Consider the following 72,089-nt stretch of genomic DNA (forward strand, 5'->3'; position numbering starts at 1 on the left):
AACAAGACTCCCACCCTTGGTTTCCTTGATAACCCAAGCTTGTTTGTCATTGCCTTATCTTTTGGTTCCTGCAGCTTCACATTCTGTTTCTTGCCTTCACCTTTACAAGTCTTGGAGTTATGGCCTTGAACATAACACCTTTGACAATATGCCGGCAATGTCTCAAACTCAATAATTTGATAAAGACTTTGAGGATTTCGGGGGGTACCAATCCACAAAGCCTGAATAGGCTCTTTAGAAATATCCATCTCTAAACAGAGTCTTGCGCCGTCTGTACGAGTAGCACATCGAGTGGGATTGTCTCACTTTAGAAATCTTCCAATTGGAGCCATAATGCTGCGAAGGAAAGACTCATGATAATAGTTTGGTGGAAGACCCGGCATCGTGATCCACACTGGCACACAGACAGGTTCTTGGTCTTCTTGGAATTCAGTAGTCCAATGAAATACTCTATATGGTACTCCATTGATTTCACAATTCTCACGAGCGAATGCCTTAACAAAATCTTCCTCCAAAGCCAGTCACACGAATACGTTCTGCGGCCTACTCATGGATGAAACAATCGGTTGGTTCGACAGACCCCATCTTGCTCTGATGAATGCTCTTATGAAATCAAGATAGGGTCTTTGTCGAAGGAATTTCAATACTAGGGAGTATTGAAAAGGTATAGCCGAGCTGTCCACTTCATCTTTAGATAAGACAATACATACCTTTCCATCAACAATTTTGTGAGAGCGGAAGGGTACCACGACTTCAGGGATGGGCTGAGGGGTCTCTAGGACCATGTCTGCAAAGGATATGAGGAGAGGAGCAGCCACCGAAATGGCCTAATGGCCTTCGGCGGTAGCCATGCAAAGCCCCAATCGCTCACGTAGATTGGAGCGTTTCTTGGAGTGAAGAAAGCAAGGAAGGCAAAGAAGCCAAGGAAATGTGAGGTAAGAGAAAAGTTTTTGGATTTGTTTTCCACTACTCTTCACGTCTTAAATCTGGAATTGGGGATGATGCCATTGGATAGTCAGGAATATGGAAGCAGTGAAAATGGAGCCACAAGCAAATATGGGCTCAACCCATCCTCCACAAGCAGTAGCGATGATAACTCTCAAGAGTTGGGTAGGAAAGCCAGCCGGAAGTAAGGTCCTTGAGCAAATTAACTCAATACTTCCTTTCCAAAATATGACTCAATTGGGTAAGAAAAACAAAACGACGAAATCGAATGGATAAGAGAAGTTGAGAGGATTCGCCAATTTTGGACTCGAGAGACTTGAAAGAGAAGTGAGAGGATTCGAGAGAGTAGAGGCCAAAAGAGACGAAATAGAATGAGTCAGGATTTTTAAAAAAAAAAAGGATTACGGATAACCGGATTACAAATAGGTATCTTACATTTGGGCTGATAATCGGCCGGATGCATTCGATTATGAGTTTTGGACCGGAAAAAAGGGGCCATAACTGCTTGGATGCATCCGAATTCCAAGTTTCGGATCGGACCGAAAAAAAAAAAAAAAGGGGCGGTTCAACATCCCTACTCTAGAGATGGCAATAAGCACGGACTTTAAAACCAAAAATTTTCTCATTGAAAGCTTTTAAGAATCCCGATCAAAAGATTTATGTCTTGGGCTTAAAGCAAAGATCTAAAACAGAAAAGCATATATATATATATATATATATATATAATCGTGATCTTCGGGAAATTATGAAGCTTTTAATTCATGCAATATTATGCAAACAAGGAATTTTCGGGCTTTCCTTCCGCACGCAGATCGAGCTCCAGAGAGAGAAGAGAAGAAAAACAAAATGCTCTACCTTTTTTTTTTTTTTTTTTGAAGCAACAAAATGCTCTACTTGGTAACGCCTACCAGTAAGAGCGACGGTTTATATGCATTGATACTGCTTTATTTATGGTAGATTCTGAAAGAGCGGAATAAGATGTAAAGGGACAACCAACTTGACAGTCTCGCTCATCTTTCCATACAAAGCCAGAGACGCTTCCCTTCCTTGAGCCTTTATGCTCTCTCCTCCTTTTCTCCCTTTTCTTCCAGTTTTTTCCTTTTTTCTTGTTTTATGGGTTTTGTATACCCAGCTAGCTAGCTGGCTGGGTCTGGATCGATCAGAATCTTCGAGGAAACACAACCCCCCCCCCCCCCCCCCCCCCCCCCCCCCCCCCCCCCCCCCCCCCCCCCCCCCCCCCCTCTAAAAAAAAAAAAAAAAATCGGTTTTCTTGTTAGCTAGCTACCAATATTTATCTGAATATTCTAGTCATTGTTTCATAACTTGTTCGTCGTCTCGTGCTCTGTCGTACCCTCTAATTAAGAGATAACTCATGATCAGTTACTGGAGAGGGACACAGAAGTCTGCTGTCCAGTCTTCTTCGACACATGATTATGTTAAGCTAATGGACGAATTAAATCAAGGGAGTCAGATTCTTGGTGATGATCATCATAAAATGCCTTCCGCGGCTGAGAACGCAGACTACTCAAGGTCAAGAATTTTGGGCGATAATATATATACCAACGGGAATGGGAGGCTTTGCATCGAGCTGAAGGTTACCAAGGCCAAGTTGGTTGATCAACAACAGAAACAAGAACACCCTCTTCCTGTTGTTGCAAAAGAGTTCCCTCGCATCTGCAACATTTGCGATAAAGGCTTTGGCTCTGGCAAAGCCCTTGGCGGTCACATGAGAATGCATGTTCAAGCCAGAAACAAGGAGCTCCTCGAAAATATTCAGAACCCAAAGTTCAAGAAGCACCCCACTGCCGCTGATGATCTTTCCACTGCTCGTCGAGCCAAAACCCATGCAAGCGTTTCATTCATCGGCGAACCCACTTGTTACGTTTGCGGTAAGAAATTCCCGACCACAAAAGCATTGTTTGGCCACATGAGGTCTCATCCTGGAAGGCCCTGGCGAGGAGTTGTACCACCTCCACCAGAGAAAACCAACGCAAGCTCTTCGTCATCGACCCTATCGGATGATAAGATTGGTTCTGCTAGTGCAAGTATTACCTCTTCAGAGGCTATCGTGGTTAATTTGTCAGGTTCTCTATCGGCCTGGAAGGTCACTGGTAAGAGAGGCCGGAAAAGCATCGCCGCCTCCACCCGCTGTTACGGAACTTCTGGTCTTTCCCAGGGTCTAGAGGAGGGGATGCAAGAAGCTGTCTACGATCTCATGATGCTGGCTAATTCCAATCCAAAGAAAAGATAAATTGACGACTCAGATCCCCAGGTGGCCATTGACAATATGGATTCCCCAACAAACGCAAGGAATTTAACATCGAGGAACGAGAAGCTAAGCAGCCATGATGAACATGTACCCAAAAAGATCAATGAGGACAAGGGGAACGAAAAGACTACTCTAGAAACTGCTCCATCAAATGCGAATTGGAAATTATCGCGGGAGGATGGAGACTGGCGACCCAGAGACTACTTTTACAGGAACGGCGCTGCTCATGAGCGTGAAGATCTGTTGCATCTAAACTATTCTGATAACAGTGAGCTCGTTTCTGATCACGATGAGATCTCGGGGAAAATGATGATAAGGAAGGTCAGGAAGAAAAGCAGAAAGACTATGGATCATAGTCACATTAATAAGGTTCCAGTAACATCCAATATTAGATCATACATATGCAGTATTTGCAATAAATCATTCCCAACTCACCAAGCTTTGGGGGGTCATAAGTCCATCCATAACAAATTAATGAAGTACAGGCAGACTATGGATGAATCTCATTTAGCAGCAAATGACTCAGCTACTGACGATATTTATGGACACCAAGTGGATGATCAAACTCATGTACTTGCAGCAGGCACGTACCGATGCAAGATTTGCAACAAGACATTCCCAACAGGTCAGGCATTTGGGGGTCACAAAAGATGTCATGTGGAATTGCAATCGAGTCAATTACCTGAAGAAGCTAAAGCTCAATCTAGTCAAGTAACATCAGCCGGAGAAGCCAGTCAGATCACAGGTCGAAGAATTTTTGATTTTGATCTCAATGACCTTCCAGCTATGGAGGTACTTGAAGAAGGTATCGACGTTGAGTCTGTCTTGTATGTACGGATTTAATTCATGACTGAACACGCAGCAGCTAGTTAAATAATTTTTATGGTTCATCCTCGAACAATTCAGTTGGTCGGTTCAAGTTCAATCTTAATTGGATTTTTTTTTTTTTTTGCCTCTGTCATGATATATAGTTCATTAATTTATTATAATTATTAAATCCTTTTTTCTTTTTAGACTGGTCTTGGTTGCATGCAGTAGTGAGATTAACGGTTACGTAAAGAGGAACCCTCTTGGTTCTTTCATGTATTAATTAATGTCCAGCAGGCTAGCTGGCTCGCTTTTTAGAAAAGATCTGAAATAGCTTATAAATTTGCAGTACGCGTCTAATTTGACGATGATCTCTATCTAATTTATAGCTATGATGAGAGGGAAGTAATAAATAATTAGTCAAGCATAACATTAATAATTCGGCCTAATTTCTGGTTATTATTTGAATTTGCAGTACTACTCCATTTTAATTCAATATATATATATATATATATGTTATAAGCTGGTTATACGCATGCATGCCAATTTACGTGATGACTACATTAAAAGGTTTGTTAATTTGAGAGGAGCCTATAATATAATATAAGAAAATATAATATGCACGAGAATCCCTCGCAAGCTAGCTAGATGATCAAGAAGCAACTAATTGTTAGCTATGAGCTAGCTGCAATGGCATGGCCTGGCCTGGCCAGGGTACGTTTGGGCAGTGAAAAGTGTTGAGAAAGAGTTGTGAATAGTAGTAAAAAAATAATAATAAAATAATAATAAAATATTGAATAGTACTAGTAAAACGTAATGAATAGTAGTAAAAAATAAATAAAAAATAATAATAAAATAATAAATAGTAGTGGAGTATTCTGAAAATACTTAAAGTATTATTGATATGAAAATCAAAGTTAATTTTGTATCTTCCACGAAGACCCGCCTAGCTAACAATAGGCAGGCACCGGAAAAAATAGTGTAAAGAATAAAGAAAGAGAGTGATATGGAAATGGTACGCTACTGCTCCCCGTCACCATGATCCACTTTTCTACACAATGCCACAAGGTAAACGTGATAGTAATGCAAACAGTACATATTTAGGAATGAAGGTGAAGAGGTTGCCACCAGATATTCCAATAGTTTTTTGCTTTATTGTTGTGTAAAATATGTATCTTACTCTTCTCTTCCGGTCGAATTTGATGTAAAAGAATTAACATTGTCGTTCGCAAATTTCTAGTACGAAAAATATTGCACGATTGGACATAAAAAACCGATTATTAATACTGCACCGACACCTAATTAACAAGGAAGACGAAAAAACACGTTCCACATAATAACAATGAAACTTAACATTCAAATATTTCATGCACCAAAAAAAAAAAAAAAACAAATCCGCTGCTCTCATGCTTAGGTCGGCACCACCACCACCAACCCCCCAGGTGGAGGCGATGACTGCAAGACAACATACCAAAACACCGTAACAAAAAATATCAACTGTATTAAAAAACACGATGTCAGTTTACACGCCCTCTGCAACTTCAAAACCTCTTTAGCCCCTACTCTATCTTCACTGTACGTCTCCAACTCTGGTCGTTTCTCAACCATCATGGCCTTGCTTTGTGCCTCTCCAAGTTTGTTCTGAACCTGCGATTGCTTCCCAGCCAGAAAATCTTGTTCCTCTGAGAATTGTTCACCTGCAGCCTCCTTCATTTTCTGTACTGTCCTTGTTATTGCCAGGTGCTCAACCTCAGCTTCAATCTTTTGCTTGAAGAGACTCTCAAGCTCTGTCTCTCTACATTTTTCATCCTCTATCCCTATGGAGGTGCTTGATTCTTCCTTTGGTGACTTGCTCCTGCTTATTGTGGCCTCAAGTTCAACAATCCTCGAGTCCTTTGCCTCAAGCATGGCCCCCATCTCCTCCAATTTGCTCTCTAAAAATCTCAAATCCTTCATCAAGCTTAATGCTTGGGATTCCAAGGAAGTCAAAGCAGTTTGTCTAATCTTTACAGATCCCAGCTGGTCAGATGAGCTTGGCCTGTAGGTCTCTGAATCAGTAGTAGTGAAATCTGCTGGCATACATCGACCAGTAGTTGAACTGTCATGCGATGATGTGGGTTCCTTTCCAATATCCTTTAGCTTATTAACTTCTGCAACAGCACCACAGAAAGTTTATTAGCTTAAAATGTTAATAAAAACCCGTCATAGCCTAAATTTTCATTAAGAACCATTCCACAGATAAAAGTCCAAAAGAACTTCAGCATAAAGCATGTTGTTGTTTCAAGCCGATAATGGGAAATGTTAGTTTTTGAATGCTTATTCCCAGGTCATGGCCTCAATATACTTAAATAACTATGACTACAATTCGACGAATATCATAGAGAATGAGGGGCAAAATATTTAGGCTTAACTGAAAAGAGAAAATGTTGAACCCTAAGAGAAAATGAACAGAGTAAGAGACCCAGGATCTTCCTCTCCGTAGTGCTTCTTGAGGCTCCACTCCCCTTCCCAAAATTCCCTGGGGGATAAGCAACACCCCAATGGCCTGGACTCCACCTCAAAACTTATTTAATAAATCAGCAAGATGGATTAGAACACAAACTGTCTTTCTCCAGAAAGAAAAATCCATGATAACTATTCTTAAGATGGCATCACGCCTTCAGTGAAAGCTAATTCACCAAACTTATGACAAGACAATCTGACCATTCCTTATTACGCATTGTTAATACGAGCATAACTTCCATCAGGTCTTGGTGTAAATCAATACACCCCCAAATTGAAATTACACCCTAACTTGCAAATCAACACTCCCATTTTCATTTTCTCCCGTGGCTCTATCTCACCAAGCGCAACACTCCGCCCTGCTGTGTCATGTCATCCACAAGATGGCATCAGGCCTTCAGTGAAAGCTAATTCACTCAACTTATGACGAGGGTATCGGAAACTCACATCCCTTTTCCATTTCACCAATGAACAAATTGGAGAATAGCAGCATTACATTGTGAAAGAAGTTGTACAAGGTGGTGAGCCTGACAATGATGCCAAGGACTGTCCTCTCACCCCTCCACCACCATGATGACCCCCAACAAGATGTCACCAAGCTCCCCATCTGATCCTTGTGTATTTGACAGTCCTCGAATTAATCAAACTCGGGTATTTATGATTTTCAGCTTACAGTGCAGATCACCAAAGGACAGAATCAGAGTGTATGCAGCAAGCTTGACCTCCTAGATTTTCTCCAAGGTAGAATTGCTTCAGAGCATTTGATAGAAAATTATGCAGAAAATTGAACTAAAATATTTTAACAACTTCGGTTAAATTCCTTTTACTTCAAATTGTTTGAATGTTTAGAAAACAAGCTTGGAGCTTTTTTTAGCAATGAAGAAACTGAAAACACAGATGGAATGGTTACAGAAAATACAGATGGCGTGGTTAGAAGGTAGAGAATTATGCAGCAAATTGCTCAAAATGAGGTGAATATGACGCACGGTTTAAGATTCCTCATTTTCCTATTTTTAACTACATTTTTTCTTCACAATAGAATGGATTAATGAGCGAGGAAACTCACTGGAGAATGATACGAAAATTGGCGTCAAATCGGGTCAGCTTTGAATTCAGTTGGAGTTAATATTCAACAAAGAAACAGAAGAAACTGACTTGAGTGATGCCATAAAAAGTGAGAGAGCTTCTGAATGGCTAACACAGATAAGAAGGTTGGGCACAGAGAGAAACAGAGAGAGGGAGTTGAGCTTTTGGGTTTAGTTTACTTCTGCAAAATGTTGGAAAACTAACAATAGGATGACATTGGGAATTATTGGGTGCTGCCAGTCTTTTTCAGAGATCTGTGGCAACTTTCCATTGAAGGGTGTAAAGATCTTCTTTACACCAGACTGGAATGAAGTCAAGAGTTTATTAACATATCTATCCTTTAAATAATTTCATTTGCTTCTTTTTAACCCTACCCTTCCTCTTTTCTTCCTTACCTAGATTTCTAGAAGAACAATTACCCTCCAACCCTCTTCCTCTTCATGTATCTATCTCCCTGTTTATTAAGCACAAAACTTCCATGCAATCATGATCTATTATTGGAGAACTACAGTGCAGTAATTTTGGAACCAGAGCCAGAATTAAGAAACCTATAATAGAATGCTCTAAATACAATATTGATACAACAATCTATAACTTTTCACAAACCAGAGAAAAAGTCATGCTCAAGGACAGTCTTTCCTGCCTTCTTACTCAGTTTCTCCCCACATAAAAAGGCGTCAACCCAAATCTGACAATCCACTTAGTTACCACCGTTGATGTCTAATTATCATTTGGCCAAAATACACCAAATAACATCCAGAGTTCCAGAAATTAAAAAAAAAAAAAAAAAACCAAACCACCTGAATTTCACACTTACTATAAATCTTTTACGGATCATTCCCACCATTGCAATAAAACTCCAATCCCTCACCAAAGGCATATCTTGAGAAGCCCTTATAACAAATGCTATATACCTAGTTCCATCAACCATCTTCTCGCCCCAACTACTACAACAAACACTCATGTCGTTCAGAAATCAAAACAGTTTCCAGGAGGGACTAAATAAAATTATATAATGGAAGTCAAATAGAAACTTGTAGTCGCATGACAATATTTTACTCGTCATTGTTTAGCCATAGTGTCTACCCCCCCTCCAAATTAACTTTCAACGCCAAACGCCTTAATGTGATCTGCCTAGTATATATGGGGTCCACAGAAACTTTAGCCTCCCGCCCAACTGATCGCTACTGTTCATCTACTCTGATCCTCTCTCAGATTTAAGCCACAAACAACTAAATTCCTTGTCTCATGCCACACAAAGATTTTGGGCATATGTTGAATTAAAAATTCCCAAACCTATGAGCTTTACCATGAATTTATCCCCCCCACCCGGACTTTGTTATTCTGACAGATTAGGCTAGCTAGTAGCTAGACAGGATAAATCCTTCGCAGATCCAATAAGAGGTGCAAGCATGATCCCGTATAGTAAATACATTGGCATTTTTTGTTATGAGATGATAAAAGTGACTTGTACTGAATCATCCTCAATTCCTCATAATTCCTTCTATTGATAACCACCGGAGATGAGTAGAAAAGAAACTTCTGATACAACTAATGCTACACTATTTCAGCTGGGATCATCAAATTAGGATAAACCCAACAGTAACTCATGGGACACAGCATTAGCAAGGAATATAAAACATCATAACACTGGGTATCAGAGTTGTCCTGATAGGGGTAAACCAAACCTTTTTCCAGTGCTTCTTGCACAGACTGGAGGCTAAAGAGAGAATCAACCAAAGGATCCCGATCTGTTGAGGGTTGATGGTTCTCACTTTTTTCTTCCTTAACTTCCCAAGACAAGTTTTCAGCTAAATCATCTAGTGAAAGATCTTTGACTTCTCCCACATTCTCTTTGTTGTAATCAGTATGAACGTCCTCGCTGAACTGCTCCTCACTTGTGTGAGCCTCATCACTATTCTCACCGTCATGATCCACTGACCTTCCAATTTGCTTTCCATTACTAGTTGCATTAAAAGCACCCTGCATGAAGACAAAATTGGAGCTTCTTGAGTCAGATTCCATGCTGGAAAGAGAGTCTTCCTTCTCGAGTTTGACCCTTTCTCCTCTAGGCTTCTTACTGCCTTCAGTCCATCCCTTTCCCTGATGAACCTTTTGAGCTGAATTACCCAAAATCTTCCCACCAACATTCTTTGTCCTGTTCTTCTCGTGCACACAACCCAGATCATACCTTCCCTTTGGAGCACTGATTGCTGTTAAAGACTTGCTAGTCCGATCTTCACTGTTCTCAGAATCTGTACCCACGGCAAAAGCAGACACTGCAAGCCTAGAATCCAAACTAGACTGCTTTACAAAACCATCAACAAATCCTATAGTTGTCAATAAATTTGCAGATCGTACCGAACCCTCACTATTTTGCTTGATCTCAAGGGGCAAATGCTGAGCTTTAGTTGGATTCCCAGAACCAGATAAACCCCGCTTCAAAATTTTACCAGTATGTAGACGTGCACTTGCGTAGCTAACAGATTCTCTCTTAATTCTCCTCCATTTCTTCAAGCCATATCCCCTTCTACCCCCAGGTGAATTCCCACCAGGAGATGTGGCATTCGGCGGAGGTGAAGTTCCCCCTTCTGCACTTTCAACATCCTCTTCTTTTGCATCCTCCCCCATCGATGTATTGGCACTAGAGTTTTCAGTGGAAACCAACTTACCAATATCATTAGGATACGATCCATTATTCTTTATCTCGCGGCCATCATCATGTGGAATTCTATGTTGGGCTACTTCATTGTCTTCCACCGATTCAAGAACCGAACATTCCCTCGTCAAATGACTCAAATCCATATACAAAATCCTGGTTCTCTCACAGTCATCACCCCCACCAAAAAACAGCCATATCAAGATCAAGAACAAGAACTATCATGCCAGCTCATAGTCAAGGAACAGCAAAATCCCAGAAAGATCAACCTCGGTTTGGGCAAATTTAAGGAGAAAAATGATCAAATTCCAAGCCGATATCCAGTGGATAAATGCGAATGTATTAATTTAAGCACAATTAAAAGTGGGAAAAGACAGAGATTCAAAGAGCGAAAAAGCAGAGGAAATGATGCTCTCGAACTGGAAGTGTAAATTACAATCCAGGAAGTTGATAATTGAATTAAAAAGAGTGAGATTAGAGAAAATGAGAGAGAGAGAGGGAGAGAGTGACGCGCACGTATCGTTAATATCATGACTCCTCGGGAAAAACTTCAAACCGGTCGGGTGTCGATTTCACTTTTACATATATTAGTAAAGTTGTAACATGTAGTAGACTTACTAAAGTTACGGTAGAATCACATCTATTCTACCTTCTCTCTTCTCTCCAAAGCTCTTCCTCGAGCCCATCTTCGTCTCCTTCAACAAAGGCCATCTTCATTCGACTCCTTCAATGTTTACCCCCTTTAACCAGAAAAAGACATCTCAATGATTTCATAAAACTTACAGTAGAATCAATACTAATTTCTGTCGCTCTATTTCTCCTCACTGCAAACTCTCTCTCTTAGCAAGCGCTCTCTCTCCCTCTCTCTCCAAGCTCTCTCTCCTCACTGTTGAGGAAATTTAATAATTTGCACATGGGTTGTCCTAGTCCTAGTCTTTAGTGAGTTTGTTTACCTAGTTATAGGAGTTTGTTTTTAACATGGAATAGTACCTATTTTCATGTTGCTTTCAGTTATGCATTAGCCTATTTATAGGCTGTTTGTTTATCAATGAAATGTAGAAAAGTTTATCCTCTGCCTTCTCTATAGCCTTTGCTTCCTAGTCTTATTGTGCAAAACATTTTCTTAGCTTTTTGTTTATATCAGTGGTACTAGAGCAGGTTTCGAGGAGAGTAAAAAGTGAAATTGATGGCTTCCGAAAGTTTTGTACAGCCGGCCATTCCACACTTTGATGGTCACTATGACCATTGGAGCATACTCATGGATAACTTCTTGAGGTCCAAAGAATATTGGACGGTTGTTGTTTCTAGAGTAGCAGAACTAGCAGAAGGTGTTGTGCTGACAGATGTGCAAAAGTCAGAGCTTGAAGGGCTGAAGTTAAAGGATCTTAAAGCAAAGAATGATCTCTTCCAAGCTATTGATCGCTCAATCTTGGAAACCATTCTTTGCAAGGACACCGCCAAGCATATTTGGGATTCCATGAAGAAGAAGTATCAAGATACAACAAGGGCTAAGAGGCAATAGCTTCAAGCACTTCGTTCGGAGTTCGAAATGCTTCGAATGAAGTCAGGAGAATCAGTTACAGACTATTTTTCAAGAACGATGGCAATCGTTAACAAGGTGTGGATCCATGGCAACAAGACAGATGATGTTCTCATTGTTGAGAAGATTCTTCGATCCTTGACATCAAAATTTAATTTTGTTGTCTGTTCTATAGAAGAAGCTAATGATGTTGGTTTATTGTCAATTGATGAATTACAAAGTTCTTTGTTGGTTCATGAGCAAAAAATTAAACAACAGGAAAAAGAAGAACAAGCATTGAAGGCCTTATTAGAAAATCACTCTACATCCAGTAGAGCTGATAGAGGATGAGGAAAAGGAAAAGGTCGAGGTAGAGGAGGCAGAAACAACAATGATCGTGGGAACCAATAACAAAATCATCATCATCAAGAGAGTCAATTTCAAGGAAGAGGCAGAGGACGTAGAGGCCACCACTCAACAACTTATAGATCAAAGTTAGCAGACAAGTCCAATGCTAAATGTTATAGATTTCATAGGTATGACCATTATAAATTAGAATGTCAAACTGATTTGAATAAGCAAAGTGGAGATCAAACTAACTTTGCAGAAAAGGAAGAAGAGGTGTATCTTTTGATGGTGTGTCACGTGAAGGAAGAAACTCAACAAAGCATGTGGTATTTGGACACTGGCTACAACAACCACAGGTGTGGAGAGAATGAGGCATTCTCTGACTTGGAGGAATCCTTTCGTAGCTCTGTTAAGTTTGGTGGCAACTCTAAAATTTCTGTTATGGGAAAAGGAAAGGTAACAATCCAAACCAAAGGAAATTCCATCCACATTATCGCTAATGTTCTTTTTGTGCCAAATTTAAAGACCAACTTGCTTAGTGTGGGTCAGTTACAAGAAAAAGGAAACGAGATTTTTATCAAAGATGGAGTATGTCAGATTTATGACGCAAAGTTGGGCTTAATTGCTCAAGTTAACATGACGTCAAATCGTATATTCCCACTTTATCTCCACAACACTGCTCATTCGTGCTTATCAGCAAAATTAAAAGATGAGGCTTTCTCTATGGGCATCTAAATTTTGGCGGAAAACACTATAACAGAATAACATGGTGACGGGGCTTTCTCAAATTACAGCTTCTTCTCAAGTTTGTGAAGAATGTGTTGTTAGCAAACAACACCGTAATCAATTCCCACAAGGAAAATCTTGGAAAGCGAAGAAGGCATTGGAGCTTGTTCATTTCGACATTTGTGGGCCAATAACACCACATTCTAATGGAGGTAAAAGATATATAATTACCTTCATTGATGATTATAGTCGTAAGATATAGGCTTATTTTTTGCAAGAAAAACCTGAAGCCTTTGTAGCTTTTAAAAGCTATAAAGTGCTTGTTGAGAAAGAAGTTGGCAACCCAATAAAAGTTCTTCGTACGGATCACGGTGGAGAATATAACTCACATGAATTTACAATTTTTTGTGAGAACTATGGAATCAAGAGACAACTTATAGCAGCTTATACACCCCAACAGAATGGTGTATGCGAGAGGAAGAACCGTACTATTATGAATATGGTGAGAAGTCTTTTGACAACAAGTGGCATTCCAAAATATTTTTGGCCTGAAGCAGTTAATTGGAGCATTCATATATTGAATAGAAGTCCCACACTTTCTGTTCAAAATAAGACGCCGGAAGAAGCATGGAGCAGAAGGAAATCTGTTGTAGTTCATTTCTAGAGTTTTGGGTGTATTGCCTATGCCCATATTCCAGATGAGAAGAGGAGGAACCTAAATAATAGAGGAGAAAAATGAGCAAATTATCATCAACCGTGATGTGGTATTTGATGAAAAAGGCACCTGGTCATGGAATCAAAATGGTGTTAAGGAAAATATTTCAGTAGATTTTGATGATGATGAGAAAGGGCAGTAGTCTATGGAGAATGAGCAAGAAGAGGAAGTCACTCAAAATGTTCCAATAGCTGATCAAATCCACTTGCAGCTGAATCACAAAGGCCTCAACATGTTCAAAGAAGACCAACATGGATGACTAATTATGAGGTAACTAGAGTTGACCAAGGTGATGACCCACTTACACATTTTGCTCTGTTTTCAGATTGTGATCCTACCATTTTGGAAGTAGCTGTCAAAGATCCAAAATGGAGAAAGGCTATGGATGCTGAAATTACAGCCATCGAAAGAAATGATACATGAGAGCTATGTGATCTTTCAAAAGGGTAGAAGACAATTGGTGTAAAGTGGGTTTACAAGAGAAAGCTGAAGGAGAATGATAAGGTTGACAAGCACAAGGCACGCTTCATAGCTAAGGCCGGCTACAGGCAGGAGTTTGGTGTTGATTATAAATAAGTCTTTGCTCCGGTTGCAAGGCATGATACAATCAGATTGGTGATTGCGATGGCAGCTCAAAACTCATAACCTATCTTCTAGTTGGATGTGAAATCAGCATTCCTCCATGGAAATTTGAAAGAAGAGGTATTTATTGATCAACCTCCTGGTTATGTAAAAGTTAGCAATGAGCATAAAGTGCATAAGTTAAAGAAAGCTCTATATGGATAAAAACAAGCTCCACGGGCTTAGTATAATCATATAGAAACTTATTTTTTGAAGGAAGGATTTCAAAAATGTCCTTATGAACATACACTTTTTATAAAGATTGAAGATGGAGGAAAAATGCTCATTGTTTGCTTATATGTAGATGATTTAATCTACACTAGAAATAATACAACCATGTTTGGAAGTTTTAAGAAATCCATGATGACTGAATTTGAGATGTCTGATCTTGGCATGATGCATTATTTTCTTGGCATTGACGTGGTGCAATCTTCTACTGGAATTTTGTTTCTCAAAAGAAGTATGTGCGAGAAATCTTGGACAGGTTTCAGAAGAAGGATTGTAATCCTGTAAATACTCCATCTGAGTTTGGTATGAAGCTAAACAAAGATAATGGAGGAAAGAAGGTGGACGACACTCTTTACAAACAAATAGTGGGGAGTTTAATGTATTTGACGGCAACAAGACCTGATATAATGCATGCTGTAAGTGTGATTAGCAGGTACATGGAATGTCTTACAAAGACTCATCTCTTGGCTACAAAAAGAATTTTCTGGTACTTGCAAGGTACTAAGGAGTTTGGGCTGTTCTACAAGAATGGAGAAAATTCGGATATGTTTGGATTTACAGATAGTGATTATGCAGGAGATCAGATGATCAAAAAAGCACATCTGGCTTGTGCTTGTCAAGCTATTTGGCTAAAGAAAATCCTTAAAGAGCTGCATTTCAAGATGGATGGACCTACTCAGATTTATTGTGACAACAGTTCAACAATAAAGCTTTCAAAAAATCCAGTTTTACATGGTCGAAGCAAACATATAGATGTGAAGTATCATTTCTTGAGGGATCTCACGAATGATGGAGTCATTAATCTTATTTACTACAGAGGTGAAGACCAGATCATTGATATTCTAACCAAGCCACTCAAGTTTCCTGCATTTCAAAAGCTCAAGAAGCTACTTCGTGTTTGTACTTCAAATGTTTCAATTTGAGGGATGGAGCTTCAAAGTTTAACTCTTATTAAACTGGATGTTATGTGTGGAACATCAGTTTAAGAGAGGGATTGTTGAGGAAATTTAATAATTTGCATGTGGGTTGTCCTAGTTTTTAGTGAGTTTGTTTACCTAGTCATAAGAGTTTGCTTTTAACATGGGATATTGTCTATTTTCATGTTGCTTTTAGTTATGTATTAGCCTATTTATAGGATGTTTGTTTATCAATGAAATGTAGAAAAGTTTATCCTCTGCTTTCTCTATATCCTCTACTTCCTACTCTTATTGTGCAAAATGTTTTATTAGTTTTTTGTTTATATCACTCACTCTTAACAAACTGCTTAGGATTTTAATAAAAGCTTAAGATCAGGCTGATTTACAATTTATTATTATTATTTTCTGAACCATCACAAACCGAAAAAAATGATTTAGGAGAGAGAGGGAGAAATATTACTCAAGAAGAGCAAAGAAAGAGATAAATATTATCTGTCAAATGTCAAAACGCTTGAGGAGAGAGAAAGAGAGCTTGAGAGTGATGGAGATGGGCTCAAATCATTTTTGCCGATCTGCTGCAATTATGTTCATAATAACAAAATTAATCAAGAGACATGGTTGTGTTTTATTGGAGGGTGTAAATCCCAAATTTACACCCATCCGGTCCAAAGAGCCTTCTCTCTTTAATAAATGAAGCTTTGAAGAGGATGATAGATGAATGGAAGGGCACGAGAACCCTCTCAATTGGTTGGATTTGCAGTTTTGTAGCCAAAACAAGATTTACTAGAATTGCCAATTAAACAAAAAAAAAAAAAAAAAGCTGTTATGAACATGAAGTGAAACGATCTTGTTGTCTATAATAGTCATTTGAGGGTTTTTAGTTAAGCTGTGCGTTTTGTGCCAGCCTTTTAGTTTACAATAGTATGTTATTTTCTTATGTTTGTCTACATGCATTTTATCATTGACACTTTTTGTTTGGGCGGTTACGCTGAGTGCGCTGAGTGAATTGTAAAAGGGGAAGGGAACTATAGGGGAAAACATTCTGGAATGTATTTTGGTCTGAAACTAAGGGAGGAATTGGGAGCCTTGAAAATCCCAAACCGTAGTCCTTTTATCAAATTTCATCCTCTTCAATTCATCTCTATTTTTTGTCTCTATGTTGTTCTTAACATCCATTTTCAGTCTTCTTCATTGTTACTCCACAAGTGGGTTCCTAACAAGAAGTATCTAGAGCCTAACTATTCTTCATGGAGGACAGAGTAAGATTCAAGAAACAGCAAGAAAATTTGCTGCTCATGGAAAAAATTCTTGAAGTGATTTAGCAGCTTAAGGACTCAGTTGACCGGTATCATGAAAATTACTAGGTTTTCAAGCAATCATTCTTGGAGTGGCAAGACCAGGTTGCGCAGGAGGAAGAAGAAAAGACAATAGAGGTGGATCGAGGAGATAGTGGCAGTGCCCGCGATAGCTGTCTCCAAAGAAATTCCTCTTTCATTTGTTCTCAAAAATTCTTTCGGCAATCCCATATTATTGTCTCAACCCTCATATTTCCCTATCTGTATTTCGTGTCCCTCCTCCATTAACAAGCCGTCAGATATTGATCTCACCACAATGAAGCACTTGATTACCGACATGCAGCTCATCAACAACGTTGACGATTCTAAGAGGCTAATTGAGCGTAGATGCAGGGATGTTTCTCTGCACCTCATATGGCATCCCCCATGGGAGACCCACGCCCTTGAGAGGCCTCCTCTCATTGTTGAGTGTTTTTTGGACCGAAATGAGCCCCTTGGCAAGGCATACTCAATCCAAAAGATGAGGGTCGGCATCCACACATCCTTGAGTGGCCCTTAGGTTGTTGTTGCCACCAAAGATGCCCTTTAGGAAATGGTATTTGATGTGGAGTTGAAGTCAGTGTACACCGAGATGGCCAAGAAAAACCTTTTTATCAAAAGAGGAATAGTAGCGGATTCAAGCATCTATGATTAGAGTAAACACATGCGAACTGTTGATTTGGATATCTTGGTACCTTTCAATCAAAGCCACAATCGAAGCCACAACACTAGCATTAGCAGCCATGGGTATCAATTTGGTCGTCGGTGGCAAGAACAAGGTCAACAAGCCGCCCTTGTCTCTCTCCAGTTGATTTGTTTCATGATGGCCAAAGGGGATACGATTGCAGTGGTTGTTGGGACTATGACATATGACATCCAATTGTATGAAATCTCCAATCTGAAAGTGATTACTATGAGGTTAGCAGAGTCTGTGACAGTTAGGATTGAGAAGATAGGTGAAGAATGCTTGACATTTGACCAGTTGGCTCTCAGAGCTCCTCTAGGATAGTGTATGGTTATTCTTAGAGGTCCTTAGAAAGCTTGTGAAGCAGTGAAGCTGCAGTTGGATGGACTCATTGTTATGGGTCAGAAACTTCTTGTTCATTATCTGCTTGATGTATTGTCACTTAAAGTGGTTTTTGAGCCCTTTAATTGAGAAGAGAAATAAATCCTAAAGGAGCGAAGTGTAAGAGTCTATAGAACACCATTTCCTTCTTCTTTACCCCCTACTATATCTACAATCCTGTCACCAAGCAATGGAAGAAACTCCCAAAACTCAATGCCGATTATGAGTCTAACCCTGCCCTTGTACTCATATTTGAACCTTTTATACTAAACTTTGTTGCTGAGTACAAGGTCTTTGTGCCTTTTCAACTTCTGATTTTGAAAGTGTTTGTTTGCTGGTTGTTGAGTGGTAGGAGTCTCTTTCAAAGAGTAGTAATAAATTGGATGAAGGAGGAAATATTGCACCTCAATTGTTTGAGATATTGCTACTTAGGGGTGTTTGTGGGATAAATTGCTACAACTTTGTGAATACCAATTGATAGAGGAACAAATATTATGGCCTTTTGACAGAGGAAGGGAAAAAGAAATTTGGGGCCGGGGGGGGGGGGGGGGACATTTCTTATGCGTCACTTTGCTGTAGTGTGTTATCTAGCTAGAGTGGAGTTAAATGTAGTTCTCTATAGTACACTTTTGGCCATGTGTGCTTATCTTGGATATGAGGTTGAAGCGTCAAGAAAAAAAGGAGGGACTTAAAGCTAGTGACCAGTACTTGCCACCTCTTGTTATAGTTGATGTGATTGGGAAGCAATTAAATTTCTCATTGGTTCATATAGCTAGAACTGATATTGTATAGGGAATTAAAAGGTTCATACTTGCATTTTTGTGGCAACTCATGAGACTTACCCTGCTCCAGTTCCTAGAAAACTTCATATCGCACTTCAAAGGTAAAGAAGGCAAGGAGATAATGGATGCAGAAATTCTAAAATGGACACGCAATGAACAAAACCCAAGTGGAAAGGCCACTGCCAGTGTTGTTCCAAATCATTGGCAACAAAACAATGATCTTCTTATGACTAATGATGTCTTAGGTGTCAACTGTGAAGAAGAAGTTCCGTGTATAGCCCTATCAAAGAATGACTTGTATGTAATGTCAGCTTGAGGTGGAAAGGTTTCTTTATTTAGCTTATGGCATTGCCAATTTTTCACTCTCCCAATTGGTATCGTTGCTGCCACCACAATTGGGTACATATACCACAAGTGTTCCGTTGCTACCATGTGCTTCAAGGTGTATGGACACATCAACATGACTCAAACTCTAACCTTTTTACCAGACTTTAAACTTGGACATTACATGAAGATTCCACCAAGATCGATATTCATGGCACGGGTGGTAGGAACTTTACTAGTAGTAAATGTATATATGGGAACCTTGGTTAACCAAGAGTGCATCACTATTCTAAACCTTGAGGACAAGGTTTTCTTTAAGGGGAGGAGATTGTTTTGAACTTGAAGTGAAACGATGTCATAGTCTACAATAGTCTTTTTGAGGGTCTTTGGTTAAGCTGTGCGTTTTGTGCCAGGTTTTTAGTTTACAATAATCTGTTATTTTCTTATGTTTGTCTACAGTCATTTTATCAATGACACTTTATGTTTGGATGGTTAGGCTAAATGGGTTGAGTTAATTGTAAAAGGAGAAGAGAGCTACAGGGGGAAACATTTTGGAATGTGTTTTGGTTTGAAACTAGGGGAGGAATTGGGAGCCTCAAACATCCCAAACCATTGCCCTTTTATCAAATTTCATCTTCGTCAATTCATCTCTATTTTCAATCTCTATTTTGTTCTTAATATTCATCTTCAGTCTTCTTCATCGTTACTCCACAAATGGATTCCTAATAAAAACAAAAGAAATTTCAAGACATAAGAGGAGACTTGGGGAGCAAACACTAATCGATTATATCGAGAAAATGTCTAAGACATTGCCCCCGTCCCAAATAATTCTAATGGATTTTGTATTTTAGAGTTGATATTCTATAAAATAAATTTATAATTCATAGTTTTATACGAATATGTTAAATTTATTTTATAATAAAAATAATTTTATAATTTAATATATCACATTAACTATATTAATTTATAAATTTATTTTTATAATTAAACCATTTCTCTGTTTTTAATAGTCGGCCCGACTTGGTTGATCGTCGCCTCATAGATGGGATGGCTAGATCTAGAGTTTTGACTCTGAGTCCACCATCACCGCACCGCCTAGTTACTGTCCGCCACGCACCAACTCTGACGCATGTGACCGCCACGAGCTTCTAGATCAAGTTATAGGATGTCGATCACATTTTGACGCAAGACGCTTAGCCGTCGATTGGCTTTCCAACCATTTATGCAATAGTTTTTTTATTTTTTGTGAATATTTTCTTGATCTTTTTTTAAAGACTTTTAACTCCAAGTGCCCTTGCTATAATCGGGTGGACCGACAAGCTTATAGCAATGACCCACAAATCCACAATGACCCATGCATTGCATTGCATGCTTCAGATCGGTTCCGAGCATGTACAGGGTCGCATAGCGCCTTTTCTTCGCATTCTAGGAAATCATTGGAGATATACAAACAAAAAATTACTAAAGAGAATTGAAAAACTAAAATGGAACGAACGAGTAAAAACTACAGAAACTCCTAATATATAATTTCGTGATGCATGGGTCCTAATTCTGGGTTATCATGTCATGGCAGTTGGCATACCCCACAAGCTAGGCTAGCTGTAAGATTCGCTGACCCTGCACGTACAATATAACGGTGGGGTCTCTCTTTAAATAAATAAATAAAAACTATATGACCGTACGTGTATCTGCATGTGCATGCGTTTATCGCTCCTGAATTTTTCTTCTTGGAGTACTGGACCTTACAAATGTGAGCGTTGTACCCACCAAAACAAGCTGAGAGATAAAAATTACCTTGAATCTTGACGCTATATATAAAGCCAATGAGGCCAAAGGTACGTCGCGTTATTGACATAATTCTCAATCTCTAAAATGAAAGTTTAGAGTTTGAAACCACCTTCTCCAAATATACCAATATATATATATATATATATATATAAAGCGAATGAGATCGGTATCCTTCCTCACAAACTTCATATACATTTATCTAAGTTTGTCACGATCGAGTAAATACAAGAGTTAACTTTGATGCTCGATCGGCTCAAATACAAAGGGAACTCCTTTTGGCGGTCGCTCTAAATTAGTACAGGTAGTTATATACGTGTATATTATATATATATATATATATATGTATGAATGTATCTATTGTTTCTATAATAGTCTTGCTTTCTAACTCTCTAATTTAAATCTGGCTGCTTTTTATTTGGAGCGGATACAAGGGAAAGATCAAGCACAATTTGGTTTGGTCAGCCACTATATCTAGCAGGAAAAAGTAACCAGATGTAGACATTCAACACAATGTCACAATTGATTGTGAAGACCTTGCATAGAGGTCTAGCTATAAAATTAGAAGGTTAAAACACATGAGAAAGGCAGCTGGAACTGACAAAATTTAACCCCCCACCCCCAAAAAAGAAGAAATTGCAGAGAGAGAGAATATTTCTCAATGGGACGCTCAACGTACGTCCATTGACTGTAAGCAAAAGTTCCTTGTCAACTATTATTCATAGATTGCTTTCTGGTCGATGGGTAGCTTGAAGAGTGCCTGAGGAGATCGAAAAGCCTCATAAGCTGCGTAATTTGTGGACCAACACTCGGGTATGCTCAAATATTTATATATATATACCACACCAGCTCAAGCAGATATTTCCACAGCTAAACTTGTCATGTGCAGGTTCTCTTTTTTATCAACTGCCATCGTTTTTGTCATCTCCGGATGTTTCTGCCAATCAGTAGCAGTTCGAGATTTCATTATGGGTTTGAAGAAAAACCTGGTTTGCGAGCAGAAGCAAATGGCCCATCCCAAAAAAAAAATCGTCAACTAGGTCAAGCTTGGAGAATTATACAGTGCAGATCTCAGATGACCTGTTGAGGATGATGCAGCGAAAAAAGGGTTCTGCTGCAGCACACTAGAACCTTCCGAAGTACAACTCCATCTAGCAGAACTTGCATTGGCTCCTCGAGAGGGGATTGCATGAAAGCTGTCTTTGGGCACCGCTGGTAATTCACCGAGTAGAGAATGGTCCTGTGACTGATAATAAGAGAAAGAATTCACATCTCTTGAGTTGTAGTCTGAAATCATTGGAATCGGTATGCCAGATGAAACTACCTTGCTTTCCCTCAACCCTGCAGAGTACTTTGTGACATCAGTGGTCAAGTTGGCTTCACTAGCGGCTATGTCATCAACCATGATAATTTCTCTATTAGCATTGACAGCAGAACGAGCACTCATCTGTTGGTAGTCAGGAATTGTTAAGCATTTCTGCATATTATATGTGGGCGCATAAATTGGTCTATTCTTAGACTTATTCTGTTCAGTTGACACATGGTAGTGACCTTTATACTCACGAGACTCCATTAAAGCAATAAAACCACCATCCTGGGGCTGGTCTGGAAATAAGCCTACTGGTCCTCTTTCGGCCAATTGTGGTGGCTTGGCAGCGCGCCTTCTTCTAAAACTATTTGACATCCTTCCATCAAAACAAGGACCCACTAAATCATGTGAATCTTGGCCTACTTGTGAGACCATATGATGATTGGAGCAGTGGGCCTGATTTTGGATATTTACAGGAGAGACTTCAGAAAATGTTGGAAACCTTGGAGTTGATGAGTTGAGCTGGTTGGGATGTGGTTCAGCCTGCACTAGTGGCATTGATGCATCTTCATCTTTGTTGACCACCATCAAATTCTTCCCCATCAGCCTTAGAATGGGATTAGAAGCAGATGGACTAGCAGAATCACAATTACCATGACCTGGAAACTTCACTCCAGCATCGGGGGAACGCTTAAAGGGAATGGGACCTGCAGGGGACTTTATGATGGGGGAAGCAACCTTTTCAGATTTTGAACTTAGGCAACTGTTCAGAGAGAATATTTCTGGCATCATGTCAGAATTGCCCGGTCTTGTGTTCAGATTACAACCCATTTGCTTTCCTAAGGTAGGCAATGTCACTGAAGCTATGGCCCTTCGCTTCAATAGTTGTGATTCTTGATAATTCAAAGCAACACCCTGAGAAGTTCTCTCCTTCCTTTGGCAACAGCATGGTTCATCACTTTTGAAACTGAGAGGACCCTTTTCAATAGAGATCTTATTAATTTTAGAATTCTCCCCATCAAAAGTAATCTTTTCTACTGCTGCACTAGTCATCTGCGGAACTATAGAAACACTTTCTGCTGAAGGCCGGATGCTAGCAACAGAGAAGCCTGTGCTCATCTTCTCTTGAACTGATTGAGTTCCTACAGATGAAAATGGTTCAGAATAGTTCTGATCATATCCAGTCACAGTGGAATTAGAGAGAGTTGATGCTGCAGAAATAGGAGAATCTGATGAATCCTGATCAATGAAATCATGCTGATCTAGAGAAGATTGAACCCGGCTTGAGGTTAATGATGAGTTCCCTTGAAGATCTTCAGATCCCATACCCCGAGGACTTGGCAAAAATGATCCTGGTGGCCCTGGAATTGGTATTGGATCTACCTCTGCAAAGAAGTTTGCCTGCCCAACATCAAAATCCACTTCTTCCACAACATGAACATGTTTCCCAATAAAGCCATGGCCCACTTTCTCAGCACTATATATGTCTTTTCCATAAAAAAGAGTTGGCTTACTTGGACCACTCGGCGTTTCATCTCCACATAAAGGCCCTTGACAATCTTCAACAGATTGTACAGAGTTGGATCGGTTCTCAGTAAAACTCCCCAGCTTGTGTTGTAGCTCAAGATCTACAGATTCAAAAAGATTTGTATAACCATCCCGAAAAACTTCTTTGGGGGCTGGTTCCGTGAAAATATCTTCCTCAGGAATCCAAATCTCTTTTTTATCAGACCTTGAGCCATAAACTTTGTGCATAAAATCATCAACTCTAACAGAAGAATCCATATGTTCACCCTCATCATGTCCATACCATTGAGGAGTTAACTGTGAACTCTTCAAAGCCATAGCTTCCTGCCTCTGAGATATACTTATTGCGCCTCTATCTTGCTTGAGTTTTAGCACAGTGCTACTGCCAAACGAAAGTTCTCTAGATATCTCTTCTCTTCCAGAATGATTGTCAATTAGATTGTGCATCAAATCATGTTGCTCGTCAGCTTCAGAATACCAGGCCGTTACTTTTTTGCCTATTTCTGCAGCTAAATGCACTCGAGAAGTCCTGAAAGCTGAACACTTCTTGGTCGCATCCGGGCTGGATTCAGTCACAGATGATCTGCCTTTAACAGCCAATACATTCTCCCTTGAAGAAGAGAATCCCATGGTTTTCGATGTTAAGGAATGATGACTCATATATGAATATGTGCTAGGAAATAGAGGAATATCAGAACTATGACTTGGCGGCCCTGCAGCAATATCATCCAGCTCGCTTCTCAACAACGATACATAATTTCCAGCAGACTTTGGAGATTTTAATATACAACCATCACAAACTGAATCGCTATCTTTAGTTAACTGATTCATTCGTCTCTTCATTAATGGAAGGGAACTCTTAACCCTGCCACTGGTACTGGATCCAAACAAGGGACTTCCCACTCTCTTTCTCCTAGGGGATCGCTCCCTCTTGTCACTAGCTCGGGCTTCACAAAAGGAATTCTTCATTCTCTCACTTTTTTCAGAAGAATAAATTGGGTTCTGAGACACATTTGCAAGTTTTGAGACCTGACTTCTCTCCACGAGAGAATTATCATAACATAAATGATCACTCTCACTTGGTAGTTGATGGTTGTCTTTTCTCTTTACCTTTTTTGCAACTCCAGTTCTTTTGGAGCATACCCAACGTCTTAAATTTCCAGAGTCACCGGGTTTGACTTGCTTCTTTATTGGACATTTCTTCTTCTTGCACCTTTCTTCCACTCCATGATAAACTCCTTGAACCCCATAAATCTGTTTAATAACAACATATCAGAACCAGAAACAGTAGAATGCTAAGGCTACCAATACAGCACCCAAAAGATGTTTAAAAAAATTCATAACAAAAATGGAAGATGGATTGAAATAATTGGATACTAAAAAGTGTAGCTTTCGAGAAGGAAATGTTTAAAAGTTATTCAATGCTCTAGCAATCAGTCCATGCCCAGGACCAAAATGAAATTACCCACAAAAGAAACCAGTGCCAAGATTATTGATCCAAGAATATTGGGAACAATGTAATTAACACCGTCTTTACTGTGTTATATAGCATGAGAAGCTTTTCATGGCATCAAAATATACATGTAAATCATCTGGTGAGACGCATGCTCAAATTTATTGGTACATTCTGGTAAAGATATTTATCTTAGTCTCTAAAGTTAATAAAAGCAGTCAATGAAGCCATGTAAAAGTAAAAAGAAAGTGAGAAAAAACACATACAAAGAAAGCAGGTGCGGAGTACCTGAGAAGAATGGGCCTTGTGAGAAAGAATTTTTTTGCTTTGAGGAGCAAGTTTGAGGTACTTGTGATGTTTGGGTGCACAGCACTTTTTCTTTTTGGTTGAAAATAATTTATTTCCTTTACCTCCTTTCGAAGGTTTCCTTGCTCCAAAATCCTCAGCCACTTGAGATGCTGATGGTCCACCGTCAAACTTAGATAAAATCCTCAGTTTGGTGCCACTGGCATCAATATAAACGGCACCCACATCACCAGTATCCGCAGTGTTAACAGGCAACATTCTTTGCTTGTTCCCTTCAGCAGGCATCTCAGACTTGTCATTATCCTGTATAGGCAAGCGTGAAACTGTGGCCCAGCTTGTACCATTTCTTCTATCAAGCTCTTCTAAAGTGCACCTTGCTGCCATAGCATAGATATCCACCATTAATCTCATCTTCCTTGGCTTAATTCTATGCTTGGTTAGTTTAGAATCAGCCATCCACTTGGGAGCTGATTCCATAGAAAGGCACTGATCAATATGAGCATTCAAGGTGGTGTTTGAAGACGATGAAAAAGTTTTGCAAACAGGGCATATCTTTGAAGCCATTGTTAATTCTGACATGCTGATACAATTTGAAGAGATATCTTCAGTTGAGCTACGATCGGAGTTGGCACAGAACTTCACCACCAATCTGCACTTCTTACCGGAGGGTCGGGTTGGGCTTTCAGTCTTGAGAGCAGGACCTGCAGCTGCAACTTCGACTGAGTCTTCAGGTAAGGTATCAGCGTCTATGGATGGGCTAGACAGCCTATTGGTGGGAAGTGACTCTATATCAGATCGAGAAAGACTTGTTATTGAGGATGGGAAATCACAATCTCCATCAGACCTACATGAAGTTGTCTCTATGCATGCTTTTGCTGGCTTCCGATTCAGTTGAGCATTTATGGACAAGTCTAATATAGCATGATCATCAGACCCAGACGGCTCTCCATCAAAATAACTCAAGTTCTTATCCTCAAATGCGCTACTTTCAACTTTACATCTCTGAAGGCATTTGTTCTTCACTTTATCAAGAGGCTCAAAAGGTGGCAACACATCCTTCACTCCATGTTTCAAGCAAAGATGAAGACTTTTCGAAGAAAAAGGCCAATTCGTCTTGATATCCTTGCTTCGGGTAATAAAAACATAATCTCTGCAGTGCAACCGCTAGATTATGTTAATTATTTAGTGACTCGTAATAAATTTAATCCAAATCTCGCCATCTAGAAATGAAAGGTATATACAATATGTGTGTGTAACTCGGACTAGAGTCACTAGACCCTTATATTGTATGTTGACTCAAGGATATTGTATGTTGACTCAAGGAAGCAAATCAATGACCATACGAACAGTGGAGCAACGGCCAAGAAAAACCCAAGTGACAAAGGAGATTCGATGATCTTGTGAACACAGGAAAAGTGATCTGAAGTGTGCAGCATGATATGCCCGGAACAAGTACAGATTGCAAGTGGGCTAGCAACAATTATCCCAGGGGCAGCTCTGGGAAGATTATCGTAGGGAAAGAGACATGAAATCACCAGCAGCATCAAGCAGGAAAAGCAACTAAAAAAATAAGTAACTATATTCGAATTAGAGTGTTACACAGACGAATAGGATAGTCTAGAGATGGCCCATGAAGAAGCGTAATCGTCCGGTCGAATTAAAGCCGTGAACAAGCTCTTTAGCCAAAGCAAAGCAAGATCCATCAGAGATCAAAATAGAGACAATACGGCTATTATCTAAAGCCGCGAAAAAGTTTCTTTTGTTCGACTGATCCACAAGAAACTTGTAACTCTGGATCTGACTCGACAAATTCGTCTTAAGATGCGAAAACTTTTGAGATCACCACCACCAGAGGAAAAGAAGCAGTTAGAGAGAGCACTGAAAACAAATTCAGAGAGAGAGAGAGAGAGAGAGAGAGAGAGAGAGAACCTTATGGAGAATCTGGGAAGTGGGGTTTCACCAAATGGGGCTGGATTGGACAGATCTACCTCTGGCAAGGGTAGGTTATGAGAAGCCCCCTCATCACTACCAGTTTTCAGCTGGGAAACATCGCAAGGGCATGAGGGATCTGGTGGAGAGTTTTCAATGGATAACATCTGATGAAAAGCTTCTCTCGTCTTGCGCTGTATTTCCTACAGTCACAAGCTCTATTACTACCTCTACCACTGGGCCTTATCTTTAACTTAGACTTCAGCATATATAACAACAACAGGCCTTTCACTTCTTTTCTTTTCTTTTTTTTTTTTCACTTTCTCACTCTCTCCCTACTCTGCAAACCCCACCACAAAGCCAACAACACAAAGCGCAGCAGCAATACGAAGCTGCGATTAAGTAGTGTTAAATCGAACAACAGCACTAGCTAGAATCTTCGTCCATCTGCCTGCAAGAGAAATAATAGAGAGCATGAGATCATAGAAGAAGAACCAGAAGAACAAGGCAAGCCGTTAGGTTCCAGACCCGCTAGATCGTTATTTTATGTAATGGGAGTACTTCCATCTAAATGTTCGGGCATTTTTCCGATCTTGTTTATACTGTTGTCTCGATGGAAAAATTATTGGAAAAAAAAACACACACACCCACACAAGCAACTTCATAAAAAATCTCTATTCCTAAACGCACGTCAACGGAGACCGGAGACCCAAAGGATCGAGCAAAAAACAGAATTAGAAACCACAAAGCAAAGACTATAACTCAACCCCAAAGTCAGCGAGTGTTATTTTATGTGGTAATGACTCGGAAAGAAATAGTCCTAAATTGAGGCTTTAGACTCTACGATCCAAGGCATACTTGAAGAATCATGTAAAATTGTTTATGCGAAAGATCATATGACATAAAGTGAGAGATTTAAGAGTTTAATCAAAGAAAGTATCAGGAGAAGAGAGCAACACAGCGATCGTTGGAGACGAAAAGAAAGAAATAGAGCACAAACTCTAAATCAGGAGCAGCAAAGAAAGATATTAATCACATCCAGAAGGAGGAGGTTTGATGGTCGAGAGAAAGTAAAAAGCAAGCCCAAATCTTTGGTCGTCCTAGCGTGTATAGCATGTGACCAAATCCAGTGTAAAACTAAGGCCGAAAGACCAGATTCATACTCGTTTTTTCTCCAAGGAAATCAAAAGCGATTGCTGGGTAAGTCCGTCAAAGTATTGAAGCTACTACGGAATCGTGGACAGAGAGATCATGAAATTACAAGGAGCTTTGGTATGCATTCAAGCTGAAAAAAGAAGCCAGAAACCCAGAAAGTAAATCCAGAAGCAAATAGCATGAAACCAGGTGAGAAGTAGGACAAGAATTAAGAAACAGAATAAAAAAGATAAGAAATCCAGAGCCAGATGATATGCAAACAAACCTCGTGCTTTTGAAGCTGTTAATGTGTGTGGGATGTGGTTAGGCCAGAAAATAGAAGAGAGATGAAGTCCGGGAAGACTATCTATCTATACTGATAAACGACAAAAGATGAGAGAGAAACAGCACCAGCCACTCACACATCGGGCTGAAAGCATCAGGTTCTCTCCCTCACTCCACCAAAAGCAGGTTTGTACCTTTTTCTTTTTTTTCTTTTCTCTTTTTTTTTTTCAAATAAAAAAGAATTATATTAAAGCAAATAACAAATACAACTGTACCGATTAGAAAAAATAAATTCTATTCATATTTTTATATTATGCATCTATTTTTTTATGTTTTTACTTATTAAATATCTAACCTATGAATGATTTGTAGAAATTTTTTTAATTTAATAAAAAAAGTAAATATAGTGTGTGATGATAGATCTTAGTAAAATTAGAATCAAAATACAGTCAATACATTATTAAAAACAAAAATGTTAGAGTCACTGAATGTTGGGTCTCGATTGAACCTTGATAAATTTATTTATTTATTTAATAATTAAGGAAACTTTCTTTTAGTGATATTGTAATTTTTTTAAAAAAAATGTTTAAAAATATAAAAGAAAAATTAACTAAAACAATAAAAAAACATTTTTATTCTAGACGGTCTCGTGCTACATCCACTGTACATGTTTTTGAAAATAATCGAAAGTACATGTTTTTGAAAATGACCTGTCGAGCTAGTCTGATGTTCCTTTAGACAGATGGTGATCACTTCCCAGTAGTCACCATGGCTTACTTATTTTTCATTTTTACATAAAATAATTAACAATATGTTAAATTAAAGTCTTCTTTAAGTTGTATAAAATCAACGTAAAACACATATTAGCTAAAGAGTTGTGCTATAGCTGCCGTTTGACTGCTGCATAGTATAAATGTGTGTTTTTATTTTATATTTTATATTTTATATTTTTTAACATATTTAAATATTTTTAAAAAATAAAAAGTACATCAACACATTAAAACTCAATTTCTTAATCGTTAAGTAAAAAAAACTTACTTTATTACTCCTCTTGGTAATTCTCTATCCCGTTTTTCGACCAAGCCAGCTATCACAATGTCGCCACCCAGAGGGGGGGTGGACCTTGGTCTCCTCCCCCTCTCCGATCGCCCAGCCGTAGTTTATAGGTTTTTTTGAACATTTTCCGACAATAGTAACTAGTTGCTCCGATCTGTTGTTTGCCAGCCTTTTTCGACCCCCACGCGCCTCTCCATTGGTCTCCCAGCGGCCGATCTGTCGGATGAAGGTAGAAATCTGTCCAGATCAGTGGCGTGTATAGCTCACGCGCGGCTTACAGTGCGCATAGACCCCATGCGCCACCACACCAGAGGGGTTTCCAGCCGTCACCCGCGGCACCACAGTGGCTAGCGGCCTCGGATCTTTCAGACCCACCTGCTCCTTTCTTGCTTAGTGTGGCGCGTGCCTTACACCCGCCATTGCCGTCGGTGGTGGCCTTTTGCTAGTGTATTGGATCTTCTAGTTGCTATTATCTTATGTTCCTACTTTCCCTAACCAGCGATCAAGATGATATGGTCGTGATAGTTTCTTACAGTTGGACCAGATCAACAAAATGCAGCGCACCCCTCTCGACTACGGCATTTAGTTGTAGGTTTATAGTCTGTTTATCAGACTATGTCAAAACTGCTTTTGAGTGGCATCCCCTTGTGAGACTGGGTTGTCAAGCCTTTGACTTACCCTTATTTTTTTTATCTTTATTTTTATTTTTATTTTGATGCTACTTTTTGTTTGTTTTGGGAAGATTGTCGGGGACTCTCACCCCACTGAATCTTGTATTATTGTAACCGCTTACATAAAATAATTAACAATATGTTAAATTAAAGTCTTCTTTAAGTTGTATAAAATCAACGTAAAACACATATTAGCTAAAGAGTTGTGCTATAGCTGCCGTTTGACTGTTGCATAGTATAAATGTGTGTTTTTATTTTTTTAACATATTTAAATATTTTTAAAAAATAAAAAGTACATCAATACATTAAAACTTACTTTCTTAATTGTTAAGTAAAAAAAACTTAAAAAAAATTAAATACACGAACAGTTAAAGTGAGGAGGCAAAGTGATGAGATAAACTAGCATTTTCCTTAGCTAAAATGATCTTTATATTTAATATGCACTATTTATTAACGTAATTATTTCTTATTATTTTTTTCTTTATATTTTTTTATTTTCCTCACATTTACAATTTTATTTATAAAATATGAAAAAGTTATAATATTATTATAATAATCTATCTTAATATGAACAATAAAAAGAATTTACTTACATGATAAAAATCAAAGTAAAAAAAAAAAAAGAGGGAATAAAAGAAATATCAATAATAAAAAAGAATTTACAGGATGAATAGAACCCGCTACATGTAGGCAATTCATTTACATAATCGGATGGAAATCTTTTTTAGAATAATTCTTCAAATAATTTATATTTTTGTATATTATAAAAGTCATTGAGAGTGTGCTTTAAAACTATAATAATATTTTTTAAGAAAATATAAAGAAAGAGAGGGTTAAAAGAATAAGAGAGGTATTATATTTACAAATAAATTTTATAAATTGACATAACTTACACAAAAAAAAAAAAAAAATTAAAATCTAATATATTAAGTAAATCATATGGTTTATATTTATAATATCTCTAATTATATTTCTCAAAAATAATATGCAAAGTTGTCGTATCTAATATCTACCCTACAAGTCCTAATTTTCTTCCCTTATTTATTTTCTTTATTCTCAATTTTTATTTTTAACTTTCATGGGAGTGACTGACTTTTCAAGGAGGCTATCGATTGCCTGGAGGGTCCCATGTCTTATAATTTATTTAAAATTTTTTTTTATAAATTATTTCTACACACCAGATAATATATATAATTTTTTTTAATATAAAATATGTGATATATAAATGATGGATAGAATAATTTTTTTAATTAAATAAAAATAAAATAAGATAAATAAAAATAAATTTTGGGCACACACTGTAGTGTCTGGCATCTGATTTATACTTTATGGTGCCTTCTCTGTCTAGTTGACCATCCGGAAGATGTCAAGGCAAGGCTTAATTTTTGGGCACAGGCTGTTGTATGTACTGTTAAATTATGCAGCTAAAGGAGCTAGTGAATCCATAGCAGAGGAAAACAAGGGAACATATTTCTTTGCAATTGGCTGCATTTTTTTCAGGAGTTAATGTTCCTCCATTTTTTTTAGCTGGAGATATAGATCTGCTAGAACCAAATAAGAATGGGAAGCCTTTCCACCTTATTTAAATAGTGAGTTGAGATAATATAAATTGAGATTATTTATAAATAGTAATAAAATAATTTATAAATAGTAGTAAAATTATTTGAGTTAAAATATTTTTTGAGATTTTAGGAAATGAGTGAGAAAAAGTTGAATAAAAATATTATAAAATTAAAATATTGTTAGAATATTATTTTTTAATATTATTTTTATTTTTAGATTTGAAAAAATTGAATTATTTTTTGTGTTCTGTTTGGAAGTTTGAGAAAATTATAATAATTAGGTAATGATTAGATAAAAAAATTAAAAATCTGAATTGAAAGTATTTGTGTTTGTTGTGTTTGGATATTAAAATGAGATAAGATGTATCTCTATATCCAAACCAGATCTTTGTGAAGTGGAGTGAGAGGAAGAAGAAAAATGTATATGGTTTTGTTGGGATTAACTAGTTATTAGTGGCTAATTTGAAATATAAAAGCGAAAGTAAACAAAAGAAAATCGACAATCACACACACCATACCAAGATTTAAGTGATTCGGCTCAGAGTAAGTCTACGTCCACTAGTGGGGTCGATTTCAATGAATTTACAATCAAACACAAATGTGGAATATAAGAGATCAATCACAAAAGTCCTCAATCTCATAGTCTTAATACATCCAATGAACTTTCAGAAATCTCACAAAAGAACTTCTCTCTCTTTTTCTGTATTCCGGTTGCAATAATAGTGACATACAGTGAAAATACGCATGTATTTATACTTAACAACATGTAAACTCTAATTTAAGAACGTTTGTTCAAGCGGAGTGTCGAGCGAACATTAAGTCTGGAACTTGCTCAAGCAGAGTGTCGAGTGAACACTCTGCCTGGATCTCGGTCTATCTGAGTATCAATCGAAAATTCTATATTGAATCTCGCTCGAGCTGATTGTCAAGCAACTGTCGATCTAATAATCTATTTGAAGTTACGCTCAGGCGGCAAGATCATGACTCGAGCAAACAATCTGGAAATGCATTTTTTTAATAGGAATCATCTCAACATGTATGAATTTAACCAAAACCCAACTGAGTGTGACTTAAATTCTTTTGAGGTTAAGATTATATTATTTGATTATTTGTATTTAGCAACTTTTGAATAAACAAGGATCTGAATAAATATATCTATCTTTAGCGTGTTCATTTTATGTTGTGCTACTCTACTGCTCAGAGTAGACCGCTGCAACTTAGCCAAAATCACATTTTTTTTTAAAAAAAATTTCACTTTTTTTTTCATATTTTTTTTTCATTTTAAAACATTTTTAAAAAATATAAAAATATTAATACACTAATAGTCACTTCCTTAACTATTAAGTAAAGAAAAAAAATTAAAAGAAAATTAAACTACATGAAGTGTCAAAATGAGAGGGCAAGTTGAGCAGACAAAATAGCATTGTTCTTTAGATTTTATGTGACTCTGAACTCCAACCTAGTTGCTGGTTTTATACAGAGATGATACTAGTTTGGATTTCAAACTCATTTCAACTCATCTTATCTAATCATTATAATTTTTCTAAATTCCAACACAACATATAAGAAACAATTCAATTTTTTTAAATCTTAAAGTAATAATAATATTAAAAAATAATATTCTAATAATATTTTATTCAACTTTCAACTTTTATTTTAACTCAACTCAACTCAGTTTAACATCCAAACGCAGCTTAAAGTTTCACCAGCCTCTTGACTTGTGTATAACAACATGTTAGCTTTCAGTAATTATATTTGTGATGGCAACCATTGAAAATATGATTGTTTAAACAATAATTTAATTATGATATGATTATTAATTAATATATAATTGGTAGAATTGTAAAATATGATAAAAAAAATTAGATAAAAATAATAAAACATTTGAAATTAATAATAATATTTTATTATTCATATAATAATAATAATAATAATAATAATAATAATAATAATAATATTTTATTAAACAAAAACAAAATATGTGACTTTAACCTTCCTTTGCCTAATTCAAATGATGCTCTAAAAACATCGCATACGGCTGAAGATCTCCTTGGCCAAAATCTATACATCTATATACTGACAACACAATATGATAAAACAGAGAGTTATAGACCATAAGTATAGGTTTTGTTGCGTTTGTGGGACTAAAATATCCCTCATAAAAGCAGGGCATTTTTTGTTGTGTGTAGTAGTATAACTTATATTGGGTTAGGGTTGGTATTGGCATGGTGCGGGGCGGGGTACCCTTTCCCACACCCCACCCTGTACCATGTGAGGGTGGGATTTTCCCCCCACCCCCCGCCCCGGTGCTGGGGGCGGAGGAAAAAACCCCATCCGCCCCGCCCCCTTCTTAAGCCAACACATTGAGTTTAAAAAAAAAAATTTTGATCTAAAAATATTTTTTAGACCCAAATTATAATATAATTTAAATTATAAATTAAGATTTATAAATACAAAAAAAACTTAAACTCATTAGAATTATATTTTGGATTGACTTGGCCTCCTAGGTCAACTTTTATATAGGAGGCCAAGGTAATACAATAGTCATCTTTAAGTAATGTGAGACTTAGTAGGTTGGTCTGGGAGATCAAGACAATCCAATGACTTGAATATAATTTCAAGTCTTTAATAAATTGTATATATCTATATACAATATATATATAAATATAAAAAAAAATTTATATATGTAGAGCGGAACAGGGAAGGACGGGGCCCCGCTGGGGTTATCTTACCCCTGCCCCTGCCCCTGCCCCGCATGGGTGGAGCTGGGTAGCGGGGTACGGGGCCCCGTTGCCCACCCCTATATTTGGTACGGGGTACGTGGCTCACCACCACTAGAATGGAGAACCTATATATTGTTTATCAATGGAGCTGTTCATGACCTGTAGAACGAAGATCACGAAGCCTCAGGCGCTGCCTCTTCCATCTTCGTATCTTCTCAAAAGGCTACCCATGGCTGTCACTTGTCAGCTCTCTTTTCCCTTGGTCATTTTCTCCGTATCCCGAGAGTTTCCATTTCCTTTTTTATTTTCTTCGCCTAATGCCAGTACTTCATATTTTGGTTAACGTGTGATTTTCTTTAGCCCATTTAAGGCTAAGGAAGGTAGTGTCGAAGGTGGTGATAGTTGTTGGAGCCAAAGGTACACTTTCATTTACACTTTTGAGTGTTGAAATGCATTTCTTCCTCTTTTGAGCCAAAACTCTCCTCTTCCGGTTTTTTTTTTGGCATAAGTTTGTGGAGCTTTTGAAAAATCTATTAATCTTTCTGGCTCCAACTAGTTGCAAAGAAAGTTGGTGGGAAGTGAAAGAAATTCGAGAAATCTAAGAGACGCGTCGGTTAGCGTTTAGGAACACCAGCTGGGCAGTTGATTCCATGCTTTTCTGTCTCTTTGTCTAGTCACTGTTTGCTTGCATTTGCATGTACTGGTGTTTGGCATCAGCTTGGCCAAATGCGAGTGCCAATCAAAAAGTTTAGGAGAGAAAATGCTTACATTAGATTAGGTATTTGACGACGGGCAGAATAATGGATTATTTTAAATAAGGGAGTATTTTGACAGTAGTTAAACAATAGAAGTTAGAGATTGAGATTGAGAAAAATTGCAAATAGAAACTCTGAGATTAAGATTTTATTATAAAATAAATCGAGTATTTTTTGAAGCCTACAAGTCGAGCTTAAATAGCTAACGATAAATGGTAAAATTGTAATTAAGACCAAATAATAGAATATGAAATAAGATAAATATAGTTAAAATCTAGCCTAAGAATATTCTGGATAAAATCGTTACCAAAGATAAACATTACCATAAAAGAAAATTGATGAAAAACAAAAGAGTTAACTAAAAATGACGATTCAAAAGGAAAAATAGCTAATTTTGGGGTTGGCAACCAAGACGTGCACGTCGAAGAGAGCTTTTTGGGTTGGAATTATATGTGCGATTCTGACACCTGTAGCCAAAATTATAGTTAAAATATTGATATCGCCACTTCTCTTTGCCCAACCGTAGAATAAGTCGTTCCTCGCCCAAATATGATGAAGACCGCTTTTTGCCCAAATCTGCCGCTTCTCGTCCAAATCCTAGCAATTCTCATATCTTCCCATTGGTTTTGCATTGGTCTACTTTCTCCAAGTAGTCCAGTGCTTTTAATGTCTCATTTGTCAGTTGAGCCTCATCAGATTCGGATCCCTCTACATCAGCCTCCCCTAGTTGGAAAGAACTCGCCCTCGAGTTCATGACATCGTCGACAAAGCATAGGCTAAGGTGTTTGACGTTGAACACATTCGAAGTCCTCATATGACTGGGTCTGGAACCTAATGGCTAACCTGTGATCGTTTTCCAGTCAAGAGTTAACTAAAAATGACGATTTAGAAGGAAAAATAGCTGATTTTGGGGTTGGCAACCAAGACGTGGACGTCGAAGAGAGCTTTTTGGGTTGGAATCATATGCACGATTCTGACATATGTAGCCAAAATTATGGTTAAAATATTGATATTGCCACTTCTCCTTGCCCAACCGAAGAATAAGTCATTCCTCGCCCAAATCCAACGAAAATCATTGTTTACCCAAATCTGCCACTTCTTGCCCAAATCCTAGCAATTCTCATATCTTTCCATTGGTTTTGCGTTGGTCTACTTTCTCCAAGTAGTCCAATGCTTTTAATGTCGCATTTGTCAGTTGAGCCTCATCAGACTCGGATCCCCCTACATCAGCCTCCTCGGGTTGGAAAGAACTCGCCCTCGAGTTCACGACATCGTCGACAAAGCATAAGTTGAGGTGTTTGACGTTGAACACATCCAAAGTCCTCATATAACTGGGAAGACATAGTCTATATGCATTTTTGTTGATCTTTTGGAGAACTTCTCAAGGTCCAATCTTCCCATCTTTAAACTTATTGTATTTGCTAACTGGAAAACGATCACAGGTTAGCACAATCCAAACAAAATTGTCGAATTACCAACATCAAAAAGTACCTCGCGGCGACAATTGTCGGCATGAACATTGTAATTTGCATTGCTCGTCTGAATTGCTTGTTTGACTTGGTTGTGTACTCCTCGAAGGTGTTTTGCCATCTCCTCGGCCATAACATTTAGGCGACCAATCCGTGGGACAGGGTCCAAGTCAAGGACTCCTGGTGGATTCTGACCGTACACAACTTCAAATGGACTCAACCCGATAGTCCAGCTCTTGGATCGGTTGTAAGCAAACTTTGCCTGCAATAAGACGAGGTCCCACTGTTTTGGCTTAGTACTTGCCAAACTTCTCAGGAGTTGCCCAAACTTCAGTTCACCACCTCAGTGTGCTCGTCCATTTCGGGGTGGTAGGCACTACTAAAGTTCAGCTTTGTTTCGAGTTTTTTCCACAAACTCTTATAGAAATTACTCATAAAATTTGTATCATGGTCTGAGGTGATAGATCGAAGAATACTATGTAGGCGAGCAATCTCTTTGAAATAAAGATGGGTGATCCGGGTGGCATCCATGGTCTTTCTGCAAGCTACAGAATCGGCCATCTTAGAATATCGATCGACTAGGACGAAGATTGAATCCATGGCGCATTGGGTCTTGGGTAAACCCAAGACAAAATCCATACTAATGTCAAGCCATGAACCATCAAGTATAGGTAACTGAGTGTAAAGGCCAAGATTGGTGAGGGTTCCCTTCGCTCTTTGGCACACGAAATATCTCACCACGTATCGCGCCACGTCACTGGTAAACTTGGGCCAGTAGTTATCTGCGGCGATCAAAGCCAAAGTCTTTTCTCAACCAAAGTGCCCCTAGCCATGTAGTTCACGTATAATGTGCTATCCCAAACTTCCGTCTACCCTCTTTAAGAATATTTCCAAAGGATGGATATCTGGCGTACAAATCCCTGAAAGTATCAAAGCCTACCACTCTGGTACTAATGGTGGTGAGGAGTGCCACGCGTCGACTTAAGGTGTCTATAACCTGGTTCAAGCTCACCGATTAGTGCCTCAACGAGAATGTGAACTCTTGCAGATAGGTGATCCACTTGGCATGTCGTCTGCTCAGCTTGTGTTTCTCGTTGATGTACTTCAACGCCTCATGGTCAGTAATTAGAATGAACTCCTTTTGTACAAAATAATGTCGCCAGTGGTTCAAGGACTGTACAATGGCGTAGAACTCCAAGTTGTACGTGGAGTAGTTTTTCCTTGATCTTGATAGTTTCTCATTGAAAAATACAACAGGTCTTCCTTCTTGAATCAGGACTAGACCAATACCCACCCCGGAAGCATTGCAATTTAGCTCGAAGATCTTTTCAAAATCAGGGAGTGTCAGAATTGGTGTTTCAGTCATCTTCTGCTTGGCAGAAAACTGGTCTCTGCTTCCTCGGACCATTGGAATGACCGTCCTTTCAGGCATTCTGTGATGAGAGCGATTAATGCGTTGAAATTACGGATGAATCATCAATAAAAGGAGGCTAATCCATGGAAGCTCCACACATCGTGTAAGGTCTTGGGGGTTGGCCACTCTAAAATGGCTTCTATTTTGGATTGATCTGTGTGGACACCATCTGTAGAGACAAAAGATCTAAGGAATGTAACAGAAGTGGCAAACAAATGAGCACTTCTTCCAGTTGATGGACAAACACTCCTTTTGTAATCTCTTGAAAATGACTTGAAGGTGCTCTACATGTGTCTCCCACATCGGACTATAGATGAGGATATCATCGAAGTAGAAGATGACAAGCTTTCTCATTAACCACTACACTACCTGATGCATAAATCTCACAAACGTACTTAGTGCGTTAGATAGCCCAAAGGGCATGACCAACCACTCATAAAGACCGTGTTGTGTCTTGAACGTCGTTTTCCACTTGTTGCAGGACGTATTCGGATATGGTGATATCCGCTTTTGAGATCAATTTTGAAAAAGGTCTTAGAGCCTGACAACTGATCTAACATGTCATCTAGGTAGGGGATTTGGAATCTATACTTCATGGTGATTCTATTAATGGCTCTACTATCCATGCACATACACCATGAACCATCTTTCTTGGGTACCAGAAAAGCAGGAACTACACATAGGTTCATACTCTCATGGATGTAGGCCCTCTTTAACAATTCTAGCACTTGGCGCTACAATTCTTCTGATTCCTTGGGGCCGAGCCGATATGCTGCTCTATTGGGTAAACTAGATCCCAGCACCAAGTTAATCTGGTGTTGGATATCTCTTATGGGCGGATGGCTAGGGGGAAGGTCTTCAGGCATTATATCTACAAACTCAGATAGTATCTGTTGAACTTTTGGTGGCATCCCACGGTCTATCCCGCCATGGTCATCACATCGTACCAAGGCAAACACCATGCCTTCTTTCTTTGCCTCCTCCAAGAATCTAGCCTTTGAAAGAAGAGTGTGTCCCTTTTCACTCTCAGGAGCAAAAGTAGCTCCCTTCCTTCGAGGTGCTAAGGTGACCCTTTAATGCTAAGGGAATATGTGTTTTTACGCCCATTGTGAATCGCTCTTCGATCATACTGCCATGGCCTGCCTAGCAGTAGATGACAAGCATCCATGGATACCACGTCACCCCACGCATTGTCAAAATACTTCTGACCAATCGAAAAGGAGACCAAACATTGTTGGTCGACGGTGACCTCGCTCCCCTTCTTTAGCCACGACAGTTTTTACAGCTTCAAGTGCTGGCCTATCTTGAGTTGTAGCTTTTGAACTGTTTCCATGGAGACCATGTTCTCACAGCTACCACTAGTTATGATCAGCTTGCACACCTTCTAAAAAATAGTGCAGGTAGTGTTGAAGATATTAGTCCTCAACTAGTCTTCACCTGAATCACCCTTGGGAGTTAGTAAGCTCTTTTTGACAAGGGTCTCGTCACCATCTCCATGCAAGACATCCCCTTCCTCACCATCTTTGTCATAGATCGATTTTCCAATGCTTTCAACATCCTATGTGTCATCTTCATTGATCAGGAGATTTTTCTTCTTCTGGTTGGTAGACTTTCTACATTTTGTTGCCTTATGGCCGGGCTCTTTGCATCTGAAGCGCCGAATATTGTGCTCGAACTTGGACTTTGAGTGGACCGTGGAGTAGGACGAGTCTCCTATAGATGGACCCCCCGTGTGTTCTAATCTTCCCTTGGCGCAGGTTGCCTGGTTTGCTGTTCTCCACGATTAGAGCACGTTGATAGGCTTCATTAACAGTCCACTGAGAATGGAGGCTGAGGACGTCCTGTAAAGGTTGTCGCAAGACACCCAAAAAACGTGCTACCAATTGCTCTTCAGTTTCAGAAATATCATTTCGGGCCTCTAGTTGATAGAACTCCTCGGTGTACTCATCAACGGATTTCATTCCCTGCCTTAACATGTGAAGTCACTAAAACAAAGTCTGAGTGTATCCGAAAGGCAAAAAGTGACTCTTCATCTTCTCCCAGTCGCCAATTTTGTCTTTACCCTGTTGCTTTCTAGATCGCTTCAACTGCTCCCACCAGGTAGACGCTTGGCCTTTTAGTTTGATGGCAGCTAGTTTCACCTTCATATGATCTGGGACATCCTTGTATTCAAAGATAAGTTCCACTTCGTGCAACCAATCGATGAAGACCTCTGCCTACAGAGTACCAGAAGATTCTGGTAGATACACTTTGAAGCCTAGGTCTCTACCTCACTCCTCCCTTCCACAATACTACCAAAAAGGAGCACGATTGTGATACAAGTTCTCAAAATTGGATTTATACTCATGATCATAAGTCTGACCCTCTAGATTTTGCACCTTTGGACAATGGCGTAATTTTGCTATTTGCTTCTATAAATTTGCAATCATCGCATCCTATACATTATGATTGCGGAGAAGGACTTCCTCATTTGGAACATGTGCACGTCGATCACAACCTCTACCATTAGCCATGAAAACTGACGATAACTCACAACAGGAAATGCTAAAGCTTTGATACCAGCTAATGTCGGTACAGAATAAGAGATTATTCTTACGGTTAGTTAAACAATGAAAGCTAGAGATTGAGAAAAATCACAAACAGAGAGAGAGAGAGATTCTAAGATAAACTCTAAGATTAGAGTTTTATTATAAAATAAATAGAATATTTTCTAAAACTCATAAGTCGGGCTTAAATAGCTAGCAAGAAATGGTAAAATTGTAATTAAGGCCAAATAAAAGAATACAGAATAAGATAACTATGGTTAAAATCTGGCCTAAGAATCTAGAATAAAATTGTTATCAAAGATAAACATTACCATAAAAGAAAATTGACCAAAAATAAAAGAGTTAACTAAAAATGACGGTTCAGAAGGAAAAATGGCTAATTCTGGGTTTGATAAGGGGCTCACCAGGCAAAGCTTGACAACCACGACGTGCGCGCCGAAGAGAGCTTTTTGGATTGGGGTCATATGCGCGATTCTGATACCTGTAGCCAAGATTATGGTTAAAATACTAATATTGTCACTTCTACTTTCTCAACCAAGGAATAATTTTTCTCGTCCAACCGAGGAATAAGTCGTTCATTGCCCAAATCTGAGGAATATTACTTCTCACCAAAATCTGCTGCTTCTCTCCAAATCCTAGGAATACTCATCTCCTCTCATTGGTTTTGCACTGGTCTATCTTCTCGAAATAGTCCAGTGCTTTTAACGTCACATCTGTCAGCTAAGCCTCATTAGACTCAGATCCTCCTGCATCAGTATTAGAGCATTAGCATCACTTCCCATCCCAACAGTTAAAATTTTCCTAATTCACAGCTTTTAACCTGTCTCTATCCCACTCAAAATCTAATAATTATTCATCTAAATTTTATATAATAATAAAGTATTATTAATTTTATTTTTTTTATTTTTTATCTAATTTATTTTCATAAAAAATCTACTTGTCATATTTTAATTTTTAGTCAAATAAAACGTAGTTTACAATAATTTTTATAATTTATAACGTACACTTTTTTGAATTATTTTATATTTAATAACATAACAATTTTTTTTATTTATTCTAATTAAATTATTGTTTTTACTTTTTTTTTTCAATAGTTCAATTGGATGAAATAATCACTAGGGGTGATGAAGCGAATAAAGGGGATTTACAATGGTATTGTGACACTTATGCATTCTAAGATGAGAAGAATAGAATTGCCCTCATGTAAGCAAATCACATACAATCCCCTCCCCCGTCGCTCTCTCTCTCTCTCTCTCTCTCTCTCTCTCTCTCTCTCTCTCTCTCTCTCTCTCTCTCTCTCTCTCTCTCTCTCTCTCTCTCTCTCTCTCCTGATCTTTTTTTCTCTCGTCTCCATTTTAGTTAGCTCAATCGTTACTCTGGTTTTTAGGCTACAAAATGAATAGCGAACACTCGACTTGAGTATGGGGTGAAGTTGTTTCAGGTCTAACTAAGAGTAGCATTGTGTTTGTGTTGAAAATGAAAGATACAAATTTTTTCGATTTTTTTCCCTTCATTTTCTTGGGAACCAAATAGAGCCCTAGATTGTAATTTTGCAGATCTGTTGTATTTCCTTTGGGTTTTGATATACCTATAAAACTCGATTTTGCTACTCCTTTTAGAATGCAGACGTGTCATAATGTCATTGAAGGATGTAAATCTCATTTATTAAGGCTGGACTCCAACTCTGACAAAGTTAGAAAGCCCAACTTTGATCTCCGACTCCGACCAAAGTTGGAGGCCAAGTCAAGCCTTGACTCTGACTTCGATCAGTAGCGGACTCCAACTTTGATCTGAGCACTAAATTCGAACTCAGAGGTCAGAACTCTGGTCGAAGTGGGGCTTTCTTATAATGGTTGACTCGCGGTGGTGTGTAGTGGAAGAGATGCATTGTTTTGGTGATGGCATCTCACAAGCTCATTTTCTTTTTCTAGTCCTCTCTCTTTGACTCTGTGGAAAAATAAAATAAACAACTAGTGGAAAATATGAAAATCTAAAGATCAGAAAAATTGATGGAACTAGAAAAAGGAAAAAAAAAAAAAAACCAGTAGGAAAAAAAGGTCAATGAGTCCAAGGAGAGAGTGAGAAATGGTGGAATGAGGGAAAAAAAAGAAGCAGAAGAGGGAAAAAGTACATAGGAAAATAAAGAAGAATGGGAAAGAAGACAGAGAGAGAAATAGGGATTGAGAGTAGAAACACTATAGCTAGGCGATCTGAGAAGAATAAATGTATTTATTGTTTGTTAATGAGGATTGATGAAAGGATAGGGGAGGCGACGCTGATTTTCTGCAACTCTATCCATTTCGGAGAGTAGGAACCGTACGATATATGTTTTCATAGTTAAAAATCTTCTTGTCTATGATGTCCACTTCAAGCTTGAGTTCTGAACAGCAAAAATGCAAAATCAACTTGCAATGCTACTACTATTGATACACTGTTGAGTGTTGACTTCTTACTGCCTTCAATGCCAAAATATATTACTTCACTTTAATTTTTGTTTCATCGATCAAGCGTGTAGGGTTCAAAAGGCCTTTCACTTGCCTTACCACTTTGTCCTACTATCTGCTACTGTGATGAAAGGATCGATGAAAGGATTTTTGATGGTACTAAATGAGGAACACATCAACTAGCCTGTAAAAAAAATAGCCTGCAACCTAAGTTTGGAATGCAAAAAAAAACGTGGCCTGCAACCTGAGTTCAGAATGCCAAAATAATATCACACGCCTAAGTTCAGAATGCGAAAAGACAAAAATGTCAGAGTTGAAGTTTGTAAGTCGGAGCCGATATTCGCTTCGATTCTGATAATTTTTTTCAGAGTAACTTTGATTCTAAACTCTAGGCTGGTTTGGGGAGTGAGATAATATGAGAATTTTGTGAATAGTAGTAAGATAGTTTGTGAATAGTAATGAGATAGTTTGAGTTAGATATTTTTTGAGTTTTGAGAAAGGAGAGAGAATAAGTTGAATAAAAATATTATAAAGTTAAAATATTGTAAGTGTAGAAATTCTGAGTTTCTTTTATGATCAAACTCAGTGCTTGAATGCCAAGAATGAAGCAAGAAGAGTGCAGTGACTTAAGAAAATAATGTAGAACAATATAAAGAACACAAAGATATTACGTGGTTTGATCCTAGTGATCTACATCCACGACAGGAACCATCTAAAGAGCTTTATTAAGGATAAAAGCACAATGCAAGATTACAACGATCATCCCTCCTCTCAGAGTTTTTCTTGATTCTTAAATCAGAATCAATATCATCTCAAGTACAATCTCTCATCTCTGTTTTTCTTCTCTGTGTTTTATCTCAACTTCTCATTCACCTGTATTACAATACAATATGACTCTCATATTTATAGTTCTCATTTGATCTAACTTTAACACTAAAACTAGAAGCTCTTTTACTTGCCACCTCAGCACATCCTGCATGAGTTTTGACTAGCTGACAACTTCTCTTATGTGTGAAGAGAAAATGTTGACATCACAAAATTGGGGAGGGACCACTATTGGACAGGTGACCCTAACTCTTCTTTAAAAAAAAAAAAAAAAAAAAAAAAAGAGGTTGACATCACAACAATTCTCCACCTTGGCAAGCTTTTCTTTTTTCTAATTTGCTCCTCTCTTATTCAGACAGTTCCTGCATTGTTCCCCCTATGAGGGGTACTTTAACAATTCCCCATGTTGATCAAGTTTAGATAATGTTTGAACTTGATGGTTGGCAAGGACTTAGTCATCATATCAAATGAATTTTCTTCATTAGGAATTTTTTCCACTTTAATTTCACCACCTGCTATGATGTCCCTGATAGAGTGAAGTCTAATGTCTATACGTTTTGATCTTTCATGGTATATCTGATTTTTGACAAGGTGGATAGTACTTTGATTATCATAGTGAACTATGATGTTTCCTATAAACATGCCTAATTCAGTTGATATACCTCTTAACCATATAGCCTCTTTGATGGCCTTAGTCATATCAATGTATTCAGCTTCAGTTGTCGATAAGGCAACCACAATTTGCAAATTTTCCTTCCAACTAATTGCTCCTCCAAAGGCTGTAAACACAAAACCAGTTAAAGATTTTCTGGTGTCTATGTTTCCAGCATAATCTGAGTCTATGAAACCTTGTAATTCACTTTCCTTCTGTATATTTTCACCAAACTTCAATCCCAAGCAGCTTGAACCAAACAAATACTGAAATACCCACTTAATGGCATGCCAATGGGGTTTTCCAGGATTGGTCATATATCTACTGACTATGCTTACTGCATATGTCAAGTCTGGCCTTAAGCAACCCATAGCATACATTATGCTTCCCACCATACTGGCATATGGTATTTTTTGCATAAACTCATTTTCTTCATCTGTTTAAGGTGCTTGGGTGACTGACAGTTTTGAATGTTGCCCCATAGGTGCACTTACTGACTTCAATTGGTCCATACCAAATCTTTTCAGAATTTTTGAGATGTATGACTTTTGAGATAGATAGAGTATTCTGTTCTTTCTATCTCTCAGTATTTCCATACCTAAAATTCTCTTAGCAGGTCCTAATTCCTCCATTTCAAATTCTGATTTGAATATACACTTAACTTGTTCAATCAGATTTAAGTCCTTACAAGCAACAAGCGTGTCATCTACATACAATAGTAGATAAACCATATTTTCCCCATATTGCTTGTAATACACACAACTATCATACCCACTTCTCTTGAAACCATTTTCAGTCATGTGTGAATCAAATCTCTTGTACCATTGCCTAGGGGACTGTTTTAGTCCATATAGAGATTTCTTTAGTAAACACACTTGATTTTCATTGATTTCATTTGAGAAACCTTCTGGTGATTGCACGTATATGACCTCATCAAGTTCTCCATGCAAGAAGGCTGTTTTTACATCCAATTGTTCCAAGTGTAGGTTTTCATAGGCAGGAGCCTTATGGAGCTATGTTTGACTACTAGTGGGAAGATTTCATTGAAATCTATCCCCTTTCTTTGAGTAAATCCATTTGCTACCAATTTTGCCTTATATCTAGGCCCCTCAACCCCTGTTGTGCATTCTTTCCTTTTGTAGATTCATTTAGATCTAACCAATTTTACCTTCTCTAGTTTAGAAACTAGTTCTCAAGTCTTGTTTTTATTAAGAGATCCCATTTCCTCAAGCATGACTAATATCCATTTATGAGACTCTTTGCTTGCCATAGCCTTTTTATAAGTCCTTGGTTCCATATAGATATCTTCTTCTGCTATTGTTACTTCTTCTACTACTGTTAGTGCAAAAGCAGTAAGCTCAGCATGGCCATACCTCTGAGGTGGTCTAATTACCATTTTCTGTCTATCCCTCACCAAGTTTTAGGAATTATTATCACCTTGATCTTTGTTCTTTGAGGTTCTTGTTGTTTTCTCAACTTGATTTTCCAGCTGAGGTGGTGAGCATTCTTCCAGCTCCACCTCAAGTTGCAATATCTCTAAGGTAAGCATTTATATAGGTTCAGTTTGCACTTTTTGTGCTCTAGCCATCTGTAGTTCATTGAAGATTACATTTCTACTTACTATGAACTTTTGTTTTCCAGGTCCATCCACCCACAATTTATACCCTTTAACCCCTTCAGGGTACCTCACAAAAATGCACTTAAGTGCTCTCGGTTTAGAGTGTGCATAGGCTACACATCCAAACACCCTCAAGTAATCATACTTTGAAGGCTTTCCAGACCACATTTCTTGTGGGGTTTTGAAACCTATTGCAGATGAGGGGCTTCTATTGATTAAATGGACAGTTGTGGCAGCAGCTTCAGCCCAGAACTGTTTTGGCAGACCTGAGTTTGATAGTAAGCATCTTACCTTCTCCAAAATGGTCTTGTTCATCCTCTCAGCAAGACCATTTTGTTGAGGGGTTTCCCTTACAGTCTTGTGCCTTGCTATTCCCTCTCTTTGACAAAACATATTGAACTCATTTGATAGAAACTCAAGCCCATTGTTTGTTCTAAATTTTCTGACCTTCCTTCCAACTTGATTTTCAACTAAGGTTTTCCATTTCTTGAACTTACTATAAGTGTCACTCTTATTTTTAAGTATGTATATCCATACCTTTCAGTAATTATCTATGATGGTTAAGAAGTAATTTCCTCCACCATGAGAACTGACCCTTGTGGGACCCCACAAGTCTGAGTGAATATAGTCCAAGACTTGTTTAGTCTAATGAATTGTAGCTTTAAAATTGACCCTCGCAGACTTTCCAAGTATGCAATCTTCACAAAATGGTAGTTCATCTAGATGTTTCTCACCCATCAAGCCTTGTTTATGAAGTTCTTGCAGTCCTCTTTGACTGACATGCCCCAACCTCCTAGGCCATAGCACAACCTTGTCTGTCTTTTTAGTCTGTGTATTTGAAGCCTCATTTATAACTATTTTCCCTATAAGTGTGTAAAGGCCATTTTTTATTACTCCCTTCATCATTGTTAAAGAGCCTTTAGCAACTCTCAATGTCCCTGATTCTGACTTAAAGGTACAACCAGATTGATCCAACATTCCAAGAGAAATTAAATTTCTCTTCAGTTCAGGTATGTATCTAACTTCTTGTAGTATTCTCTCCATACCATTATGCATCATAATTCTGACCGAGCCTTTTCCCAAAATTTTGCAGGTCTTGTTGTTGCCTAGGATTACATGCCCTCCATCTAACTCAGTGAAGGTTTCAAACTATGATTTCGTTGGGCACATGTGGAAAGAGCAGCCTAAGTCTAAGATCCACTCTTTACCTGAATCAACCTCAGATACATTCAGTACCTCAGCACTGTCATATACATCTAACACAACAACAACATTTCCTTCCTCTTTAGATTTGTTTGTAAGATTTGTTCTCTCAGGGCAGTCCCTTTTGAAATGCCTTTCTTTGTGGCATACAAAGCATTTTAATTGCATCTCCTTTGATTTTGATCTAACTTTATTATTTTTCCCTTTATGAATATGTTTTTTTTATTTTCCTCTTACAGTCAAACCTTCCCCAGTTTCTGATTTAATTTCTGCCTTGTTCTGTAATTCCCTCGAGTGCAAGACAGATTGCACTTCCTCCAAGGTTAATGCTTCTCTGCCATACATCATGGTTTCCTTCAAGTTTGCATATGAAGTATCTAAAGAACTTAACAGAAAAATAGCTTGATCTTCATCTTCTATGTTGATGTCTATGTTTGCAAGATCTTAAATAATCTTGTTGAACTCATCAAGATGTTCTTCCATAGACATACTTGGAATCATTTTGAAAGTGTAGAGTCTGGTTTTCTTGTGTAGGCGATTTGCCAAGGACTTGGTCATATAGAGATTTTCCAGCTTCAGCCATATGCCTGCTACTGTCTCCTCCTTGGCAACCTCCCTCAAAACCTTATCACCAAGAGACAAAATAATGGTGCTGTGAGCCTTTTGCAAGATCTCATTCTTCTCCTTGTTTGATAAAGATCCCATACTCTTTTCTCCAAGAAGTGAATCCTGCAGACCTTGTTGAACAAGAAGAGCTCGCATCTTGATTCTCCATAAGCCAAAATCATTTTTTCGAGTGAACTTTTCCACATCAAACTTGGTTGTCCCCATCAACCTTGCTCTTGATACCACTTGTAGAAATTCTGAGTTTCTTTTATGATCAAACTCAGTGCTTGAATGCCAAGAATGAAGCAAGAAAAGTGCAATGACTTAAGAAAACAATGTAGAACAATGTAAAGAACACAAAGATATTACGTGGTTCGATCCTGGTGATCTACATCCACGGCAGGATCCATCTAAAGAGCTTTATTGAGGATAAAAGCACAAATGCTAGATTACAAATATCATCCCACCTCTCAGAGTTTTTCTTGGTTCTTATATCAAAATCAATATCCTCTCAAGTACAATCTCTCCTCTCTATTTTTCTTCTCTGTGTTTTATCTCAACTTCTCATTCATGTGTATTACAATACAATATGACTCTCATATTTATAGTTCTCATTTGAACTAACTTTAACACTAAAACTAGAAGCTCTTTTACTTGCCACCTCAGCACATCTTGCATGAGTTTTGATTGGCTGACAGCTTCTCTTATGTGTGAAGAGAAAAGGTTGACATCACAACAGTAAGAATATAGTTTTGTAATATTATTTTTGTTTGGGGATTTGAAAAAGTTGGAATTATTTTTTATTTTTTATTTGAAAGTTTGAAAAGTTGTAATGATTAGTTTGAAAATTTTGTATTTGAATTATGTTTGGGAATAAAATGGGATGAGATGAAATGAGATCAGATGAAAATTTTGTATCTCATCTTAGGCCTCAAACTTGCCCTAAGGGCTCGTTTGAAGAGTGAGATGATATGAGAATTTTGTGAATAGTAGTAAGATAGTTTGTAAAAGTAGTGAGATAATTTGAGTTGAGTATCTTTTGAGTTTTGGAAAATTAGAGAGAAAAAGTTGAATAAAAAATATTATAAAGTTAAAATATTGTTAGAATATAGTTTTATAATATTATTTTTGTTTGGAGATTTAAAAAATGTGAGTTGTTTTTTATTTTTTGTTTGAAAGTTTGGGAAAATTGTAATGATTAGTTTAAAAAAATTGTGATGATTAGTTTAAAAATTTTGTATTTGAATTATGTTTGGGAAGTATATAAGATCAGATAAGATGTGAATTTTAGGATAAGATCTATTTCCAAACAAGCCCTAATTTTCTGACTCTGACTAAGTAGGAGTCAAAGCGAGTGTTGGCTGGAGTCGGAGCCAACACTCCAGCCAACACCAAGACCAGTTTGAAGTTATTCTCTATTTTCAATGGTTCGGTTGGATGAAAGAGTTAATACTTTACTTAAATTATTTTTAATGGAGAGAGGAAAACATAAGGTTGGGTTGGATGAAATAATCATAAAAAATTAAATGATCTTGCTAAAGTATTAAGAGCTAATGAAATCTATAATTTCTTGGTGAAAAAAAATAACAAACTTTCAGTTTAGCTTAGTAACAGTACTTACATATTTGGATAAGCACTCTTGTAAAAATTAGTTTAGCTAGTATTTTGACTACTCCAATGCAACCCATTTTCATCCTCATTGGCTAAAATATTGCTAGGTGGATGTTATACCGAATGGGATGATTGGTCCAGCCAAAGCCAAAGCCAAAGCCAAAGCCAAAGCCAAAGCCAAAGCCAAAATTTGGCAAAAACTAAATGTTTTGCCTAAAAGAGTATAACCCTACATTGGACTAGGTAATTATAAGCCAAAATAATAATATAATATTTTTATTCAATAATAATATTTTTTAATTTTTTTAATTTTTTATAATTATTCTAACCATATGTTAATTAATAATTTAACTTTTAATTAACTTATTGTTTCCCAACTATTTTTTAGCCTAATTATTCAACACATACCACATTTACAATTCTTGTGAGGAATGTCTTTGTCTTCTGATAGCAATTCATACACTTCATCATGTATGTGAATGCATACACATTCCTATCCAGGACATAAACGTTCCCAACTTAAAAAAATATCTTAATACATCATGAGCTCCATCATAAAAAATCTGTTATTCATCCTCTTTTTTCCAGCAAAAAATATCAAAGCCACGTGTTAACATCTAAAATCGGCACAACAGATTAGAAGGGGAGAAAGATTCATTCTCGGCCCGTTGAGGTGGTTTGGGCCTCAATTGGTGTGGTGTGGAACTCTCGACGATGGTCCGGTGTGGTTGTACGGTATCCGTATGTACATCCTTGAGTTTGTTAAGATCTACTGCTTTATACGCACTACCTCCTCCTTGCATGACATTTGCAAAAGGATGTATGATACAAACCGGTAGAAATGAAGATGATATTGACAACTCGATGTTCCACTTCCACTTCGAATTTGTTAGGAAGAAAAAAAGGAGATCAAGAAAGGAGTTGAAGAAAGGGAGAATGGTTTAATAAAAGAAAGTTGCACGTTATGGGGGATTTAGAGACATATTAAGTTTATCTTTTAGAAAACTTTTGAATGGAACTTTTAAAGTTTGCATTTATGTTTCAAGATTGGGAACAAAGTTTTAAGTTTTTAGCATAAACCTGGATGCGTTTATTTCCAGTTTTGAAAGAGACTACGGATGTTCTTTATTTTTGGGACTAGAGGAGGATAATTTATTTAATAGTCATGATCGCCCTGTCCCTCTTAGCTTGATCACTAATTCGATCTTAGGGTTAAAATTTGAAATATGATTTGATTTATGAAGCTTTAACTTATATTGCAAGCAAATAGAAGTACCTAATTGAGAAGGAAATATCAATCAAATATAGCAGGGTAGTAGCTCGCACGATGGGAATGGTCTCCTATCTTTTGAGTTTTGACAAGGAAAGTGGTTCGGTCACAACAATCGGTCTCTCTCCTAAACCAAAACCAATCTATGAATAAGAATCTTTCATTAGTAATATGAAGTAATTGTTATATAAGGATTGTGGTTCAAGTAATTTGAAATGGTTTAACATCTGGGGATTGGAACAGGATTAAGCCTTTAATAAGCATGCAAAAGAGTCTTTGCTATCAGCCCCAATCCGAGTCTTGCTGAAGAAAGAACAAACTTTTTAACTAATCTGATTTTCATCAAAACATCTTACTGTAATTTATGTGACAAATAAAGGCCGAAATAACTTTTGCAATACTCACAAAAAAATTATGAGATTGCTTTGGAATAAACATATTTGTATCAAGGTAAAAAAATTAAAAAAAAAAAAGAAAAAAGGTTCTAACATTGATAGGTTTCGAGGCTAAGTTAGATATTAGAGTAATGCTACTTACTATTCCAATTTTCATCATCATCTCATCATCCTATGATGTGGCATTAAATGATTAGAGACTATTTATATTATTTCATTTGTGAGCCTATCATCTAATGTCACATCATGAAATGATGAGAGGATGATGAGAAAATGGATGATGAATCTAGATATTATATTAGGAGTGGGAGAAGCTTTATAATAAGAGAGCAAGGGAAGATGATCATCATGAGTACCATCAAGATTGTTCCAATAAGAATTTGGCAAAGAAGCAAGATGTCAAGGGTAGTGACTTCAAAACTCTAGATCCTCTATTGACGTGGCCTAGGTTTCTTTTTCTCTGGTTTTCCCGTATCGTTTCTTGTGTGTGGGTAGCTTCTTTGCCTTTTACGTGTGGGTAGTTGCATGGCTGCTCAGGGGGATCCACCCCCTCTAGCGCGGACCCTCCTCAGGCGACGGCGGGACACCATCTGTTCACTGATATCATGGTGGAGTCCCTAGAGTCCCCGAAACCTCTTCTTGAAGTTGATATCTCTATGCATCACCCAAACTTTAAGGATGGCGAAATCTTCTTTAACTTCACAAAGAAGGAGATCGATTCATGGTCGTTTTGAAGTTCTTGTGAAAAAGACCCTCTCTTGATCTTATTCGAAAGTCCATCAAACAGAGATTGAGCTTGAAGACGCAACCTGTGGTGGGCGGGATGAGAAAATTGACCAATGTGATGGTTTGATTGACAAATGAAGAGGATTTTTGCACGGCTATGGCGAGGGAATTCTTTGACATTAAAGGTATGCCTTATCTAATTTTTCATTAGTCTCCTGATTTTGATGAAAATATTGAACCTGTTAATGTCCCGGTGTGCATATTTTTACCGGGATTACCCCCAAATTTCTATCACATATCTATGTTGAAAATTATTACTGGTGGTTATGGAAGATCTTTTTGGAGAAAAAATGCCACTTCGTGTGTTTCACGTCCAGAAGGTGCGAGATGTCGTATTGAGATGGATGTCTCGCAAGCTTTGCAGAATGGTTTCTGGATTGGGACCCCGGGTGAACCTGGAAGCTAATATCAGGAGGTCATCTTTGAGACCTTGCCTGCATTTTGTCATAAATGTCATATTCAAGGGCACAATGATAAGAATTGTTTACTACAAAGGAAAGAAATCAAGGAAGGAGAGCGCATATATTTTATTTTTTAATTTTTTCAAGCGATTTTGAATTATTTTTGCCATTATGTATTTCCAGTGGATAAGTTTCACCGAAATAGTGAAATCGATTTTGAATTATTGTTGCCATTATGTATTTCCAGTGGATAAGTTTCACCGAAATAGTGAAATCGATTTTGAATTATTGTTGCCATTATGTATTTCCAGTGGATAAGTTTCACCGAAATAGTGAAACCGAAAAAAAATTCAAAGATGGTGTGGCGTTAGATTGAAAAACCTGAAGTGGATCAGGAGTGATCCGGAAGAAACGAAGAGAAGAGATTCTTAATAAGATTAAGGAGAGGGAGAATGTTGTGAGGAAGATGTTGGGCTTCTTTATGTCTTTAAAGAAGGGATTTTGAGGAATATAGAGAAGGATAATAGGCAGAGTTCTTTGGTATTATTTGAAGTGCATGTAGTTGAGAAACCTGTTGAAGAGCTAAAGGAAAATGTTACTCCTCGTGAAACTTATTTGAATGTGACTGTTAATCATCATTCTCCATGTAGTTCTTTAAAAATGGTGGATGAAATTTTGGAATATGAATTGGGATGTGTTGCGCAACATGTTATTGATGAAATGGACCAAGAAAATGAAGAGGAATTAAGTATAAGTAAGAGGCAAAATGTTGTTGTTGTGTCCAATTCTGAAGGCCTATTGGAGGCTGAAAACATTGCCAGAAAGGACTATTCTTTTGATCTGGAGATGGGAATCACAATTAGGGAAATTTTGGAATCTGGAAAAAGGAAGCCTAGGGTGATTCGTGGAGTCACCACTCACTCCAAAAAATACCTTTAATTATGTTTAATATCTTTGCGTGGAATATTAGGGATGTGTGTACTTCTCAAAATCATTTGTCCCGTATTATGAAGAATTTTAAACCTCGTATTGTTGCTATTATGGATCCTTTCTTGGATGACAATAATCTGAAATTTTGGGCACGAAGATTGAAGCTCCAAAATTGTGTTTCGAATTCAGAAGAGGGTGGTAAAATTTGGCTATTTTGGGATGAGGATATTCATTTTTCAGCAAGTTTGTTTACGAACCAACTTTTATCGGGTTGGTTCTCGCTTAGTGATTACAGAATATTTTTTACATTTGTTTATGCCAACCATTTTAGGCGAATGCGGCTGGACTTGTGGGATGATATTAGGAGTTTTGATTGTGAGGGAAGGCCTTGGTTTTTGGTGGGGGATTTTAATATTATTCGAGATGATAATGAAAATGTGGGGGTGTTCATCAGGCTGCTGGGGCGAAACAGGATTTTAATAATCTCATTCATAATTGTGATTTGCTAAAGATTCCTTTTGAGGGATCTAAATTTTCTTGGTGCAATGGTCAAAATGGGCGTCGTCATATTTGGGCTAGACTGGATAGAGTTCTTGTTAATCCATCGTTTCTAAGTAGATTCTAGCATGTTAAAATGAAGTATCTTCCTCACACTTCCTCTGATCATAGTCTTATGTGCATTGAGTTGCTACAGTACAGTAGTTTTTCAGGCTCAATCTAGTTTCGGTTCCAAAGAATGTGGACATCTCATGATGATTTCCTTCCTCTAGTAAAGCGAGTGTGGGATTCTCATATGAATTGTAATACTTTGAAACGAGTGGCTAGGAGTTTATATAAGCTCAAATCTGCTCTTAAATTGTGGAATGTCTCAACTTTTGAGAGTGTGGAAAAGGAGTTACAATTGGTGGAGGATTAATTGGTTAGCTTGGAGAGTGAGGTTGCTGGAAATTATTCTAAAAAGGCTGAAAATCAAATGTTACAACTTAAGGCAAAACATCAGTTATGGTTAGATAGAAAGGAGATCTTATGGAAACAAAAATCACGCATTCAATGGTTGAAGGAGGGTGATGCGAATACTCGATTCTTTCATGTGAGTGTCATGAATAAAAAGAGAAGAAATATTCTTACTTCTTTAACCTTGCAGGATGGGTCTTCTTTAAAGACTCCTGAGGAGATTCATGTTGGTGCTATTAATTTTTATCAAAAGCTTTTGGCTTCCGAACCAGTTGTTAGGGATGGGGATGTGTTTTCTCTCATTCCTAAGTTGGTTTCGGAGGAGGATAATTTATAAAAGAAGTTAAAGAGGTATTGGATTTTATTCTCGATGATAGTTGCTCGGGGCCTGATGGTTTTTTGGCGGCATTTTTTAAAGTGTCATAGGATATTGTTCAAGATGATGTATGGCAGGCGGCAATTGAATTCTTTAATGGCTATCATTTACCCACTTTCTATGGTGCTACGATTTTAGTCCTTATTCCAAAAGTAGATAAACTGGATAGTTTCACTAAATTTAGGCCTATTAGCTTATGTTGTGTGGTTTATAAGATTTTCTCAAAAATTATGGTGAATCATATGGCTCCTATTGTAAGTAAGTTAATCTCACCAGCTCAATCAACTTTTGTTAGCAATCATAGTATTTTTAATAATATCTCCATTGCACAAGAATTGGTCACTGCTTTGGATAAAAAAGTTCATGGTGGGAATGTGGTTTGTAAAATTGATATGGAGAAGGCATATGATCTGGTGAATTGGTGGTTTCTTCTGCGCATTTTGAAGGGATTTGGCTTCTCCCTTAGCTGGTGTGACCTCATTCTTCAGTGTATTTCCTCTCCTACCTTTTCGATTATGTTGAATGGAATTTCTAAGGGTTTCTTCAAAGCTTCCCATGGTATAAGACAAGGTGATCCTCTTTCACCTTACCTTTTTATTTTATCGGAAGATGTCCTTTATAGATTATTGGATTCTCAATTTTGTATGGGCACCATTAAGTCTTATAATATTTCGACATCTTGTTTGATAATTTCACACATTCTCTATGCGGATGATTTACTGATTTTCATGAGGTGACAAACGGTCCTTGAGGGGTATTTTGAAAACTTATGAATTAGTTTCGGGACAAAAGATCAATGCAGAAAAATCAAGTTTGTTTTGCTCCAAAAAAATAAATTATGCTAGAAAACACCAGATGTTGGAAGCTTTGGGCTTTAGTAAGGGTAAATTCCCTTGTACTTACCTTGGTGTGTCGTTACATACTGGTAGACTTACAACTTTTATGCTGAAACCCCTTGTTGAGAAAATTAGAAAGAAGGTTGCAGGTTGGAAGAGGAGTCTTCTTTCCTCAGATGGTAGATTGATGCTTTTGAAACATGTCCTCAATAGTGTGCCGATTCATGTCTGTGCTTAAAATTCCTCTAATAGTGTTTACAGAGATTCAACATATGTTATCAGAATTTTTGTGGGATTCCAAAGAGGGGAGAAAGAAAAAAGCATGGGTTTCATGGAGGAAAGTTTGCCGACCAACTCAAGAGGGTGTTTTAGGGGTGAGATATCTTAAGGAAGTACAAGATTCGTTTTTATTCAAGTTTGCCTGGAAATTGACTGAGTGATTCCCTTTGGGCTAATTTCTTTAAAAGCCAGTATTTGAGAAATATTTCTCCTTTAGAAGCTGCTCAACTTCCTCGTGGATCTAGCTTCTGGAAAAGTGTAATGCATAGAGTCCATTTACTCTTTAATCATGGGATTTGGAAGGTTCAGGAGGGCAATTTCAATTTCTAGTTTGAACCTTGGCTTCCATCTGGTGTCCTAGTTGGTCGGGTCCAAGTGATTGAGTCCCTTTGCTACATATTTGTGATTTATTATCTCCAGCCAATTGGGATATTCCTTGTCTTTCTTCTTTGGTTGGGGCTGATTTATGCAATGAAATCCTTCAATCTAATATTCAGTTAAAGCAAGGTTCAGATATTTTCATATGGGTTTCTTCATCAGATGGTAATTTTTTTACTAAGGGGGCATGGAATATGTTCAGACTTCATTCGGACCCTCCCCATTAGGCAAAATGGACCTGGCTTAGAGGTATTCCAAGTAAAATCTCTTATATTGCTTGGAACTTCTAGAATCATTTGTTGCCTGTTGATGCAAATGTTAAAAATCTTGGTATTCATTTACCATCCCACTGCCATTGTTGTGTGGATAAAAGTGCTATTGAAACAGAAGAACATTTATTTGGGAATGATTTTCTAGTTGAAAACATCTGGGAATTCTTCTCCAAGAGGTTAGAGATGAGATATAGGAGAGGTCAAAGTATTTTTGATCGAGTTTTTCTTTGGTGGCCGAAAGCCAAATGCTCTTCTCAGCTGGGGATAGTGCAAGGTCTTATTCCAACTATGATTATTTAGGGACTTTGGTTTTTCTGATGTAAGATTCGCATGGAAGAGGGTAATTTCACTTGGAAGCATATTGTGTCGGCTATTCTATTGCGGATTCAAAATGTGTTTGTGGTGTCTATGAAGTTCATGTCTTGTTCTACTCGGGACCAAGAGGTATTGTGGAGCATTAGATGTCCTATCATTGTGCCGCAGGTTACTACAGCTAAAGCTTTTGCTTGGCAACCTCCTGATTGTGATTATTGAAAATTAAATATAAATGGTTGTTCACTTGGTAATCTCGGCTTATTTGGCGGTAGTGGTGTGGTTCGTGATCATAGAGGAGATTTATTTGCAAGTTTTTCTCACCACTACCAAACTCAGACCAATATTGTAGCTGAATTTTGGGCTTTGAGAGATGGCTTTAAACTTTGTAAAGATCTGGGATTATCGAATATAATAATTGAGACAAATTCTATAATGGTGCTTTCATGGATTTATCGTAGTGAATGTTCCCACTGATATTTATGGGATTTTTGGAAAGAGGTGATTGAGCTTATTAGGTCTCTTAATTGTTGCATTCATCGCGTCTTTCGTGAACGCAATATGGTGGCTGATTTTTTTGCTAAAGAAGGAGCCCGTGATTCTTGTATGGATCTTCATGCTCATAGTCTTATTCCTAGAAGACTTAAGGTTTGTTGCGCCTTGATAAATGCTCTTTACCTTTTTTGAGATTGAAATTTGCTTAGTGCAAGTTGCAGAAGTCTGGTGCTAGGATTCTTCACTTCCACGTTTGTTTTCTTATTATTTTCTTATTATCGTTCTTTGTTGAAACTATTCGGTAAGACCAATTTGGATTATGCGGTTTTCTATACAGGTTTTATGCAGATTTTTTAGTACACTATTCGGTTTTATGCATATTTAGTTGGCTTAAATTGATTCATTAAGATTTGAGTTCTGTTTGTTTATATTGGATAATTGTATAGGGTTGAGTTAGTCTATATCTTTTTTGATGACTAGATTTGGATTCTATGATTGTAACCCCTAGGCATCTGCTTGTAACCACGATATTCCTCCGTCATAAGTGAGGGCTATCAATAAAATTGAAATACCATATTGTTTTAAAAAAAAATTTAATAATCTAGATATTATACATGGTTTAGTACCCTTTCTATTTTTTTTTATAGATTAAAGAAATCTTTCTAGTTTACATTTTGTCATCATATGCATATGGGATATGAAAAAAATCTATTTACAAGCTCACTCATTCGATAACCCGACGCAACACATCACTGACATGAAAGCCTTCCATATCAACTAGCGTAAAATAAAAAATTAGTATTTTTATTTTTTATTTTTTTTTATAAATGTCAGTCTCATAGAACCCATAAGTGTGTTTACATACTAACCTGTAAGTAGCATAACTCATGAGAATCGGAATTCACTAAAAATCAAGTTAGAAAAATACTTTCAATCCAATCACACTACAATTATTTACGGAAAAATCCAGTCTCCGCACCAGTCAATGACGATGATGCGGATCTCAGTAAGATAGATTTTGACAACAGTCAAAAGCATCCAGGCATGTCATCCGATTTTTGATAAGATATCCTCTGGATAAGGTAGCACATGAGCATGTATGGATGGATAAAAGTCATAATCAAAAGGGTTTTTGCTTAGCGTGATGATGCAGTTTTTCACCGTGCGAAACCTCAAACCAGGCCATGTTAGTGAATAGTGATACAATATAGCATTTGGACAGCTGACAAGTAAGAAGAATTAGAAACCTTGCATGTGTATAGAGCAAATGGTCCCAACAAAACAAAGCATACCAATACATATTTCCAGAGAACTGAGGAATAGTTGCATTAGAAGGGCTTCTCATAGTCCCGTGGCGGTTGCTGCTCCCAGGCTGGCAAAAAGCCTACAGAATGGAACATAAGGGGATCAGAAGATAGCAGAAAATTACAAAGTAAAACTCATATTTAATGCTCATCACTACAGCAAGTGACAGTTTAGTAAAAGCATATGTAACAATTTTAAAAGGTTACTTTCCCTACAACAAGACTCCACAACCTGATGGTATGCCATAAATGCAATATACACTTGAAGGAAATAACAGATCAGCACAGGGGTCTGTCCAACATATTTGCAAGCTATTCTAAAATGAAATCAGCAACCTGAAATGAGTGTCCTCAACCTTTCTGTTTAAAAACCGTGAGGCATTCATGACCAGCTGAATCTTGAATAAAACAACTTCCAGGTCCACAGCTTACATAGTACAAGAAATTTTACATCCTTTCACTATAGCTCTTTCAAGTTAATTCTCTCAGGCAACAGTTGGTTTAGACAAATACAAATATCCTTTCAAATAGGGATTTGATGTTTTATGTGATGATTTTACCTGTAACATATTCATAGAACTCAAATCAATTCATCAAGGTGTAATTGCAATTTCTTCATCCGCATTACAGGAGAAATTTAGTAGAGACACATAGCTTGAGGCAAGACTCAATGATGCAAAGATGTTTCTTGAATAGAATCATCTCTTCCAGACCTATCTTTCTCATCAATAAATTTTTTGTTTACCAATTTAAAAAAAAAAAAAAAAAAAAAAAAAAAAAAAAGCTTTGTCTATGCCTTGTTCTATAGAATTGATGATCGAATATTTGGGGCCAACATATCTTTCAAGCTAACAAATTTCTTGGACAATGGAGGAGCACATATGTTTTCAGCAAATTCTCCATGTGTCTATTTATCAGGCTTTAGGTCAAGATGTGGTCAACACAACTCCAAATGTGACATGTCAGTCATCTCCTGCTTGATGCATGTAATCTATTAGAAAATGTATATGGCATAAATAACGTATCCATGCAGGTCTATATGCTAAGGGTGGTTCGACCCAGAGGTTTCAGCCAAGAGAAAGGGAATAGATCCAGAAAGCCACTCAACTGGGGATAGCAGATGCTACTCAAATAGACCAAGCCCCTCATTTGATTGTTAGAAGGAATCACTTAAAAGACACTTTTCTCAACTTCATATTGCTCACCAATATTTAATAGTGATTACAAAGCATGAGTGGTCAAGGTCACTAAATGCTAACAAACTCAAAACCCAAGTTCACTAGACATTCCCATACATCCCTCAACTTACAAAATAAATAAAGACAATTTCCAAATCAATTTATAGGCATCAGAATCTTCAATTATTAAAGAACTTGGTCATCGTTTGTCAGTACCCTTATTCGTGCACCATTCTCCCCTGATTGAAAATAACCCGTCCTCGAGTTTCTACATCCTTGCACACGTCATTTATAACAGGAGAACTCTTTGGGTTGAAAAGAACTCATGCTTAGATTCGCCATTGGAGTTTGGAGCTTCCTTTCTAATAGATTATGAATTTTGACCAGTTAATTCCCTTATCTTCCCTCCTCTCTTGCACTTTACACCTTGAGCTAGATGGACATTTTCACCTTATTTGTTTCATCCTTCAAGTGATTTATAAGATTCACGAAGACAAACATTGAAAAACAACAAATCAACCAACCCCAATAAAATAAATGGAACCTAGCTGAAGTTTTTAGGGCATTCATGACAAATTGGTGAGAGATCGAAAATCCACAAGTGCCTCATGGGGGCATTGTTTGGACCTGACCAATTCAGTCGGTCCACCATTTTCCCACACTGAAACCAACTGTGGAGAGCTATAGACCGGACCAGACCGGTTACTATCAGTCCAGTCAGTCTTATCAGTCCTACCGTGAAGGGTTTTTTCTTTTTCTTTTTTTTTTTTTCTGTGCAATTTGTTGGCAAAAAATTGTATTAGATGGTAAAATCATAAATTCAGTGAGTGCTTTAAATCTAAGTTGTCTAACTAAGTTACTATGTGTAATAAATTAATAATATTAATATTTAATAGTATGCTTATTATCAATTTATCATTGATCAATAAGAGACATAGTGTACAATTAGTTAATACTTAATACTTAATAGGCTATCTTAACATTTTATATATGATCATGGATCATACTTGCAAGCACTTAAGCATATTAAAAATATATACTTAACAACAAAAGTATTTTAATTAAGTGTAATAAATTAATAATGTTAATAGTATGTTATCAACGTTCACATTCACATATAAAATATAAGTTAATAGTTAGTAGCCTATCTTAAGTTCTTGACATTTGACATACTAATATCTAAGCATAGCTAATTAGGTTAAAAAAATTACATATTTATTTGGTTACAATTTACATTATTACATTAAAAATTTACCAAATGCATTAAAATATTATTTAAAAAATAGTATACATAATTCGGTTGGTCCAGGGTGAAAAAACCACACCCCGGGATCGGACCAAAGAGCAAAAATTTGGAAAACTCTGGACCAGTCAAAACCGGCTGGTTTGGTTGGTTTTTTTTGGGTCCACTACAAATTTTTACACCCTGACCTGTGACAGTCATATCTCATTAATAAAACCTCTGACTATGCTTTCTGAACAGAAGCAGTGTGAGGTTGATGCCTCGGCATGAATCCCTCACAAGAATCAGAACCTGCTAATACCAATTTGATGCAGTTGGGATATCACTAGACCAGGCGTAGAGAAAATGACTTCACTATTGATTGTGGATGCCACTCAACATAGTCACAACACACTTGATTCTCGGGAGGAATCATTCAACTCCAAGAAGCAAGATAACTTTTTTGTTTATAAGTTACTGACAAATAACTTATCAAAAAAAAAAAGTTACTGACAAATAATTTTCAGATCCAAAGAATTCTCCCATCTTACTTCTCATTGACATTTATAGGGGAATAAAAAGCATGACCAGTCAAGGTACTACATCAAATGCTAACTTTAAAAACAAAATTCAACTTACTAGGTGGTCTATAGACATTCCAAAGAAAAAACTTACTAAGCAACATCTTACTACAAATTGCATGCACTACTTTTTTTGATAGGTAATTCCATGCACTACTAAATTCGACAAATATTCAACGACAAATTTCAAAAAAATTTAAAATATAAAATAATATCAAAAGAGTTAAATTACTTATTCTCAAATTCTAGACATCAAAATCTTCATTTTACTAAAGGACTTTTTTTTTTTTTTTTTTATAAGTAATAAGAGATTTTATTGACAAGTAAATAGGCATAGCCCTAGTACACAAGAAGTATACAAGAGAAAACACCTAAATACAAGCTAAGAACTAGAATAGGCTTACTAAAGGACTTGGTCGCGATTTATCACCACCCATGCTCCTAAATCAATGAAAGAAAAGGAACACATGTCCTTGGATCCTCTAGAGTTCATTTGGATCTTAGAAAGAATGGGGAACAGAAAATAAAAATGATTGACGAGCAAGCAAATTGAAAGCATTTTCTTTTCTCTCTTGTTTCCAAGATTGAACTGTAGCCTTGGCTTAAAAATAAGGAACATTTCTGCAGAGAGGCACATTTGAAGGAAAACAATTTCAGCCAGAAAAGCACAAAAAAACAATACATGACTCCAATCTTGATATCTGTTTGACGCATAAAATGCAGTTAACACTGTGTTAACATGACATTCAAAGAATCAAACATCACCTCAGGCAAATCAACCATATAAACTCTAGATTTAAAAGAAAACAAACCATGAAATTAAATATCTGGCATACTTAATGGTATTTCTTCCAGGGACATATATATGGAATCATCATCAGCAAGAGACCCCTGAAACAAGCAGTGAAAAAATGTAAGTTACCTCATCAAGGTGGTCAAGGCACATGCATGACTATACATTAAAACTAAACCATAAACGGCAGGCCGGCGAAGGGGACAGCTGCAATAAGATCATTGTGTGCAGAATATGCAGGTAAACCAGTTATCAATAGTGGTGGTACCTCTCCATTGGGAAGGCCCATCCCGCTTTGCATTGAAGTAACATCCCCTGGTACTGAAGAACAATTTGAAAAATCACCTGCGAGCAGCTCTGAGATCATAAGCCCATAACCATCCTGAATGACAGAAATATCATTGGCATTCGGTGCATTGTTAGGGAAACCCTCAAGGCCCATATACACAGTCTCTGTCCTGTACAATCCGAAAACCAGCAAATCAATAAGAACAAGATATAAAAACAATACATAAAGTATCAGGTGCAGTTGGCGCACTCAAAAAATGCTATAGGGCAACAGGGAATGATTCTAAAAACAACTCCCGTGGGCAAGTCTATGCAATCACTTTTATTTATATTGATGAATTTAATCAATATCCTCATGAAGAGACATACTGATAAAGAAACTTACTTTCTTGCTGCATCATGGAAGGCCTTATCTTCCAGGGCAGAATCATTTTCTAAATCAATAACTTCAATCTCTTTAGCATCAGTGACATGTCTACTGTATTCACCAGATATCTTGGTGTTACTCATTGACAAGTCAACATCAATTGGTGCTGGTTCTTTTCTGTTTCTGGAAACAGAATGGTAAATATGGATCGGATCATTATCATGATTCTCATTGGTTTCAGAAGCTCCCCCGAGATTAAGGTCACAGATTTTAAATGAACCAGGAAAAAGTTGCTTCTCTTCTGCATACCCAACACATGGTTCAGTCTTAGCTTTAGCGAACAGAGAATCATTCTCCAAGCTCTCATGATCTAAAGCCATGATCATGTTCTCACCAGGTGAAGCCCTGTCTTCCTGTGAACTCTCCTTCTTTTCACTGGAGTTAGAAAGGTGGAGATACTCATCAGCCTTTGTTACCTGAGAGGGAGTCCTCTCTCTTGCCTTTTTTATTCCCTCCCTGATATCACTATCTTCTAGAGCTCTTTTTTCACCTCTTTCCTTAACAGTGGAGCTGCAACTTGGAAAACCAGGCAGTACTGGTGGTTCTTGCCTATTTTGCATATCCGAGAAAGACTGAGTCGCAAATTCACCCTGCTCAATATCATCTGCAGAATCTACTTTGACCACATTTTCAGCAGAACACACAAATTGAGCCCTAGCAACTTCAGATTCAATACACCTCGAATCATAAATTTTACTTGATGGAGCATCAACCAAGGAGGTGTCAACAGGGGCATTGTCAACTAAACATTCAGATCCTCTTTGAGGCCGCATATCAGGAGCTTTTCCTTCCTCAATCTTTGGAACAGGGTCAACCTTTGAGCCCCTATGCGACAATGAAGAGCGGGTTCTAGTGGGCACCTTGGAAAATTTACAGAGTGTTAGTAAATCAGTGCTGGTGTTGTCCGAGAAATTTCCATCCACAACACTATCCTGGATGGTTACTTCTTGTTTGGTACCCTGTTTGTCAGTCTCATCACTGCTGGTGCCATGCTTCACCTCTCCTATTCCCACATTCATATTCTTGAAATCATAAGACCTTGCTGGGAATTCTCCATTAGCCTCATGTTGATCTTTCCCTGTACTAGAAGAACTAGCCTTTATGAGCATATCATCATCTTGGAACTGATACTCATCCAATTCAAATTCCAAATCACCAGCATCCTCAGTTTTTGGTGCTAATTCACTTCGACCACCAATGTGCAGATCATCAGTGACATCTTTACCAAATTGCTTCTCCTCCTCATGGTACTGTCCAGAAGCAATATTGCCATCACCCTCAACGTCAGCGGATGACCTAAGTCTATCAGACCATGAGCCACTCCTTCTGTAGTCTCGGCCATAATCCGAGCTATAATTTCGGAATGATGCTGCTCTTCTTCTTCCTTTGGGATTAATATCACCTAAAAGCCTTCTCTTACCCGATCCCAACCCAGCATCAGAAGTAGAATTCGACAATCGGGCAAGGGCAGATGTTCGGCCCTCCGGTGGAAGGGAGAATTGGTCTCCCTCCTGAGGCCTAAGCTCTTGAAACTCCCCCAACTGCCTCTTCAAACTACCGTTTTGCCACTTAACAGCCGAAAGTGCACTTTGAGGTAGCAATCCCTGAGAAACCAAATACTCGGCTGCAAGTCGACCCGCTTCCATAAAGATGTCACCTTTACGCAGGGGTGGTTGTGGTGATTGTTGATATGATTTAGGGTGGCCCTGGCCACGCCCAAAACCACGACCAAAGTTCCTGAATTCGGAGCCGCCGTAAAACCCTCCATGGCCTCTAACCATCAAACCCTCAGGGGAGATCTGAGAGGCAGCTACACCCATTCCCATGGAACTGGACCTATACCCATTTCCAGGACTACGATGTCGGGGATGCATGTTTTCGTCTCTTATTTTTGTTTTTGATATAAACTATCTGTAGTTCACCACAAAACAATTGGAAATCCAGATAACCAAGGACTCCGCTGTTCTCTGAGGATCAATTCAGTATGCCGGTAACTGGGTTAAGATGCATACGAAATTGTGCTTTGTGAAGATGATCTTAATTTACACCCCAAGTAATAGAAGTTGAAAAATCCTGATTTCGTGCTCTGAGGAAAAGATCCACTAACATTGTGAAAATTAAATCTTAACAAAAGAAAGAAAGGAAATGTATTCTTACAGCAGAGGAAGGGCAAAACCCACCTCCCAAATCACAATACCAGAATGCCGAGCTCAAGTGCTGCTACCAGGTACCTACCACCCCCAACTTAAAACCCCAAACCCAACCAACAGTTACCTAATCGAGGAACCTTTCATTCATATGTTGCAGAACACACAAGTCAAACTCTAAGGAGAATTAGAGATCTTTGAGTTAAAGATCTGACCTTTTGGTTTTCCAAATTGAGGGGTGGGAGAGGGAGGAGACGGAAAATTTGTCTGATGCGGTGTTTGAACTTTGGTGCGTGTGGAGCGAGGAACATTATCTTTCAAGGGATTGGGAATTGGGATCCAATACGGTTTTACCAAGTATTAATCCAACAGATTAGATTTGCAGCACAGAAAAGTAATTCGGAATTCCCTCGTCCATACAGACCAGTGCAATGCTAAAAGAGTACATCTTTACCCTCTATTTCCTTTTAATTTACGGGTCCCTGACTCCTCTTCCTTCCTTCATATTTGCCAGGTTTTTTGTTATTTTATCTTTGAAGCAGTTCTTCTAAGCACAAACAATATCGTGTACCAATTGCGCACCAAATATTATATTGACGTGGCCAGCAGTTGTTTTATATTTAAAAAAAAAAATGATGAAAGAAAACGGAATGAAGAAGCAAAGGATGGAATCCCCATTTCAGCCCAAATCTCATCTTCCCGTTCATCGCCTCCGAAGTTTCATCGCCCATTTTCGCACTCCATTTTGTAAATCTCTCACGGCTCTCTCACATTTCTTCACGTCTCTCTCTCATTTTGTGGATCAAGTACTATCCTCCGCCACCCAACGCAGCCTCTCTCAGATCCTGTTGCTCTCTTCAGCAAACCACATGAACTCCGTTATCGTCGTCTCTGGTTAGTAAGTTTTTGTACTCTTTTAAAATCTTAAACATTGCTATCACAAATCGAGATTACACTCAAACTCTGTACCACACTGAATTTTTGGTCTAGATTATAAAGTTTTGATTTTCTTGAGTTCATTTGTTGACATTGTTGGTTCTCGGTTTTGTACGTTGAATTTGGTTCTGGTTGCATGTGTCATTTGTTGACATTGTGAATATATGACAGATCTATGAATGAACCAATGTGCTTGTCTTGAATGAATGTGCTTGTATAATCTCTTGCTTTTTCACAGTTTCGTTCAATATGTTTGTCTTGAATGAATGTTTAAAAGTAGGTGAATGAGTAGATTGTGCTTGTCTTGAATGAATGTGATTGTCTAATCTATCAAATATTCACAGTTTTTATTCAATATGCTTGTCCTAATGAATGCTTCCATTGTGCTTGTCTAATGTGCTTGTCTAATCTCTCAAATATTCACCCTTAAGTGCAGATCATCAATGCTTGTATAATCTGAAGTATGAGAAGAATTCATTCATCCCTAAACAAGCATATTGAATGAAAAGTAGTGAATGAACAGATTAGACAAACATATTCAAAGAAACGGTAAGTCGTTTGTCAGCAGCTCAACAATTTTCTTGAATGAATAAACAGTTTGCCATTAAAAATGCCTGTTTTGAATGAATGAACAGTTTGCAGTTTGCCACTAAAAATGCTATTCTCGAATGAATGAACAATTTACCTCTAAAAATGCTTGTCTTAGGTGAGTTCATTCAAGACTAGTTAATTTGGATGGTTAATTGAATTAGTACCCAGCTTTTACATATTTCTATTTATTTATTTTTCTTTTTAATTTCACAATTTATCTGCCAATTACATACCTAGAGTATGTTTCCAAAATAAACCATGTTAGCCCATCTTATAGTAGCATATGGTTGTATGCAAGTATGAATCTAAGATATTTACTTGTTTTTAACTATTAGATTATGTTCACAGATTCAACTTGGGGTGGATGAAACACAGCCAGATACTGGGGATGGAACACAATTGGATCTGTGTGGAGCTGTAGATGGGGATTTTGGTTTTCAATTCCAATGATATTGAGCACATGGAGCTGTTATTTGGACTAAATGTATTCTTAGGACATGGTTATATTGATTATTTGGATTTAAAATATTCGAAGTTGTTTTTTATTTTAGGTGATAGTGAAGTTACAAGTTTTTTTCTTTGATTCCAGAATACTGATGATATGGAATTGTAGATCACAGTGAGGAGTTCTTTCTCTGTATCCTGCAGTTTAAGGCCACAAATAACTTATAGTTTTGAAAAGTACTATCTTCCATATAGAGATTAAAATTTCGATTTATTCTATTGTAAACAACATGTAACATGTTGACAGACTATAATTGTGTATTGATGTTTATAACTGTGGAATATGTGAAGATAGTACTTTTTTTGTATTGATGTTTATAACTTATACTACAGTAAATTTGTTGAATATCTTCTAACTTATTTCCCATATTCGATGGGGTTTGTTTTCTATTCTTGGTCTCCTTACAGATTTTTATATGTTGATTGGATATTATGAAACCAGTTGATTCCAAATTACAGGGTCCAAATACTTCTAAGGATGATTTATCCAGCCTTGCTGGGGAGTTTAAAGCTCGTTTAAAAATGAATCATTACCCAATAACAAGGAAACGAATAATAGAGAAGTATAGATTATTGCATCATTTGTTGAATTACATTGGCAATGCGGTACGTACACCCATCCAATTATCAAATGGGGAATTTATATACTAGTTCAAGGATCAGAAGATCTGTTCTGCACTAGCAATATTCAACATAATCATATGATAACCACGAGTTTAGCCTCAAAACAACATGTCATTTTAACAATTTCCATTGGTAGACAACACAATGTCACAAAGACTAAGTCCCTTACAACAAAAACATATTTTGTCATAACTAATTTTTTGCTACCAAAACATAGTAGTCATTGTATTCGACACTAAACACAATGACTAAGTCCCATACAACAAAGTGAGCCACTTGCTGGTCAAGATTATACACAACAAAGTTTCAAAAATACGATGTACATAGTTTTCAAAAATATGACGAATGTCTGCTTATTGCCTTTGAATATCGACTTGGTCGTTGTGGACTCCCAACTCTATCTTCACAATCTCTTCCTCTCTTCACAATCTCTTCCTCTCTTCACAATCTTTTTTTTTTCGAAACTCCTCCTTCCTTAACAATTCAGTTCCTCTCTTCACAAGTTCTTTTTCTTTGTCTTCATGACTATCTGTCCATTTGAAATATTTGCAGTATAGTAATCCCTAATGACCAACAAACAAACAACCGGTTGTTAAGCCATCATTTTTCTACAAGTTTATCCATATTCGACATCAAGGGAAAAATATTGATAAAAACATTTATAATATAATCCAACAAAACAATTAAACCAGTTTATATCTAAAAACCATGAGTAAACAATTAGAAAGAATTGAAGTCCAAATATCTCCTATTAATTCTACTACTAAAGAAGCAAAAGCAACTCCTTTATTTGTTTCTCATGAAATCTCATCTCATCTAAAAACTATTCTTTCTAAAAACAAAAGTGACTTATTGGAACAAATCTCTAATAAATTAAAAAAATTAACTATTAGTAATACCGCATCTACTTTAAAACAACCACATATTAATGTATTAAGCAAGACTTACTCACCTATATTATCTGATTATGAAATTAGTAATATTGAAAACCAATTTAAAAATTTAGATTTACAAATAAATAAAATTAGAAGAGATCATGTTAATAGTTTTTCAGATAGGAATTTTAAACATCATGTTTCTATTACTCGTAATTGGTATCCGAGGTCTACTTCACCAGATATGCAATTCGAAGAGAGAGAACATATAGTAAGATCTGATTTTGCATCAGATGTATTATATAAATGGAATATAGATAGAAATGTACCATTTCCAAGAAATGATTATGGTTGCTAACGTCTATAAAAATAATAGAAAAATTGATCATCAAGTACCACATATAATTGTTACAGGTTTTATTGGCCAATTAAAAGGCTGATGAGATCATTATATTTCAAATGAACAAAAGACACAAATATTAATTGCATATAAACATGATGAAAACATGTAAGTGATTAAAACATAAAATAGTTTGTCATTAGAAGATGTTGTAAATACTTTAATACATGTATTAACTAAACACTTTGTTGGTGATCCTGTTCAATTCAAAGAAAGAACCAGTGATTTACTGATTAATTTAAAATGTCATTAATTATCTGATTTTCGTTGGTATAAAGATGTATTTCTAACTAGAGTCATGATTAGAAATGACTGCCAGCAACTATATTGGAAGAAAAAGTTCATAGTCGGACTAAGGATGAATTTTTTAGAGTGAGGAGTGAGTAGGACTAGTGATCTCAGAGATACAGGTGGAGAAGGTTACGTTTGAAGGGAACAATGGATCTTAGAGAGAATAATTGAATCGGTGTCTACTAATATGAATTCATAAAAATGTTGAGTTTTCTTAATATTTTGTGGAACATAATGTCAATCTGGTAAAAGAAATGCATCAAGTAATTTTTGGGGGTCAGACAGGTTTTGGATTTCATATTCGATGGGGAAGACTGGGTACAAGTGAGATTTGATGATAATAGAAGATGTAGAAGGCTGAGATAGTAATGAAGGATTAATAATTTAAGAAGGAGAATAGGAAGAAGAGGAAACAACTTTGGAGTAGGTTGGTAATTTTGGATAAGCTAATAGTGAAAATGAATTGTAAGATGGTCTAATGTTTGTGGTAACGACCCCAGTACCGTATATGGTCTTAGAGTTGCAAAAGAACAATGTGAAAGATAGGAAAGAGATGGTGGTCGTGCGTAAGAAGATTTAGACTTTACTTTTGACTTTGAGGTTGACATGATTTTTCCTTTAAGAATTCTCGGAATAGAAAATCAGGAAAAAAAAAATTAGATTCTCCTTTAATATGTTCAATATTAAAATAAAAAATACTTAATATAACTTAGAATTTAGCAAATATTTATTTAGCAGTCAAGTTTTTCACATATTTAATCAAAACCTCTTTGACTGATTTACAATCTATTCTAAGTAAAAAATTTTGGTTCAACAAATCATTTTGAAATTTAGAAATACATAATAGAATAACTAAAATTTCTTTTTTAATAGTACTATAATTCTTTTGGGCAGGATTCCAACATCCTTTATGGAATTGAACAATCTGTTTCGAATCAGTTGATAATTTTTGTTTCATAATTCATCCATAACCAAGATCAGAGGCATCTGTTTTGACAATTTTTAAAGTATGGGGAGATGAGAGTCCTAATTATGGTAATTTCTTAACGTGAGCTTTAATTTGTTTTATAATATTTGTATATTTTTCCATCCATAGGGTAGATTCTTTTTTAATATTTTAAATAATGGTTTACATAATGGTCTGAGATATTGATAACAATCTGCAACATAATTGAGGCTTCCTAAAAATCTTTGTAGTTGTTGCTTATTTTTTATTTCATCTAAAAATTTATCATCAAATTCTATTGCTATGCTAATTGGTGTAATAGTTCAATGATAAATTTCATGTCCAAGAAATCTAATTTTGTCCTGAAATAATTTTATTTTTGGTAATGAAACAACTAATCAATTTTGTTTAATAATGGATAAAAGTATTTACATGTTTCCAATGTTGTTCAATAGATGAGGAAAATATTAATACATCATCAATATAAACTATCGAAAAATGAGAGAAATGAGTAAATATTTCATTCATAATATTTTGAAATTCACTAGGAGCATTTTTTAACCCAAAGAGCATAACGTTTCATTCATAATGTCCAAAACAGACTGTGAATGTTGTTTTATAATGGTCTTTTCTCAATAATTTGGATTTGTCAAAATCTACTTTTCATGTTAAATTGTAAAAATACCGTAGCATTATAAAGTCGGGATAATAAATCTTTTTTTATTATGAATTGGGTATCTAATCCATTGTAATATATTATTTAAAGGTTTATAATTGATGACTAAATGAAGAGCTCCTCTTTCTAATTCTGCTATTTTTTTAACATAAAAGGCAGCACAATTCCATGGTGATTTATTTTTTCTAATTAATCATTTTGTTAGTAAATCATTAATTTCTTTTTTTACAGAATTCTAATAATTCATTATTCATTTGAATCGGTCTAACCTTAGTTTGAATACTTTTATCAGAAAATTCTTTTTCATAGGATAATTCAACTATATGTTCTTTTCTATTTCAGAAAGTATTGGGCGACTTAGAGCATACTTCATTTTCAATTATAGTTTTAAAATTTTCAATTTTTTGGGTTAATAACGGGTCTTTAATTGTTCTTGACTTCTTTTATATTTTAATTCTTGTTTTAAAAAACCTACCAGTTTTTCTTTTCTTCTAATTCTGTTTTTTGTTAAAAAATTAATTTCTCTAATTAATGAAACTTCCTTTAAAGGGTTAATTTATTTTGATACAGGAGAAATAAGAATTTAAATAAAATTTCTTGTCCAAGTATTTTGGTAGAGATTCATTTTTCTGTTACAGAGAAAGTATAAAGTAAGGTAAGGAAATGATTTCTTAATATTACTTTAATGTTAATATATTTTACTAAAATAAATGTCATTTTAAAACAAATTCCATTATTACAAATATGTGCATTAAATAATTTATAATTTATGTTTAATTTTGTTCCATTGGTTTGGGATAATGTCTCTTTTATTTTTTCAAAATATTTAGAAGGTATTAATCCCTCTTGTATACAATTTAAATCTACTCCTATGTCTAATAGGGCAATTGT

At 37.1% G+C, this 72,089-nt stretch overlaps 4 protein-coding genes and 1 long non-coding RNA gene across 8 annotated transcripts in view; 2 read left to right on the forward strand and 3 right to left on the reverse strand.

Moving 5' to 3' along the window:
* Positions 1-3,232: 3,232 nt before the first annotated feature.
* Positions 3,233-4,057, forward strand: LOC121236717 (zinc finger protein AZF1-like). Its single transcript, XM_041133146.1, has one exon. The coding sequence runs from the start codon at positions 3,233-3,235 to the stop codon at positions 4,055-4,057; it is 825 nt and encodes a 274-aa protein (XP_040989080.1).
* A 1,266-nt stretch (positions 4,058-5,323) lies between these two features.
* LOC121237761 (WPP domain-interacting protein 2-like) lies at positions 5,324-10,768 on the reverse strand. Its single transcript, XM_041134636.1, has 2 exons — positions 9,298-10,768; positions 5,324-6,171 (listed from the first exon to the last, which is right to left on the reverse strand). The coding sequence occupies exons 1-2, from the start codon at positions 10,412-10,414 to the stop codon at positions 5,432-5,434; spliced, it is 1,857 nt and encodes a 618-aa protein (XP_040990570.1). The 5' UTR covers positions 10,415-10,768; the 3' UTR covers positions 5,324-5,431.
* On the forward strand, positions 10,618-27,156 carry LOC121237762. Its single transcript, XR_005934965.1, has 2 exons — positions 10,618-10,773; positions 27,123-27,156. It is a non-coding gene; the product is annotated as an uncharacterized LOC121237762 (long non-coding RNA).
* LOC121237760 lies at positions 21,156-28,732 on the reverse strand. 3 transcript variants are annotated; one of them, XM_041134635.1, is made up of 5 exons: positions 28,578-28,732; positions 27,158-27,608; positions 25,211-26,378; positions 21,958-24,723; positions 21,156-21,879 (listed from the first exon to the last, which is right to left on the reverse strand). In XM_041134635.1, exons 2-5 carry the CDS (start codon positions 27,322-27,324, stop codon positions 21,670-21,672), a joined length of 4,311 nt encoding a protein of 1,436 aa, XP_040990569.1. In that variant the 5' UTR covers positions 27,325-27,608; positions 28,578-28,732; the 3' UTR covers positions 21,156-21,669. The 3 variants fall into 3 exon arrangements, with proteins under 3 accessions (XP_040990569.1, XP_040990567.1, XP_040990568.1); XM_041134633.1 differs by having other exon boundaries at positions 21,156-24,723; XM_041134634.1 differs by lacking the exon at positions 28,578-28,732 and adding an exon at positions 27,686-28,546 and having other exon boundaries at positions 21,156-24,723.
* Positions 28,733-58,534: 29,802 nt separating this feature from the next.
* LOC121236876 (uncharacterized protein At4g26450) overlaps positions 58,535-72,089 on the reverse strand; it is an 18,389-nt gene continuing 4,834 nt past the window's right edge. The window contains exons 2-5 of one of the 2 annotated variants that reach the window (XM_041133372.1): positions 63,167-65,622; positions 62,762-62,951; positions 62,537-62,591; positions 58,535-58,799 (exon numbers count right to left, since the gene is read on the reverse strand). In XM_041133372.1, coding sequence (XP_040989306.1) covers positions 58,744-58,799; positions 62,537-62,591; positions 62,762-62,951; positions 63,167-65,082 — 2,217 coding nt within the window. In that variant the 5' untranslated portion in view covers positions 65,083-65,622 and the 3' untranslated portion in view covers positions 58,535-58,743. Of the gene's footprint in view, positions 58,800-62,512; positions 62,592-62,761; positions 62,952-63,166; positions 65,829-72,089 lie in introns of those variants that run through there. The other variant, XM_041133373.1, reaches the window with a different exon arrangement.

The sequence above is a fragment of the Juglans microcarpa x Juglans regia genome, chromosome 6S (genome assembly GCF_004785595.1).
Source record: "Juglans microcarpa x Juglans regia isolate MS1-56 chromosome 6S, Jm3101_v1.0, whole genome shotgun sequence".
Lineage (NCBI taxonomy): Eukaryota > Viridiplantae > Streptophyta > Magnoliopsida > Fagales > Juglandaceae > Juglans > Juglans microcarpa x Juglans regia.

Excerpts from the sequence above, each read along its gene's own strand:
- LOC121236717 (XM_041133146.1), top strand. The coding sequence starts at position 3,233 with ATGGATTCCCCAACAAACGCAAGGAATTTAACATCGAGGAACGAGAAG.
- LOC121237761 (XM_041134636.1), bottom strand. The coding sequence starts at position 10,414 with ATGGATTTGAGTCATTTGACGAGGGAATGTTCGGTTCTTGAATCGGTG. Across the intron at positions 6,172-9,297 it reads GCAAGAAGCACTGGAAAAAG|AAGTTAATAAGCTAAAGGAT; the intron begins GTTTGGTTTACC and ends GTGCTGTTGCAG.
- LOC121237760 (XM_041134633.1), bottom strand. The coding sequence starts at position 27,324 with ATGTTATCCATTGAAAACTCTCCACCAGATCCCTCATGCCCTTGCGAT. Across the intron at positions 26,379-27,157 it reads CTTCCCAGATTCTCCATAAG|AGATTATGTTTTTATTACCC; the intron begins GTTCTCTCTCTC and ends GTTGCACTGCAG. Across the intron at positions 24,724-25,210 it reads ACAAGGCCCATTCTTCTCAG|ATTTATGGGGTTCAAGGAGT; the intron begins GTACTCCGCACC and ends GTTATTAAACAG.